The 71,403-nt window shown below is 37.7% G+C and overlaps 5 protein-coding genes across 6 annotated transcripts; 2 read left to right on the top strand and 3 right to left on the bottom strand.

Moving 5' to 3' along the window:
- Positions 1-5,728: 5,728 nt before the first annotated feature.
- LOC112176825 (acid beta-fructofuranosidase 2, vacuolar) lies at positions 5,729-10,235 on the top strand. The gene is made up of 7 exons (XM_024314915.2): positions 5,729-6,425; positions 7,514-7,522; positions 7,716-8,572; positions 8,968-9,129; positions 9,221-9,456; positions 9,672-9,759; positions 9,855-10,235. The coding sequence occupies exons 1-7, from the start codon at positions 5,975-5,977 to the stop codon at positions 10,137-10,139; spliced, it is 2,088 nt and encodes a 695-aa protein (XP_024170683.1). The 5' UTR covers positions 5,729-5,974; the 3' UTR covers positions 10,140-10,235.
- A 19,886-nt stretch (positions 10,236-30,121) lies between these two features.
- LOC112177559 lies at positions 30,122-30,967 on the bottom strand. Its single transcript, XM_024315840.1, has one exon. It carries the CDS (start codon positions 30,965-30,967, stop codon positions 30,122-30,124), a length of 846 nt encoding a protein of 281 aa, XP_024171608.1.
- A 5,111-nt stretch (positions 30,968-36,078) lies between these two features.
- Positions 36,079-40,102, top strand: LOC112176719 (monocopper oxidase-like protein SKU5). Its single transcript, XM_024314778.2, has 9 exons — positions 36,079-36,488; positions 36,727-36,836; positions 36,930-37,200; positions 37,292-37,430; positions 38,036-38,402; positions 38,536-38,901; positions 38,994-39,072; positions 39,445-39,644; positions 39,737-40,102. Exons 1-9 carry the CDS (start codon positions 36,348-36,350, stop codon positions 39,837-39,839), a joined length of 1,776 nt encoding a protein of 591 aa, XP_024170546.1. The 5' UTR covers positions 36,079-36,347; the 3' UTR covers positions 39,840-40,102.
- A 414-nt stretch (positions 40,103-40,516) lies between these two features.
- LOC112176718 (nardilysin-like) lies at positions 40,517-48,042 on the bottom strand. Of its 2 annotated transcripts, none has more exons than XM_024314776.2 (19): positions 47,655-48,042; positions 47,426-47,501; positions 47,308-47,354; positions 46,710-46,822; positions 46,460-46,533; positions 46,290-46,385; positions 46,067-46,186; positions 45,344-45,577; positions 44,802-44,935; positions 44,368-44,524; positions 44,092-44,244; positions 43,431-43,810; positions 42,750-42,899; positions 42,447-42,629; positions 42,073-42,276; positions 41,878-41,972; positions 41,593-41,746; positions 41,099-41,220; positions 40,517-40,991 (listed from the first exon to the last, which is right to left on the bottom strand). In XM_024314776.2, the coding sequence occupies exons 1-19, from the start codon at positions 47,874-47,876 to the stop codon at positions 40,748-40,750; spliced, it is 2,958 nt and encodes a 985-aa protein (XP_024170544.1). In that variant the 5' UTR covers positions 47,877-48,042; the 3' UTR covers positions 40,517-40,747. The 2 variants fall into 2 exon arrangements, with proteins under 2 accessions (XP_024170544.1, XP_024170545.1); XM_024314777.2 differs by having other exon boundaries at positions 46,710-46,814; positions 47,655-47,672.
- Positions 48,043-52,865: 4,823 nt separating this feature from the next.
- On the bottom strand, positions 52,866-55,852 carry LOC112179048 (axial regulator YABBY 1). The gene is made up of 7 exons (XM_024317363.2): positions 55,502-55,852; positions 55,178-55,345; positions 54,940-55,072; positions 54,064-54,112; positions 53,791-53,866; positions 53,501-53,578; positions 52,866-53,255 (listed from the first exon to the last, which is right to left on the bottom strand). The coding sequence occupies exons 1-7, from the start codon at positions 55,604-55,606 to the stop codon at positions 53,172-53,174; spliced, it is 693 nt and encodes a 230-aa protein (XP_024173131.1). The 5' UTR covers positions 55,607-55,852; the 3' UTR covers positions 52,866-53,171.
- Positions 55,853-71,403: the final 15,551 nt, after the last annotated feature.

Raw genomic sequence — 71,403 nt, 5'->3', positions numbered from 1 at the left:
TATGAGAAGAATTCAGTAACTCCTGAAGAAATTGGAAACCCTTGCGAAAGAGGACGAGATACTGAACCCCAGATCTTCAACCCTCCCTCCACACCTTTGATTCTCCTCGATTTCAAATTCAAAATCAAATCGATTTCATATGGCACAGATCGAACAGATTAGCGAGTACCAAGCCTCCTTGATTGTTGATGATGACGAAAAAAGCCACGATTCCGGGTCGGACTGCTCCAAATCGAGCTCCTCCTCAGTTGTTTCTGATCTGTTCGAAAGTAAGGTCGAGGATGGTGCTTGAAGCCTTGAATCCTCACAATAAAGTAAGGATTGGGGATCGGGCTTGCTGTGTGAAGGGAAATTGGAAAGATATTGGGGATCGGGCTTGCTGTGCCTGTGTGAAGGGAAATTGGAAAGAAATTGGGGATCGAGGATTTAGATGAAGAACAGAAGAAGAATTGGAGAGTGGAGAGTGGAGAGTAGAGAAGAGAGTGGAGATCGATCAATGTCTTTGGAGGTTTGGAGAGTGGAGACTGGACTAGAAGAATTGGGGATCGATCGGCTTAGGGCCTTAGGCCGTTTAGTTTAGGTCAAATTGTTTTGATCAAGTGTGGTCATTCCTTTGTGTTCCCACAAACTACCCAATCAAAGCCAATCAAGTAATATAAAAAATTAAAGATTTAATTTAATTAATTTTACCGGGACGGGACGGGATCAATCGGTTTCGACTAAGCTAGTACCGGTACCGGGCCCGTTTCCACGGGACCAAATGCAATTACTTCATATTCAGGCTCCAAATAGGTGTTTCCAGACTCCATTAGCGTTAATGATATATTTTGAGGCATAAAAGTCGTTAACACAATATGAGAACGATTGAAGATGATGATTGTAAAAATGAAAGTGTTAGAGTTTAACAATGAGTGAGGAGATTAAGAACAAAGTATAAGTGTGTTCTGTATGGTGTAATAATAAGAAAAACAAAGAGTTTTTTTATTGGAACCTCCAAATTTACTCACTTGACCTCTATGCTTTTTACACTTCTTATCAAATTCTCAAATACTATATTTACTCACTAAATCTCAGTAAACTTCCTCAAATAACCTCATTCATATAATTTGCAAACAAATTATTATCTTTAAAATAAAAAATTTAGTCATTTCAATGATTTAATCACTCTATAAATCTGAACTAAATATACATTTCTTAATCAAATTTGAGTTTAAAAAATTAATGTCTAATTAAAAAGAAAATGTCATGAACTATTATTTTTTTATTATTTTTTTTTCTATTTTAGCTATTCAGAAAAAAAAAATTATTTGTTTGTGTTCCCAAAAAATAAAATCATTCGTTTTTTAATGTTTAATTTTTTTTTTGTATTTTTTGTACCACATGATTAATTATTTAAATATTTTTATTTATTTTATTTATTTATGATTTTTTTTTCAAATATAATGATTTAGGTCATAAATTATAAGAGGATTTATTTTGTTTTCCCTCACCAATATGCATTCAACATATATATCATACATTTTTATGTCACATGATCTTAATTACATTTTTAATCCTTATTAAATATATATGAATGCTTTAATGAGTATGTAGTGAAATTAGAAAATGAAAATAGATAAGGAAAATAATAAGGAATACAATCTAATATTATTGAATTGGAAATATACTTTAATACAATCTAATATTACTGAATTGGAAATACAATCTAATAAAATATAATTTTTTTAGTATAATTATTGTCCTTAATACTCATTTTATAGTAAGTTATATATGTCATTTAATAATTCATAATAGAGTGAGGTCAAATGAGCAGATTTGGAGGTCTCAATAGAAACTCTAAAAAACAAATTGTAATTTTCATTAGGATATTGTCCTCAATTGTAATTTTATATTATGATAATTTAATCTTTTAATAAAGCAGAAGCTTGTAGGCTAAACAAAGTAGTTAGTATGGTAACAATAGCCGCACTCTTTCTGATTTTGGTTAAATTAGATTTCATTGTCTTAGTCTATATCTAAAACAAAGATTATCTACTTTTACATTAATTGTTGTAGTTGTTGTAAAATACTACTAATGATATAAGTAATTGGTAATAAAGACTATTTAACTAATAGTATTACAGTGACCCCAGGTCAGAAGTTTTTTTTTTTTTTTTTTGAATCAATGATTATCAATAATAATCATCACAAGCCAGAATAGGCCGTTACATACCCTTCTGCTGTCATTTAAGGGCATAGACATATAAGAAGATAGTAGTTAGGGCTGGGCATCCAAAACCGAAGTCCCGGTACCGTTCCGAAACCGTCCCGAAATTAGTCGGTACGGGCCGGGACCAAATTCTACATTCAGGCTCCAAATAGGTGTTTCGACTAAGCTAGTACCGGTATCGGTTTCGACTAAGCTAGTACCGGTACCGGGCCCGTTTCATGTTTCTCCATTTATGATCATAGAATATGTTTTTGTTTCTTTGGGTAGAGTATTACATTGGAATTGAGAGAGACGAGAAAGGAAGACAAATAGAAAAAGAATTCGAGTTAAACCCTATATTGGAAAAAGGGTGTGTCGGGTATTGCAAATGGGTGAACAAAGGAAACTTGAAATTAAAAAAATATATGTAAAGGTGAGAAGACTATGTAGGGTGAATAAAGTAGTTAGTAGGGTAGCAATAGCTACGTCCAATCAGAAATAATATTCTAATTTTTGAAAAATACTAAATTTGACAAATTACGCCAATTTGTATCTACGGTCCCAATTGTGATTTTGCTCGACAGACTTGATATATCCATAAGAGCAATTTATGAGTAGTTCTATTATTAAGAAGTCTATTTAGATCCTAATTTTCAATCTTTAAATCGCTCTTCTTAATATGACGTTGTTTTTTTCTTTTTTGATATTTTTTAATTAAAATCGACTAGAATCTCATTCTACGTCCCACTGTCGGGGCTTGCCCAACAATTAAATCAAGTCTAAGACGTTGATCTGACATATCTGACATGGCTCAGAGTGAGCCCTCATCAAATCAACGAAGCCATAATTATGTCGCCAGATAGTTGTTGTTAGGATACCCAGTTGATGAAAAAAAAGATGTATGAATGGAACCTTTAAGCCAATGATCATGTCATCGGTAACATTTATTTTTTTCCAATTTGTAATCTTTTATTCTTAAGCTAATGGATCTACCACAAAAGAAAACTTATGCTGTTGGTTTTCTTGATTTCAAAGTCTCAAAGAAACTTCTGATCAGAAGGACTCGATGAATAAAAGATTTGATAGGAGTAGCCAGAATCTATGACACAACGGTTAATAATCCAATTGTATATCCAATTCAGAATCGATCTACAACTCCATTTTGTGATTCTGTGGATTTCCAAATCCTTTATTTCTCTATTTTCTTGGAACCACTTGCATGTGGAATAAACAAAGCTCCAGGCTCCAGCATATGGGGTCGGCATTTGCATGTGGAAACATGCAGCAAACTATTTAGAAAACTACAAAAGGGTTACGATCTGGTTTAGCTAGGTTGTTGTGTACGTTTTTATTCATTTTGTTTTTTTGCACAATAATGCTTCATTATTAATGGGAGACAAAATTCTATGATGAGGCTTTGACATTGGCCAAGGAGAACAATGATTTTAAGCAAGCTGCTGAGTCACCATGTTAGGGCCAATAATGAACTGGATACATATGAATTTAGGCCACGGATGATCCAACTCAATAATTTGGTATTTCCTAATCTCTATCAGTAGTTTAGCAGATGTCACCTTCTAAATCCAAATCTGAATCTGTAGCACCAATCGTCGAATGACTCGAATCCTTGTTACGTTGAAGTACTCAACTAGGTCTTTTGGAAATAATAACAAACCTAAAATATGGGTAAGCCATCAGTTCGGCTCTTCTTGAGTCTTCAATATGTGGTGTAAGTCTTAATCTCCAGATTTTAATATCAATTCTCCAACCCTCCCAAACTAGTATGTGGTCTCTCAATGGTTGATAAAACTTTTTACTCCAACTTGTAATTTTAATAATAACCCTCACATTCTAATTTTGATTGAATGTTGAGTTTCCGTTTGTGTTTGACTTGAATTTATACCTAACGGAATACAAAAAAGGTTGGAAAGGAAAGGTATTGTGCCTCAATCTAGTGTGAACATAATTATACTTCATTGGTGTAAAATGTTCTATTTATTTGATATATATGGGAGAAGGTACCAACACATGGGACATATTTGAGTTGCGTGTGCACAAGCGTGTTATTGATCTCTTCAGCTCTCCTGATGTTGTGAAGCAGATCACCTCCGTTACAATTGAACTAGGTATCGAAGTGGAGGTCACAATTGCCAACCAATAAACATCTCACTTCAAGATTTGGTCTAGTTTTCCTAGTTAATTGGAAATGTTCCTCTTTTTTTTTTTTTGGTTCCATCCATGATGTTGTTCTTTTGTTATTTTAAAGTTGGAGACTTGGTAGTGTATGCATGCAATAGGACGATGGTTTTGATATGATGCAATGGGATGATGGTTTTGACATGGGCAAGTACATAAAAAAAAAAAAAAAAAAGTTTGCAAATGATTGGACTTAAGAAATTTAAATTAAAAACATGGTAAAATGCGGCGTTTATGTAATTAATTAACAGACACAAGTACTGCCTACTCTAATGTTTTCGCTCTGCAACTCTTAATTGGTTGGCTAAATATCATAATATTCTCATATGAAAACTATTTCCTCATTCATCTCCTTTCCTAAAAAAAAATTTTAGTTGAATGAGGTCATGCTTTATTGATAATCAAGGGTAAACTTAGGGTACAAGCTTTTCAGCCTCGATTACATAATGAATAAAAGATCCTAAAATTAGAATCTCCTAACCGTTTAAATGAACTCCAAAACAATTCTTTTATCATCAATTAGAAAAAAGAAATCTAACTTCTTCAACTAAAAGACGGTAGACTTTGAGAAGTGTTAGATATTTAAGAGCTATATATACACCAAAAACAAATGACAGCTCAATTAGAAAATACCAACCTAGGTTGTGTTTGGAAAAACTTATTAGCAACTTAAATTTAAAGCAATGGATAGCAACGTTGTTTCGTAAAACAATTACAACTGTTTTTTTTTTTTTTGTCAGAGATCTTTTAAAACCAAAAGAGAAGCTCTCTTAGACTAACTTAAGAATGCAGCTTGTTTTTTTTATTGTAGTACTTTTAATTTCAAGCTTACTAAATATTTTGTCATTTTTATAGTACTATAAGCACTTTTAAAAATACTCAGTTTAACAAACATTCAACTGTTTTGTCTTTAAATGTATGTTAGACTCTAGCTTTTTGGCTGGTCATCTAATGCAATGAACCTTTTTTAAAACATTCAACTGTTTTATTTGACAGTAAGTATAGCCGTATCTAACTGACCTCTAACTTGGATTCTCTTTATTCGGTTTGAAACTTTGAATAGGTAAACTTTGAGAAAAAGCAAAGACACTACTCTTTTTTTTTTTGGTCGAAAAAGGAAAGACACTACGACTCTATCAATTAATATACACATACTTGTCAGACATAATACAGGGGATAACTGTTACCTTCACGGCCTCACGTTAATTATTCCTAATTAAGAACAAAATGTTAAATGCCATTTCCATTCAGCCCAAAAGTTCATGAATATTAAAATTACAATTATATGACAACAAACAGAGCTTACCACAATACTCGCTAAGCCAGCTTCAAACTCTGTACGTTGTCCACTTCTTCAGCAAACCAGAAATTTCTTTGTCCACTTGTCCCTCTCCAATATTCAAAACCAAATTAAATTGATCTTCCTCGTGCTTTATGTATATGGAACACATGCACTTTGTCTGAAACTTCGACCCCCAACTCATTCAAAAATATGAAATCCAAGAGCACCCATTAATCTCTAGCGAGTATAAAACAATCCCATTACTCTCTTCTTTCAGATCAAAACTTGTAACTTAAGGCCTGAATCCCATGGCAGACACAAGACCTTTGCTTCTGTCTGACCCCGATGCCCTTCCCACCGCCTACACTCCTCTCCCAGGGGGATCCTCCTCTCCGGAGATCCGCCGGATACACGTGAAGGAGGTTCTGGCGATGTTCGCCGGAGTGGTGATGGTTTCTTTGTTGGTGGTCATTATAGGGAATACAGGTCAGGATGGAAATGTGTACCATAGGCACAATAGGAGGGATAAGCCAATGTTATTGGCTGCTTCACCGACCAAGGAAACTGCCACCAAGGCAGAGAAGGCAGAGAAGTTGCAGGCGGTGACACGTGGCATGGCGGCCGGAGTGTCGGAGAAATCGAGCCGGTTGTACAGCAGCGATGTTGGTGCGGGCACGCCGGTGTATCCGTGGAACAATAGCATGTTGTCGTGGCAGAGGACTGCTTTCCATTTTCAGCCGGAGAAGAATTGGATGAATGGTATGTACGTATGAATTTACCATTTTTTTTTTGGAAGGGACCGGCCGGAATACTAAGATTTCGATTCAGTCAACTGGGAAATGGATTCATTGATATGCATTTTAACTAGAAAATTTTCGTAGTGCCGGCTCGTTTACTCTCTCTTTCTTTCTTTTTTCCTGATTTTTTTCATTTTTTAAGAGGTGTAGACAACATGATTTGCTTGGACAAAATGATTTGCTTCCGTTCAATTTTTAACTTATGGACCAGAAATGAGATGGATGTGTTGATCTGAACCACGTGGTTTGGGTAAAGGAAGACATTTTGTACTTGGTTTTTCTTTTATTCATGTGGTTGCAAAAATGATGGGTCATGAACAAAGTGATTCTACTTTTCAGAATTTTATAATGTCCTTTCCATACTCATTTACAATACTTAAAGTTGATTCTTGCCATTCTCAAAAAAAAAAAAAAGGTTGATTCTTGCCTTCACTGTAGAATTTCTCTTTTCTATCTGCATTTAACAACATATTAGAATTACAAATTTTAGATTTTTTGTGTTAAGATTAGTTTTCATCCAAGTTATAAATATTATATGGAATTGATAGAGTAATCTTTTTTCATTTGACAAATAAATACAAACTATTCAATTCAAATTCATATGACTATCTTTATTAAATATGCAACATTCTTGTATTTTTGTCATAAAAAGATAAATATGTTCTAAATTTTCAACCTAAACAATTCACTTATGTAAACATTAAAATGATGTTTTATTATCTAACGGTCGATTAAAAACATGTTTTACCCTCTCAATGACAAAAAACTTGTATTGCCAACTTATTCGTAAGATAATTATTAGTGACTAATACAAACTTAGCCACCATAAGATGATGGCTTTGACTGCAAGTCAAAAATCAAATTTTGAGGTAGTCCATAAATACATGATACATTTTTCGGACTAGTTCTTTTGCGTGAATACATTACTTTCTTCATTCTTATTCATTGAATTTCAATTATTTTCTATATTATTGATTTTGGTTATTTTCTATGGTTGTCCTTTTCATTTGCCAATGCTCTGGTTCTGGAATCCTCTTCTTGCTGCTTCAGATCCCAACGGTAAGCCAATCTTTAATTTTTCTTGTTTCATTACTCAACAGCTTTTGTCTTTGCGTTTTGATGTTATTATGTATCGATATTCAAATAAAATGACACACTGTGATATAAACATACTCAAGTCTCATAATAAAATTTGACCACTAGTGATGTTGACAGTAGATTATAGTTTGTAACATCAAATTTTGTTGTACAGGTCCATTATTCTACAAGGGTTGGTACCATTTTTTCTACCAGTACAATCCCAAAGGTGCAGTATGGGGAAACATAGTATGGGGTCATGCAGTATCCAGAGACTTGATCCATTGGCTTCACCTTCCTCTAGCAATGGTAGCTGATCAATGGTATGACATCAATGGAGTCTGGACTGGCTCGGCTACAATTCTCCCAAATGACCAAATTGTCATGCTCTACACTGGTTCAACCAATGAGTCAGTCCAGGTCCAATGTCTTGCATACCCTGCTGACCACAAAGACCCTCTCCTCACCAAGTGGGTCAAGTATTCCGGAAACCCGGTTCTAGTCCCCCCTCCCGGGACCGGAGTCAAGGACTTCCGGGACCCGACCACTGCTTGGTACACTACTGATGGGAAATGGAGGATTACAATTGGGTCCAAGGTTAACAAAACTGGTATATCTTTGGTTTATGACACCAAGGACTTTATTACGTATGAGCAACTAGATGGTGTGCTTCATGCTGTGCCTGGGACTGGAATGTGGGAATGTATCGATTTTTATCCTGTGTCGAAAACTAGTGACAAGGGGTTGGACACTTCTCAGAATGGGGCTGATGTGAAGCATGTGATGAAGGCTAGTCTTGATGATGATAGGAATGATTACTATGCATTGGGGTCTTATAATGAGAAGACTGGAAAATGGGTTCCTGATAATCAAAAGATTGATGTTGGGATTGGGATTAGGTATGATTATGGGAAGTTCTATGCTTCCAAGACCTTCTATGATCAGAACAAGCAGAGAAGGGTGTTGTGGGGTTGGATTGGAGAGTCCGATAGTGAGAATGCTGATGTCAAGAAGGGTTGGGCATCTCTTCAGGTACATCGGTTTCTTTTCTGCTTAATAATTCAAGTAATGCTAGAGCTAGAACACCAAAACAAATCCTAAAACTTTGGGCCTCAAATGATTTGACAGTATTTCATTTGTCTAAACCTCATTTGTTTTAACAAGTATTGCTACATTACCTGATACATCGCTTGGTGAGTAAGTTTGGCAAAAGTTTTGGTATCTCTTGTAATGTTCACTTGCGAGAGAGTCTAGTAACATAAGGCGCTTATGTTCCAAGACTCAGCTTAAAGCGATTTGAAAATTCAGAGACTTCCCGCATAGGCATCTTGTGTTACTAAACTGCCTAGTAACAGAACATTTCCCTTTAGTTTTACACCTGTATTCTTTTGCTTAAGTAACAATGTTTCTGGAATAATTTTGAACAGGGAATTCCAAGAACAGTGTTGTTTGATCAAAAGACTGGTAGCAATCTACTTCAATGGCCAGTGGAGGAGATTGAGAAATTGAGATTGAACAAGAAGAACTTCGACAAGGTACAAGTCAAGGCAGGGTCAGTGGTGCCACTTGACGTTGGCACAGCTACACAGGTCTGCAATCTGCATGCTATTCTTAAGCTTCTGTCACAATTTGGAGGAAATTACCTCTTGGCTTAAATTTTGGTTGGCATGAATGTTACAGTTGGACATTGTCGTGGAGTTTGAGTTGGATCAGAAGGTTGTAGAGAGCGCAGCTGAATCCAACGAGGAGTTCAGTTGCCAAACTAGTGGTGGAGCTGCCAAACGCGGCGCATTGGGACCCTTTGGTCTTCTTGTTCTTGCAGATGACAGCCTCTCTGAGCGCACTCCTGTCTACTTTTATGTTGTCAAAGGATCTGGTGGCACTGTCAATACCTACTTCTGTGCTGATCAAACAAGGTGCGTATTTGGATTTTTATTATATCTAATATCGTGCATGTTATGTTATTAGACACTGAATCACCAAATCAAAACCTTCAAACACAATTATCCCACCTAATCAATGGTTGAAATTCATAGTTTGACAACATAGCGTATGAGAATGTTTTTGAGAAATTTATTAGTTGGTTGTAATATTGAATTGCTGAACTAAATATGTTTTCTCTGTCTTATAGGTCTTCTGTGGCAACTGATGTTGTTAAACAAGTTAGTGGTAGCTATGTTCCAGTACTGAAAGGTGAAACGCTATCTCTGAGAATACTGGTAAGTGGGCTGAACTTAGCTCATTAACTCATTTTAACCCATGGATAACAAAATCATCAAATTTATGACCTTCTTCAATCATATATGTATTCCAGGTTGATCATTCAATAATTGAAAGCTTTGCTCAAGGTGGACGAACAACGATAACAACGCGCGTTTACCCAACTCAGGCAATTTATGGAGCTGCAAGGCTCTTTTTGTTCAACAATGCTACTGACACCAGTTTTACTGCCTCACTCCAGATATGGCAGATGAACTCTGCATTCATACGTCCATTCTCACCTGATGCAGCGAGTCATGCAAGCTTCACCCCTGTTACAGTATTTATCAAATTCATCGTCCCATTTGGGATTTTTTTAACTTTATATTTTGTAAGATAAGAAAGGTAATTGATTTGGTCCGCGTATGATTGTATGGAAACATTAATTCTGTTTGTTGAAGAGGTTAATACCAGTTTCTGCAGTTTGATTCTTTGATGCCACGGAGTTCAAAACTGTACTGATCCTTCTACAATGGCCCAAGCTATCTATATATAGTTACATATCCCTAGCTAAAAAGAAAGAAGCAGACATTGAAACAATAACTAAGCAATACATCATTTTAAGACCTGTTACTGTAATTAATCCATCTGAACTATAGTGATCATTCAAAGTCAGCTTATTAGGATTTCATAGATTCTGATTATGTGGAAACTGTACGTATGTACGTGAGCACGTTTTTACTAACTATAGAACTTCTCACGAGAATGATCTTCTAATTGCCTCATTCATCTTGCATGCTAATGCATATCTCCAATCAACTTCTTCTGATTGAATCACTAAACTATAACTAAAATGTATATTCATGCTATTCAGTATCCTCCACCTGACCACCTCTCAACAACTAAAACTAATAGACAATTTTCAGTGACACTTTTTTTTTTTAACTCAAGTTTATATGTAGTAGAGTTATGATCGCTAAGAAAGGTTAACGGCACATGTTATCAAATTTATACATATTACAAAATAACATATTCTAAATATTGTTGTCAGAGGCCTTATTTAAAGAAAATTGTTAAAATCAGCATTGCGCCAATCAGATATATCAAAAATCAAATGTATGTAACAACAAATTATATGACCCTTTGACCCCATTACAAAAAAATAGAGCAATATAACTCATAAAGGCTGAATCCCCAAAGCTCAATGGTAACAATTGAAGGAAGCCAAGACTCCAGGGCAGAAACTTCCTGCTGTCTCTGCTATAGACCTTTCAACTGCATTGTGCTATAGACCTTTCAACTGCATTGGACAATGCAAAGGACTGTGAAAAGTCATTCTAATTAACCTACAGCCAGTGGTGCAGTCTTGAAAACTGAAAGCTGAGGAGCCACAGATGGTGCAGGTTGTCCTTTGACAACGCGTAACTTCGAAAAAGAATCAAGTAGGCAATGTCGTTGTAAGAAAAAATAGCTTAAAAGAGACCAAACGAAAAAGGCACTCACGGCTTTTTCTTATGAGACCATAATCAAGTATGAACATGATTTCAAGTCAAGTTGTTATCACTACATAATTAGTCAAGTTGTTATCACTACATAATCACTAAACACAAAGTAGAAACCAATAAGCAGAAGACTTTCCATTGCTGATCATAGAATTGATCTCATTGTGACTATTATAAGCTTCATCTAAAAAGAATCCCTTTGCAAAGAAATATAGCTTCATCTGTATTTCCAAAAAGGTATGAACTAAACTGATAGGGTACCCCACAGTGGCAGGCTGGCATCTGATATGCATGACAGTGCACTCCCCAACCTTCTCCAGACTAACAGATCCAAATTTACATGGTTTATGGTTCAAATATTATAAGGTTTTCCAGGAGATCAATCACAAAGAGCATATCATTTATGTGGCTCTCAGAAAGTCATTATTATCAATATAAGAATCTGAAGCCCCAATGATCTATGCATAACATGTAAAAGGGCACATACATGCATAATATGTAAAAGGGTGTATACAGAAACGCACTTTTCACTTAGAGATATTAAGATACCAATATGATATGAAATGCTTGCCAACCCAACTCGTACTCTTTGTTTTGTTTAATAACTCCTTTGAATCTGTAATAACATATCCAAGTGCTTTAAGAAAGCATATGTATATAGCATTACAGAAGCAAGAAATCAACACAGAATATTCTTGAAAGGGATTAAAAAAAAAAAAAAAAAGTAGGATAATATAAGGGTTGGTTAAGATCGATCATTCTATCAAATTGACTGCTGATCATAAAATATCTATTTGTCCTTAGCTCAACATGCTCATTGCGTTATCATTCTGGTCTCTAGCTACGTACCTCTTCCTTCTTACTCCATGGTCTGCATATATATTTAGCTATAGTTTATACCCAGATGCACAAAGTTTATACAGCTCACTTATCTTGGGAACGTTTAATTATGCAAGCATTTCATAGATATATCCAGCTTCTTAGGTAACGAAAAGAATGTACGTAGTACTTATCATAATCTTTATCCATGCCACAACAAAAAAAATTTCTTATTAATAACAATTCAATCAACAAATAACCAACTAGAGAATCATTAATCAATTTCAATTTCTCATCCTTCAACCTTCAATTTCTCTCAAATGGTTGCTGATTCGTCGTCTTCGTCACAATTCGCTCTCGATTGAACACTCTTCAGGTTTGAGCTCCTCTCGATTCTGCTTTAGTTCTTACAGCTCGAACCTCCCTGGGTCTTCAGTTCGGAATTTGAATTCGAAGCTTAGGGATTGTGTTTTTGATTTGCTTTAGCTTTCGGTCCATCTGGTGCTGAGAATTGGAGGAGAGAATAAGAAAGTGGAAGCCCCCTCATCACATTGCTGCAGAGCCTTTGTTTATCAACACCACAGGTTGCCAACACCTGTCCATGGCAATAGAGTAAATCTCAAAAAAATGGAAGGGCAAAAGAGTCACGACGATTAAATACAGTACAAAACTTCATTCTACTTTATTATAGTTATAATGTATAATTAGTTTTAGAGAAAATATTTCAAACAGTACCTGAACTTAGGCCGACTCCTAACTTCAGTACCCGACTATGCAAAACTATCACTTTGGTACCCCAACTTTGAAGCTCGACCCAAGAATGGTACACGCCGTCCATCACAGCGTTAAATCTATGCTACGTGGCAAACCATGAGGGCCCTGAAAATATGCCACGTGGTTAGCTAGTTAACGCCGTGATGGACGGCGTGTACCATTCTTGGGTCGGACTTCAAACTTGGGGTACCAAAGTGATAGTTTTGCATAGTCGGGTACTGAAGTTAAGAATGAGTCATAGTTCAGGTACTATTTGTAACATTTTCTCTTAGTTTTAACGAGCTATCAGCCTTGTAATTTCTTTTTTTTAAAGGATTTGATTTTATTAGATATCAATAGAGGTGGCAAATGGGCCTAGTCGTGCTTTGTGCCGTGTCTGAGCCGGCCCATTTATTATGGTGTCGGGCTTGTGCAGGCCCATTTACTAAAACATCAAGCCTGGTCCGGCCCATGGCCCGAGCCCATATCGTGCCTACTCACTAAAAGCACGATTTTAAAATCTTAATTTAAACAAATAAAAATTAATTTTATTTAGAGAAAATGTTACAAACAGTACCCGAACTAAAACTCATTCTTAACTTCAGTACCCGACTATGCAAAACTATCACTTTGGTACCCCAAGTTTGAAGTCTGACCCAAGAATGGTACACGACGTCCATCACGGTGTTAACTAGCTAACCACGTGGCATATTTTGAGGGCCCTCATGGTTTGCCACGTAGCAAAGACTTAACGCTGTGATGGACGGTGTGTACCATTATTGAGTCGAGCTTCAAACTTGGGGAAACAAAGTGATAGTTTTGCATAGTCGGGTACTGAAGTTAGGAGTCGGCCTTAGTTCGGGTACTGTAAAAAAATTTTACAACGTTTTTCTTAATCTTAGCTTTTTAAGATTAGTTTTCTAATAATTTTTTATATTCCACTATAAGAAAGAAAGAAAGAAAAAAAATAACTCAAAGTATATTGTTTTTAGTATATTATTGTGAGATTAATCTTTATTAATATAATGAAGATTTAAGATCATATTATTCTTTAATTCTTTCATTCTATAGTTGTATTATGATGAGATTAGTCTTTATTAATAAACATATATTTAATATTTAGAAAAAATACTTATGTTAAAACAAGGATATAATGTTTTATATCACTATTGTGACAACATAAAAGAAATAGCATTGGTCGAATTATAATGAGATTTTAAATAAAGAGGTCTAATATTCAAATCTCATCATTGTAGTTTTTAATATTTTTAAAAACAGAATGAAATTTTGTGTTTGTAACGGGCCGGCCCACAATATGTCGTGCTTGGGCCGTGTCGGACCCATTACGGATTAGGGCCGGGCCAATGGGCCAATATTTCTAGGCCCAACCCGACCCGTTATTCTAACGTGCTCGGGTCGTGCCGGGCCACTAACGGGCTTGGACCTTACCGGACCGCTTTTAAGCATGCCGAGCCCGTGCTGTGCTCGTGCTTAGCAACCCGTTTGCCACCTCTAGATATGGGTTAGGAGGCTTTTTCCTAGATTTTGGACTCTTGCCAGAAATGGTGGAACACCAATTCCAGCAGCAATTTTGATAGACAACTTTTCTTGTTTGGGTGAGAGGTCATATGGACTTTGAATAAGAGAATGGCTTTAGTGGACTTTGAGCTTTGTCGGGCTTGCTTTTTATCCCTCTCACACTTGCCTATATTAAGATTGTGGTCCGTCAAGAATGAATTTTGATTCCCAAGTCCAAAATCATTGACGAACTTTTTCTTAATGATAGGCCTCACAAGATTCATTACCTTCCACACCACATCCCTTTGTATTAGCCCCAAGTGTATAAACGTAGCTTGGGTCTACGTGTATTACATGTTAATTTGGCGTGATGAATTCTTGAAGATGCATGTTAATTGCTTGGGCATTTAGGCTTGCACTATTTCTAGTTAACTAGACCTTCTTTTGGACTGCAATGGGCTTGCTTGAAGGCCCAACGAGATTCCCGATTTAATGAGTCTTCTCTTCATGTGTCGCTCATAAAATTGATTTGTGGAATTTTGGGTGTCAACAACTTTTTATCCCCCCCCCCCCCAACCCCCAAAATAAAAAATTATTGGGTTTTATTGGGGGATAATAAAAGTCTCCGCTGACCTATTTGGGAATCTCCTGAAACCTCCCGACCGGTGATAGGAGTCCGGCGTCCGGTTTTATTATCCCCCCAATAATACCCAACAAACTTTTTATTGGGTTTTATTTTGGGGGGGGGGGTAAGAAAAGTCTCTGAATACCTCTGATTGATGATTGGAGACCGGCGAAGTCTCTAATAACTTTTTAATTATTCGGAGGGCAAACTTGTCTTTTTACCTTTAAATTAGGTAAGTGGGCACACAAATACCCAAATTAGGTAAATGGTGAAGAGCCCAAATAACTAATAGTATTTTTGGTGCCGTTAATCATTTTCAACCAACCTGCAGTTCTAGGTGCTATATATTTTAGGGACTGTGACCACTTACCCAATTTGAGTCTAAAAATTGCCCAATTACTCCACTAAGAGTTTTTTACTCACATTTACCCAATCTAACATCTATTGACAGTATTGCCCTCATTTTAATTAACAACTACTCCCCTCAGACTCTCTCTCTCTCTCTCTGTGTCACGTCGTCGTCCTCCATCTCTGAGTGGTGGCGCAATGTTTGGCTCTACACCGACCAGATCGGCGCCTATTCGTTTCCTCTCTCTCTTCGATCCCGACCACCACCGCCATGCGAATAAGACACAAGAAGAAGAGGATCGTTGAAATTGCAACCTCTGCAAGTCCTGGAGTTGAGACTGAGTGGGTGAAGAGAGCCTTAACGGCTCTGATTCATCCTTCTACGCACCAACAGAGGCGGAAAGCCGAGTTCCATCCACGGCAGAGCCGACTCTCCATCATGTCCAAGGCCGATGCTTAGAGAACGATCGGTAGAGAGGAAGTCTTGGCCGGCGGGGGGGGGGGGGGGGGGAGACTGAAGTTTACTCCGATCTGATCTGGTGGCCAATTTTTTTTTGTGTATACTGTGACCTCTGAGAATGGGGAAGGAAACAAAAAGTGAACATATAAATTGATCAATTGTGTCTGTAGTGTATTCATTTTGGTTTTGGAAGTTTATGCAATTCACTGAAGGGCAATAATATGATTATTAGGAGACAATAATATAATTATTAGAAGGCAATAATATGATTATTGGAGGGCAATAATATGATTATTAGGAGGCAATACTATAATTATTGGAAAGCAATAATATGATCATTGGGAGGCAATAAAAAGAGTATTGGGGGGCAATAATATGTTTATTGGAGGGCAATAAAATCGGACGCCGAAATCCTGCCACCTGTCCGATGACCAGATTCCGATCACTAGTTGCCGGAGTCCGGCAATGTCTCCGATGACTTCTCTCTTTAAGTGACAAAGAAGGAGAGGGCAAAACTGTTCTAAAAATAAATAAAAAGTAATAAAAAAAATATGTAATTGGGTATTAGGGCAAATATATATAAAATATTGTGTAAGTGGGCGATCTCTTAAAGTGTTTGGGTAAGTAGGGTTAATTAACCCCAAAATTGGATAAATGATTATTTCCCCTATATTTTATTATGCTAATTTCAAGGTATTGGAGTAAATTAATAATCAGGTTATCATACTAATAACTAAGTGAAGTAATATATAGTATGGAGAAAATTCTAAACCCTAGCCACTACGGCATTGAATCTGTCACGCCCCTGATTTTTAGCATAAATAAAAATCGATATACAACCCCATAATTATATATACGTGATCGTTCAGCCATCAATACCAGATACCTAGAAACTTTTCCCTTTCAACTTATTACATATTGATGTCCTGAACCTACTATGTACATATTGACCCGCTCCGTAGAGTCATATATTACATAAGCTTATGAATTAAATCGCCAACAACAAAATAAAACGTAAATGCTCCTCAGAGCTTACTACAACGGAAGTCTAAATAATGATAAGATCACATAATTGACTTCCTATCGTTAAGCTGCAAGTATGCTACCCCAACTTCAGCCACGATTATCCTAACCTGCAGGATTAACCCCTACACCATTTGAATGGTGCACCGGGTTGCCATACAACAAACCCGGTAAGCTTTTGCAAGCCCGTATGAGTAACTCAAAACTAGAAACAGAAATACATGCTCATATCTAAATTCAGCATTCAAAATCATGATCATAGTCCAAAACAAAACCCTTCAAGTAATGTGTTGAAATCATATTTGATGCTCAAAAGCAGATTTCCAAATCACAATATCCAAAGTCATGGTAATGCAACTCAAGGAAGCAACTCACCCAAATGATAAGGAAAACAACTCACACTTTGATTCCTTAAAACACAAAATAAAGGAGAATAACTCACACTTTAATTTCCTTTCAAATCGAAATAAAAGTGTTAACGTTAGAGATCCGAGGGATCTCTAGTTAGCTTTAGAGAAAGAGAGAGAGAGACACACACACACACACACGAGAAGTATAGTGGTTCGTCTCCCGCCTTGGCGGGAGACTATGTCCACTTGAATGTTATACTAGTGTGTTGAGCCTTGCGGCCTAAGTGGATTACATGAGTGTAATGGAGTGATGTTTAATTGGGAGGAGGCATTCCTCTTATAGGTGAAGGAAACCATCTCCTTTACATTTTTTTAGATGTGAGATGTAGAAATCACTATTCTAGTCTAGAAAGCATGTTTGTGAAGGCAACTTTGCAAGGCCGAGAAGGTGGCTTCCGGGTGACTTATTTGCCACTTCCGGATACCGTAGCATAGCTTGAACATAGGGCTACGGGATGTATGTCTCGGTTGGGCCTCACCATGGCTTGTGGGTGTCCCAAAGAGGGTGTTACTTATGCTTGGTGATGTAGCAAAGTAGCTTGCTAATAGAGATATCTACAAGTTCCCGAAGTCCCCGAATAAGAGGAGCTTCTTAGTTGGAAAGTTATAATCATGAAGTCAACAAGCATAAATAATCAGGCGGCACGGCGCCCCTACAAGTCCCCGAACTCCGTAAGCAGAAGGGACTCGTTAACCTGCACAACAAAGACAAAAACACGCATATGTAGAATGCTCGTTGCATTGATATGCATTGGCATATACGAATGTAGGAGGAGTGTGATACATGTTGATGTATACATGTGAATGGTGCCGAGTACGATCGGTTATGACGTAGAAACTCGAGATCGCATATGGTTGTGTGAGCAAACGGGTTGCATATGATAAATACGTGATGCGCGCAAGAAAAAGAACAAGGTCGAGTTTGACTAGGTTACGCTTGGTGTAAGTTGCATGAGTGCCATGAAGGCAAGCGTTTGTAAGTCATGAATAATGAATACGCGAACGCTTGTGTTTGTTTGGTTGTCGCTCGTATTAATGAAACGCGAAAAGAATTCGATTTGTCTCAATTGGTAAATGACAAATGGTAGAAAAATTCAATGTTCTATTAACGTGTAGGGTGTCGAGAAGACATGAGTGTAAAGCTTGGCAATGCCGAAAGGCAAAAGCGTGAAAGCTTGGGGGTACCGGGAAGGCGTGAGCGGGAAATTCGGGGTTGCCGGGAAGGCATGAGCGGAAAGCTCGGGGGTGCCTAGAAGGCATGAGCAGAAGATTCGAGGTTGCAGGGAAGGCATGAGCAGAAGCTCGGGGGTGTCGCGAAGGGGTAAGTGTGAAAGCTCAGCGGTGCCACTGAGGCTTGAGCGTGAAAGCTCGGCGGTGCCGCTGAGGCGTGAGCGTTAGAACTCGTGAGCGGGAAGCTTGAATGTGATGCCCTGAGGCGTAAACGTAAACGTTGCTAATTATGTTGGGTTGTATGTATAAGTCCCCGAAGTCCCTATTGAAGGAGGGTTTTCTTGCGGGATTGATACCAAAGGGTGGCTTTGTGCCTTATAATGAGCATAATTAGTGCAAGTGCGTCTTCCATCTAGGATTGGTCGTAGCGAACGCTTTTGCCCTTTCGGGTGGGCTCCTGCTAGACCCTCCGAGGAGTCCCCCACTCCTGGCTATAGACCTCCATATAGTCGGAAAATTGTTTGATGAGGGGAGTTGCGTTTAAGCAGTGGGTGTTAGGTAGCGAACCTAATCTTTGATACCCAAGCATCGGGGGTTAATTACCTGATCAATGGCTACCGTGGGCTGCGTTAACCTGTCTCTTTACTCTTTCCCGGAGGAGAAAAGCTTGATTATAACGCCGCGTAGCGGTCATTGTCATTATGAGGCGTTGCCTTACCTCATGGCGGTTGGTCGTAGACCATAGACTAGTGGAGTCTTAGACCCATTTAGGTCTCTTTCCCGTGGGAAGGGTTTCACAAAATATGGTGGCCAAGAGGCTAGACAAGATATTTGCATATAGTGTACAAATGTATGAACAACAAATAAGCATGGCATATGTGTACGGCATGTACAAGTAGCATAGTGCAAGCATGCTTAAGGGTCATGAAGACATTTGAACTATTACACTAGGATGTGTGCATAGTAGGTATGCTACTAAAACATATAACATGTGTTATAAGTATGATTAGTTTATCATGGAAGCATGTAAATGCATATCAAGTGTGATATATTATAAGCATGCTTAAAGTAGTGAAAACATGTAATGGCTCTAATTGCCAGAGCGTAAAATATAAGATAATGTTACTTATTATATGCCGATTTGGAGCGAATTGGAGTTGGAATTGATGTAAGTACCCAAATCATGTTGGAGTTGTCCAAGCATGACGCTCCGTTGCTTTGGTTGGCCAGCGGAGGATGTCCAGAGGAGGGTGGCCAGTGATGGATGGCCAGCGGAGAGTGGCCAGTGATGGATGGCCAGTGATGGGTGACCAGCAGAGGCTGCCCAGTGGTGGATGGTCAGCGGAGGTTGGCTAGCTGAGGATGGCTAGCTGAGGTTGTCCATTAGAAGTGGATAGCTAGCGGAGGTTGGCTAGCAGAGGATGTCTACCGGAGGTTGTCCGGCGGTGGACGTCCAGCGGAGGTTGTCCGGTGGAGGGTGTCCACTGGAAGTGGATGGCTAGCAGAGGATGTCCAGCGGAGGTGGATGGCTAGCTGAGGTTGTCCACTGGAAGTGGATAGCTAGCGGAGGTTGGCTAGTAGAGGACCAGCGGAGGTTGTTCTGTTGAGGTTGTCCACTGGAAGTGGATAGCTAGGGAGGTTAGCAAGCAGAGGATGTCCAACAGTGGACGTCCAGCAGAGGTTGTCTAGCGGTGGATGTCCAGCCGTGGATGGCTAGCGGAGGATGGCCAGCGGTGGGTGCCCAACGGTGGATGTCCAGCGGTGGCCAGAGATAGATGGCCAGTGGTGTAGCGTTGACCAACTTTGAGTTGGCGTTGACCGAGCTCAAGTTTTGAGTAGGTGTTGCGTTGACTTCGTTTTGACTTGAAACCTTGCAACTTTGTAAGCACTGGGAAAAGAAGAAGAAAAAATTGTTACCGCCAAGGATGGATAGCGGCGGATGTAAGGCTTGATTGAGAATACAAGGCAAGGAAGACCGAGTGCTTCAAGCGCCAATGTTAACGTTAGAGATCCGAAGGGTCTCTAGTTAGCTTTAGAGAAAGAGAGACACACACACACGAGAAGTATAGTGGTTCGTCTCCCGCCTTGGCTAGAGACTACGTCCACTTGAATGTTGTACTAGTGTGTTGAGCCTTGCTGCCCAAGTGGATTACATGAGTGTAATGGAGTGATGTTTAAGTGGGAGGAGGCATTCCTTTTATAGGTGAAGGAAGCCATCTCCTTTACATTTTCTTAGATGTGGGATGTAGAAATCACTATTCTAGTCTAGAAAGCATGTTTGTGAAGGCAACTTTGCAAGGCCGGGAATGTGGCTTCCCGGCGACATATTTGCCACTTCAGGATACCGTAGCGTAGCTTGAACATAGGGCTACGGGATGCAAGTCTCGTTTGGGCCTCACCATGGCTTGTGGGTGTCCCAAAGAGGGTGTTACTTATGCTTGGTGATGTAGCAAAGTAGCTTGCTAGTAGAGGTATCTATAAAAAGAAATCAACTTACACCTTGGTTTCTTTTAAAATGAAACATAGAAAGCAACTCACACTTGATTTCCATCAATCGTACCATAGAAAGCAACTCACACTTGATTTCTATCAAATCGTTAATAAGGAAAACAACTTACACCTTGTTACCTTAAAACCCATTAATAAGGAAAGAAACTCACACATTGTTCCCTAAAAACACGTAATCTCATGAGTTAGAAATAACCTTGTCCTGTTGCCCCATGAATCACAATTGTGGCAGACAGACTAGAGCTCTAACTGAATTCGTAGCCACTCGTCTGGCCAAAGACGTGATTACCTGATATTCTGCCCAAGGTCATAGACCTTCATTCCTCGAACTTTTCAATCCCTTGGAATAAAACATTAAAGAAGTCGCACAGGACTCAAATGTTACACAAATCTCAACACTTTTCAAAACAATCGAAATCAATATTTCCATAATCATTGTTTTCTGAAAAGCCATAACACAAAACAATAAATGAGCATAATCATGCATATTGTTTTCATACACAAATATCAATGCTTTTCAAAACAAATCGAATCAACAATTCCACAATTATTTGTTTTCCGAAAAGCCATAACACAAAACAATAAATGAGCAACACTCATGCATATTGTTTTCATACACAAATCCACTAAAACATATATATATATATATATATATATATTTCACGTAAATATATATATACGTAGTCATCCGCTCAGGAATGTCTACTAATACCAACTATAGTTTACAGTTAATAAATAACTCTCAAAACGATAAGGGTATTCCGTTCGTAAATGAACCTTGTGAGATTTCTCACCTCTGAATCCCGCTGCGTCTTCACACACAAATCAAGAGAAGCACAAATCGCCACAATCCACTCAACACACTTTCCACGTACCTAATCACATCAAGGTCACATCTTAATACCACTTGTGGTACGAAAGCATCTAATTTCAAAGCAAGCGATTAAAGTTCGAATCCCCAAATCGAACCACAACCCGAAAGTAACGCCAATCGAGGCGAAACCTCATTCGAGACCACTCAAAGTCTCTGGAATACATCTACAATTGATATGCCAAAATCGCAAGTTGATCGGACGATCGAATCCACACGGATCGAAAATCGAACGGTTCGAAACCGTAAAAATCATAACATATTCATACGATCTCCAAAAATTTTGTATTATATATCAAAACGCTCGTATCGACGAGTAGATAATATATAAAACCAGAAGCTGTCCCTTACATGAACAGAACGCCACCACCGGCGCTACCACAGGAGTAGAGCAACAATTAATCCAACCAAACTCCATATCACAACAATCAAGCCATCCAGAAATGTTCATCATCAAGAGTAGAGCAACTTTCATACCTGGAGCTAAGTCTGGTTCGGCCTAGATCGTCCTAGATCAAACTTGCAAGATCGGCGAATCGCTGCCGTCTGATCAAGCTCCAGATTCACTGTGCACCGCTGATCTTCCACCCCACACACAAAATCGTCTTTCAAGACGGGTATGAGGATGATCAAGAGGAGGAGGAAATTCCAAAACTGAGAAGGATCGGCCGAGAAGTCGTCGAAAAAGTGGATTTCTGGTCGGGTCCCGATCGCTTCAACTGTTGGCGCTCCGATCTCCTCTTTCCGGTGAACCACCGTGCAAACCACCACCACAGGGGCGATGCAGAAGGCTAGTCTGAGTCGGTCTGGGCTTGTCCCGTCGCCGTAGGTGGCTGGAGGTGAGAGAACCAGTCGGCGGCTTTCCGTCTGGTCTGGGTTGCGCGGAGGAGAGAAAACGGAGTTTCCAAAAATGGAAAATTGGAATTTATGAAATAATTTTCGGAAAATCTCTATATATACTAAAATGGAAACTTTTTTTGATGGCCATAACTTCTTCATACGAATTTCGATTTAGGAGTTCCACATATCCACGAACTCGTATCAACGCTCTCTACAACTTTCGTGAAGGAAGTTTTCTGAGAATCCCAACATATAAAAAGCCAAACTTCACACGACCCCCTAAACTGTGAAATTCGAATAATTATACGTACGAAAACCATTCTACTTCACAAACAACTTACGAATAAAGCACAATAACAATTATTCATACAACTGGTCCATTATTAATTAACAATATTAAATAACGAAAATCCAAGTCATCACAGGGTCCCAACATCGGAGTAAGTTGCCGACCCTAAGCGGAATAATCCTCTCCGCAACGCATAGCTTTCCAACGTCAACCATGTTTGACGAACACCCGATCAGATCTGCAACATTCCGGGGTGCGAATGGTCTTGCACCTCTCCGAGAACAGCCCTTGCCGGAGTGAGTTCATTAGGGAGAACGATTGGCGGGAGGCGATCAGTTGGAAAATTCGACCAGCGAAGGGACGCCTCAAGGCCCTGTATGGATGTGGTGATTCTAATGAGTCATTGGCTAGTCCGACCGCGCTGGGTGGAGATTGAGGCTTGGGTTGCAGATGATGACCGTCTTTGGTTGGGCTATGATGCAAGAATGGCTTGGGCGAGATGTCCAACGCAAAGTGCAGTGGGATCTTCAATCAAAGAAAGCGGCGACGGCAAGATACTCGGATCTCAGTTCTAAGATGGTTACGGCGATGATCGTCGTGCATCGCTCTGTAAGTGCGACCATGGCGTCGAGTTTGGCGGTGGGGAAAATAGGTCACATCAAAGGAGCAATCTGGTCTGAGGACCTGGCTGCGAGCAGTTTGGCAGTAGGTGGACGATGGAAGGCAGCGTCGGCCGTGATGGGCAACGAGGCAGAAGTGGGGGGTGCCCAAATCATTTTGGGGGCCCAATTGGATTTGGTGGCCCGAATTAGCTAGTCTGGGTTCCCAAATCAAAGGGGTTTAAGGTGTTCAATGTTGATAAGAGTACCATTTGGTTGTGGGCTCTTTGGTGGACCAAACTGTTGGGCTCGGGTTCTTCAGGGTTTCGCTTTGGGATCCAGGAGGATCGACTCAGAAAATCACTTCTACATTCCTTCCAAACCTCCTAGCCCAAGTGTTATGGGCAAGGAGAAAATTTAGTTTAGTTTTATTTCTGAACTTTGCCTAATTGCTACGTGTTAATTTTCATATTTCTTAGGCTCGTTGAATGAGTGAGCACTGGTTGTTTAATGGGTGGTGCTAGCATACCACGTCCTAAACTTGCCCTTGAGTTTGGCAAGGGAAAGTATGTATCCGTGTCATTCTGGCTTGAGATGAATGAATTACTTGGTTAAAAAATAATCAGGTTATCATATTATGGATCAATATAATAGTATCAAACAGTATCATTATAAAACCTATTCATGAAATGAAATTTAGCCTCTACATTTCAGAGGTTTTTACCTAAAGTTAATTCAGTTTATAGTCTTAGAGCCAGTCATGCATGTGCCCCATGTGTGAGGCGTAACAAGTACATGTACGTGCTCTATGTCACTCGGTATAAGTATCTAACTATTTGATTTGAATTCTGTCACAGATCAGGGATTGTGTAATAATGTTAAGTATACTCACATTGAAGAGAAATAATTGAAGTAGAGCCTATGATGAAGAGACTATAATGGCTATTTGTCAGTGTATAACCCTTACAAAAATTTGGGCCTCTCCGGTCTCCACCTTGCCAATTGGTATCAACCAAAAATGAAACATTTCAATAACAAGTTTACCGAGTAACTGTGATTTAATTCAAAATCAGTTTATTAATTAGAGAATTTCATTATTGAAAAAAATATATATATAGAATTTCATTATAGTTTTTTCTGTCATCAATACAAACGCATGCATTCTATCATACTGTCACATAACTTGTGAAAAGGGTTTTTCTAAATATACCCAGCAAATATCTATGTACACCTAGCAAATTTATAAAATCTCTAACTACACCAAACAAATTTTCCTATAATACCCTTTTTTTAATTAAACCCAGCAAAACCCATAGACCCAGATGAAGAATACTACTCACTTGTTCTTCTGAGATGAAGAAAAGGAGTTCTACGTCTTTGGTCCTAAACAAACGGTACAAGCCATAAAACCAGTATATGATTACTTGGTTAGTGATACTGAGTAGTTGCTCCATTGATTTCCTAGCCCAACAAGAAAATACTGCAGTCATGGTTATCATTACCTAGCTAATGAGATCAAAAGGATACATCTTCCCCAAACTTCCAAATTCCAGAAGCCCATACATTTATGCATGCACATGTTTGTGTCCATATGTGTGCATGGGTTTGATAAATAGAAAGAACAAACCAAAGTTGAAAGGGAATTGAAGAAGATATATACAATTGGGGTACGACCTCCATCAACTGGATCCCTCTCTAGTGCAATTAAATCAGAATCTGATCAACTCTATGTATTCTCATCTTTTATCTCCACATCATTTGTCTCTGGTCTACCATTTTGGGGTGCATATATCATGTTTTCATCATTTATCTCAAGCAGACTTAGAAAGTCTTGATAGCTCTCATATGTTTGAATAGATTAATCTCATCATCACCATTGCGATCATACATGGTAAAACCATTGCACCCATAATTCGCAAAATGAAGAACCTCTAAGCCAGGTCTTTTGTTAGGACGTTCATTTGTCCTACCAAAAGAAGGATATTCAATTTCTCCTTCACATTCTTATTCACCAGAGAACTCTTTTTCTTTTTCTTCAATAACAATGCAGAGCCACATACCCACTAGGATTATACAAAATAACTTGGATTACTTACATTCTCAGCTGCCAATTTGGCAAAGTGGTCCAGTAGCTTTTGATATGGACACCAAGTCCCTAGTTCGAGACTTGCAGTACACTGTTTTTTCTTCTTCTTTGTTTTTGGTATATAAAAGGTACAATATATAAATCTCCATACAATACAATACTAATATACAATATTTATGCAATCTCCGTACAATACAATAGCCCACTTTTCTATATTTTTCATGTGGCTTTCACACCAATAAGATCTCGTCCACAATTACGTACTATTGTAATATATATAGATTACATATACATTTTTTTTATGTTTTAATATTATTAATATATTTTTTTGTGTCCTAACAAACTAAAATTTCTGACTCCGCCACTAAGTACGAGTCAAAAAGCGTATTGAGTACGAGTCAAAAAGCGTATTGAGTATTAGATCACTGCATATGAGTTATATATTTGTGACTATCATCTATTATCTATTGCAATAGAAATGACCATATATAGGTTGTATATAGTTGTTTTGAGATATCACGCTAATACGAACAACCATTGTAACCAACATTAATTGTAGAATATAATTTTTTGTGAAATTTATAAGTTGGTTTTATGAAACCAAAACAGTCATCGGATCTAATTATGTATTTATGCTTTCTAGAAATTTCTCACTTGATTCCACTTTTTCCCCAATTTATGTACTGTATATGCTTTCAATATATTTAACTTTTCATTCCCTTTGGTTCCTAATTCGACAGCGGTACCCTACTCAAAAATAGTCAAATTACTGATAGGGCCAGTTCAGAGCAAATGTTCCAGCTGGACGTCACATTTTGCCCATTAGGTCATAATTCATACCCACCCAAACCACTTTGTCTCTTCAATTAGTAAAAAGATACACTATGCCAACTCCAATCCATCATTCTGGTTGGGATATTGCCCTTCACAGTGTCCCTTGATCAATCCTATCATCGTTCTAATAAGTAACCAGATGAGCTTCTATATTGTTATCTTTTTGGTACATAATTGAGATTTGGATTTGTTAAACAAAGCTTGCTTGCATGACAAATCTATGGATTTGATTGAATCATGTGACAAGACAACCCTCCCCAGTAAAACGTATTAAAATAACGACACTCCTTTTACAAGTTGAAGTTGAATATATACCTCCTAGACAAGTTAGCTAGAAAGCTTTCTTGACCAACACTTCTCTTTGGAAAAGGAAGGGAACTGCTCTGTATTGGTTGTTCTTGGTCCCCTCCACCCTGGAATCGTTTGCCTCGATCTGTTTTTGCCTTTCCTCTATCTCCATCAAGCTAAGCTATTTGAGTATGAAGATTCTCACGGTTAGGGTGCCGCTTGACAAAAGTACGTACTCCTTTTAGTACATATCGGTTTTATACCATTTCCCTCTTCCCTCTTTGTGGAGATGAAGAGAGATAAGAGGGAGGGAGATTGGGGATTTTGGGTACCAATCGAGTATTTGTACCATTACATTTTCACGTTCCAGATTATTTTACAGCGGTGAGTTATTGCTTGGTCTCGTAAATTTTTTTTAAACAACTTAGTTGTCGTCTAGCTTTTGCCTGTAGTGAAATGTAGAATTGGTTTAGTAGTGATGAAAATTCTTAGATACTTTACAGACATCAACAAACTATATTAGGCAAATCTTTAGCTAAAATTAAGCCACACTTTTAGCTAATCAAATCCACCATATTCCAATGCACGCATAAACCACATGGTGGGGAAACCGCAATTACAACGTTTGAGCAACAACAAATATTGATTCGCTATGATGTAGTGGTATTAATAACTGCACAAACCATAATCATTAGTGAAGTTTAGGCAAGCAATAATGGGAGAAAAATCAGTAGGATTCTATATTTGAGCTAAGATTTTAGATGGCATAAATCATGATTTGCAATTATTTAGTTGGATATTTAACAATACTTACATGGGGACCAAATTGCATAATTTTCAATTAGTCATTTATTGGTCGTAGAGTTTATAAATAATGACTATGGTAATCGCAACAATTTGAATAATTTTTTGTCCAGACTTCAACAAAAGAGAGAGAGAATTTTGTAAATTTTGTTAAAATAGTATTTCACTAAACAATCAACAAATTTTGGTACATGTCGGTAAATGTTGCATTTTTTCTCAATAGCATTTGATCCAATTTTACTTGATAATCTCTCAATATTTATTTGGGTCCGGATCAAGAGACACACAACTGTACATAATTTTTTACACTCCTCATGAGCCCTTAGATTTTAAAACATTCAATGGTTTAGATTAAGTGTGAGAATGACATGGCATAAATAACCAATAATATATATTTCAACCAAAATAAATAAACAAACTTTACTTTTCTGAAGAAAAAGTAAAATACAAAAATAATAAAGAATAATGAAATTAAACAAGAACAAGAACACCACATTGCCTTCCCTAAGCTCCATCCCCCGCCATCACCTTCCCCAAATTCCAAATATAGAAATTGATATTCATAATGATTTGTGAATCGGTATATGGAGCACCAATTCAACTTAACCCAGACCAAAATAAGAGGGAAACCATGGGCGATGGAGATTGGGAAGTTGTGAATGTTGAAGGAAGGTAAGAGTCCTTGTGGGGGTGTTGATCATCAAATGGCTTGAGGAGTCGTTGATTGGGGTGCCTCTATTCGCAACCCAAACGATGTTTCTTACTAGAATAATGTTCTTGTACACTTGGGGATTTGGAACTACCTGGGCTGAAGAAACCCAGTTGAAAATACCCCACCTGGGGAAACCGTTGCCATCAGTGATGTTAAACTTCATTACCAAAAGCTGAAGAAAATAACAAGGGACACAATTAATCCTAGAATTCCAACCCAAAAATATAACCTGAGGAAATATTATAGGAAGCATTAATAGAAAAAAAAAAAGTTTAATCCACTTTTATTTGTCTCTTGTTTTTTCTTTTTTGTTAGGAAATAAATCAAATGCCATGTCATTCACACACTTAATCTAAACCATTGAATGTTTTAAAATCTAAGGGCTCATGAGGAGTGTAAAAAATTGTGTACAATTGTGTGTCCCTTGATCCGGACCCTATTTATTTTTGTCGCTACATACATAAAACACATGATTTCTTTTCATTATTTTTGGATTTTTATTTGGGTCCTTGATGCAAAGTACCAAAATGAGCAAAAATTATCCTGCTTACCCCAGCAATAGATTTTTATTCTCACTAACCTACATTAAAGTAAAATGACAACTTTGCCCTTAACCTAATTAATAAACGACATTTTATGCCACTCATCATCAATCTCTCTCTCCTATCTCTCTCTCTTCGAATCAATGCGACTTCTCTCTCTCTCCCCTCTCTCTTTCTTTATGTGAATCACTGGCGACTTTTCTCTCTCCTATCTGAACAACTGCCGACAACTGGGAATCATCATGAGTTCTCTCTCTCTCTCTCTCTCTCTCTCTCTCTCTCTCTCTCTCTCTCTCTCTCTCTTCTCAAATCACTAGACTTTTCTCTCTCTCTGATCTGAACAGCCTTGGACGCCTCCGACTACTGGTACTCTTCGTCCTCGGTGGTTAAAGCATCATCGTTTTGGAAGCCGCTGGAATTTAAGCTCCGAAGTTCTGGCGAGAAATGCTTCTAGCTCTTGACATGGGTTCCTAGAGCATTTTCTGGGTGCCCAAATCAGTTTTTTCTTTTTTTTTTGGGTAAAATGAGGGGAGAAGGAAAAGGAAAAAAAAGGTTTTCTTGGGGGCAATAACGAAAATGTTCACATAGTCAGTTGCTGACCAAGAAAATAATACTCAACCACCCTTGGATGTAAATCCAAGGGCAGAGAGAATTATTATTAAGTTGAGGTGTTTTGTTTTCCACCCTTGGATGTAAATCTAAGGGTTGTTGAGTATAAATTCTTTGGTCAGCAACTGACCAGGTGAACACTACTGGGGGCAATAAAGGTCTATTGGGGCAATAAATGTTTTGAATTGATGTAGTCTCCTCGTTTTTTTTTCCCTAATCAAAGTTTTATTTGTCTAATTTTAGGGAGATTAGTTCTCATTTAGCCGACCGAAAGGTATATTGGGGGGAAATAAAAGTCTATTGGGGGGCAATAAACCTCTCCAGCCCCCTATGAGATCTCCAACGACCTCTTTGAGGACCTCCGGCGAGGTTTCATAAACTTTTATTGGCCCCAATAAAGGTTTATCCTCCCAATAAACCTCTTGGTGACCTATGAGATCTCTGACGACCTCCGGCTAGGTTTTCAGAGAAGTCTAGCAACCGGTGATTGGAATCCGGCGAAGTCTCCTATGACCTCTCTCTCTCTCTATGACAGGACCCACCCCGAATTCCACCCTGGAATCCGAAGTGGCCCTGCGGGACCTCTCCTTTAAAGGTGGGTCCCGCAGGGCCACTTCAGATTCCAGGGTGGAATTCGGGGTGGGTCCTGTCACTCTATGTAACAAAGATGTGAAGGTAAAATAGTCTCAAAAATAAACAAAAGAAAACTTAATTGGGTATTAGGGAAGATCTTATCAGAGTATTTTTTTTTAAAGGATTTCATTGAAATAAATCAACGAGTACACTCGTTTAGGATGACATCCCTTATAAATTCGGGAGCAGTACCAAACCATGTTTGGCTATGACTATTACATGCTCTATTTGCTAGCTTGTGATTTGTTTCTCGTGGGGCAAAGGTTACTTTGAACTCCCTATGACTCTGCAGCCTTTCTTTCATCTCATCCAGTAGGAAACTACACATTGACATGTCAACTGCATCTTGGTTCATTGCTCCTGCTAATAAGGCACAATCTATTTCAAAGATGACCTTATTATAGTTCATACCTGTAGCTATTTGAAGTGCCTCAGATAGAGCTTGTAGTTCTGCATGGAAAGGTGTGATAATGAACTGCAGTGGTTGTACAGCTGCTGCTCGAACTTGACCATAATTGTCTGTAAAGATGACCCCATCTCCGCTTCGTCCATTTTGGGCCACAAAAGCTCCATCCACATTGCATTTTAGCCAGTGTTGCGGTGGCGGTACCCGAACTTGATTCCTTGTACGTTGTGGGGTATTCAATTTGTTGGCCTTGGCAAAGTCTTTCAACCAGCCAAACGTCATCAATACTACATCGCAAGGATGCTTCTTGCTGCCTTCCCACACCTGAGAGTTCCGATTTTTCCATATTCCCCATATGAGCATCATTACTTTTGCAAACTTCTCTTTATCTAGAGTAGTCGCCAACTGGAGCAGCCAGTCTTTCAAATCTATAAAGTCTTCTTGGACTCGTGGTATTGCTGCTGCCCTCCATATCTCTTGGGCATATGTGCAATTGAGAAACACATGCACGTTATCTTCTATGCCATTGGTGCATATGGGCGTGTTATGTCTCCGAGCACCCCCTTTGTACTTAAACATGACCGGTTAGGTAATATATTCACACATGAACGCCATACCTGGAGTGCCACTTTGTTCGGTACCTTCGCATTCCAAATAGCCGACCACAGTCTAGCATACTGATCTGGAGCTTGGGGAGGGGCCAGAACTAGGCCCAAAGCCATATCTCGTGCCATAAAATATGCACTCTTCGTGGTGAAGACTCCTTTAGTGTTAAAGTGCCAAACTAATCTGTCTCTTGGGGTTCTTCAACTTAGTGGTATTCGGAGGATGAGCTCTCTATCTGCCGGTGAGAACCACTTCTCAAGTTTTTCAATGTCCCAACACCTTGTGGTTGGGTTTATCAGATCACATACTTTTCTTGGAGCATCACGGGGTTGTGGTGAGCTAGGGCCCCGTGGGTATGTATCTGGTATCCATCTATCTCTCCATATATCAATGTGCTCTCCATTGCCTACTTGCCATCTTAGCCCTTTGTATAAGCACTGCTCGGCCTTCCCAGATACTCCGCCATGAAAAAGATGGTTGCTCTCTCAATTCTGCATTCAGGAAGTCGCTACTTGGGAAATAAATAGCTTTATATAATCGTGCAATCAGAGAGTTAGGATTCCTAATTATTCTCCATCCCTGCTTTGCTAGCATACCTATATTGAACCAATGCAAATTTTTGAAACCCATACCACCCTTCTTCTTCGGGACACATAGCCTATCCCAAGACCTCCAATGTATTTTGTGTTTCTCCTCAGAGTCTCCCCACCAAAAGCCTGCACATAGTTGTTGTAGATCCTCACACAGACCGATGGATAATTTATAACAATTCATTACATGGTTTGGGACTGTCTGGGCAACTGCTTTTATCAAAATTTCCTTACCAGCTCCACTTAATAATTTTGCTCTCCAACTGATCACCTTATTTGTCAACTTCTCCTTCAGATAATTAAAAGCTGCTATCTTTGTTCTCCTTACATATGTAGGTAGCCCCAAGTATCTTTCATGTTTATCAACTCATTGAACTCCCAGTAAGCTTGCCAAATGGTATTGCTTGTCTAATTCAACATTCTTGCTAAAAGCTACCTCACTTTTCTGCATATTAATTCTTTGGCCTGATGCAATCTCATAAATATGTAGTATATTTCGAAATTGTTGACACTCTTCTTCAGTGGCTGTTCCAAATAAGAAGCTGTCATCTGCAAAGAGAAGGTGATGGAGTTGCGGTGCCCCCAGTGCAAGAGTGATACCTTGAATCCAGTTTTCTTGTGCAAACTACCCAATTAGAGATGAAAGGCCTTCTGCGCATAATATGGATAAATATGGTGACAAAGGATCTCCCTGCCTTATGCCTCTGGATGGTTTGACATATCCTCTAACTTCTCCATTCACTAAGAAGGAGTAGCGGAGTAGCTTACTGTTTGGAGACTTGTCATAATCAAATCTACCCAATTTGAGTTGAAACCCATCTTCAAGAGTATAGCCTGTAAGAAAGGCCATTCTAATCTATCATATGCTTTACTGATGTCCAGCTTCAATGAGAAATTGCCATCTCCACCTCTGCGGTTATTATGCAGGTGATGTGCTACTTCAGTTGCGATTAGTATGTTGTCAGAAATCAAACGATCCGGAACAAAAGCACTTTGTAGCGGTGATATGATGTCTCCCAAGATTCTTTTTAGCCTGTTAGCCAACACCTTTGAACAAATTCTATACAATACATTACATAATGCTATAGTTCGTACATCCGACATGTATTTCGGATTTTTAACCTTAGGGATAAGTGTAATGTGTGTAAAATTGACTTCTTTAAGTAACACACCTGAGGACAGGAAGTATCTCATCGCTGTGCATACATTCGGCCCCACTTTGCTCCAGTATTTCTGAAAGAAGAAGGGAGACATCCTGTCTGGGCCTGGTGCTTTTGATGGATCCTAGATGAGAGAAGTTTAAAAAATCACTGTTCATAAACTCAAATTGAAATAAAGTGATCAAATTGTTTGAAAGAATAACTAGGCTTTGAATGTCACTAGAACAACGCATTTAAAGATTTAGAAGCCATTTCACTAAAAGAGAAAGCAAATCCTAAACCCTAGAAGGGAGAAGTTTGGAAAATCATTGTTCATAAACTCAAATTGAAACAAAATGATCAAATTATTTCAATTAGCAACTAGGGCTTTGAATCTCACTAGAACAACGCATTTAAAGATTTAGAAGCCATTTTAGTAAAAGCGAAAGCAAATCCTAAACTCTAGAAAGGAGAAGTTTGGAAAATCACTGTTCATAAACTCAAATTGATACAAAGTGATCAAATTGTTTCAATTAGCAACTAGGGCTTTGAATGTCACTAGAACAACGCATTTAAAGATTTAGAAGCCATTTCACTAAAAGCAAAAGCAAATCCTAAACCCTAGAAGGGAGAAGTTGGGAAAATCTAAATAGAGCTGTCTTGATCTCTTCATCGGAGTACGTTTCGAGAAGCTTCTCATTCATGGTTTGATTTACCCTAGGTTGAACCGTATTAAGAATAAGGTCCAATGCTCTGTGGTTCACCCCCTCAGTGCGAAATATGGTTTTGTAGTACTCACTAACCACGTTTTCAATGCCATCCATATCACTTACCCATTGATTGTCAGCGTCAAACAATCCCAAGATTCGGTTCCGTTGTTTTCGATTGGATGCTCTTCTATGAAAGTAGGCTATGTTTCTATCCCCACCCTTCAGCCATAATGCCCGAGAGCGTTGAATCCACACTGTTTCTTCCTGAATAAGTAATTCTTGGAACCTTGCTTGAAGGGTTTGTTTTTCCCCATGATCAGCGCTATCATACGGTTTACTAAGTAGTTCGTCTAAGCGCGATCGAACTGCTCTCATCTCCACTTGTCTAAACAGGAATGTTTGTTTCTGCCAACCTACAAGTTCACGTCTTGTATGTTTAATACGTTGGCTGATCTGTTGCATTGGGTCACCGTCCACCCCTAACTGCCATCCACGTTGGATCACCGATTCACACTCATTGTGAGTCGCCCAGAACTGTTCAAATCGAAAGATAGACTTCCGTCTCTTATCAGAGTATTTAATTATGAGTAAGTGAGAAGAAAAAATAATAAGTTGGTCAAAATCACTTTTTATTTTTCATAATTTTCTCCATTAATCAAAATAAATTGTACTGGTACATGGATGGTTTTGAGTTTTGACTCATCGCTTGACATGAACAAGAGAGAGAGCATGCATTCTGTTTCTAGATTCCAATCCAAGGCAAGAAATGAAATCCTAGTAAGACCCCCCAGCCACAAGGTCCACCCTACCACGCTTTTCTGATGCTTATTATGTTACTTGTGCCTACTCCGGTGGGGTGGTCCTACTGGAAAAACACTACTCTAGCTCTCACTCAACACTCAACACTCAAAATCCACTTACCCCTTATATATGGCATCTCGAGGTAAGACCAGTGGACATATTTTTGGTTTTGTTATATAATTACATTAGACTTGGTCCCCAGTCCCCTACGGTTTAGTTTATTTTCACTTTGTTTCCAGGCATTCTTGATTTTAGTAATTCAAAACTGTGTAGTTGATATCGTATGGGAGACAATCACGCTTACTATTATAAGGAGGAAATCTTGAGTTCAACTCTCTTGAATTCTTTATTATTATTGTGTACAAAACAGTCCTCTACAAATCTACTACTTGATACACATAAGTAATGTTTACTGTTTTTTTTTTTTTTTGAGTATAATAGATAAAGTTTTGCTCCACCTCATCTATCACATGATGTCAGTAAAATTTGAATTTGTAACATTCGTAATGAATACATTTCACCAACTTTATTTACTTGTATTGTGTGCATTTGTCTACCTATTTATGCAAATATTTATGTAGTCGGATGTGGTTGAAAACACTTCTTTTTTCACAGTACCCAAAAAAGAGAGCATGTTTTACTCATATTTACTTGGCAAAACAGATCACCTCTTATTCCGAACACTTTAAGTATGACATCATTGATGTAAAATTTGCATGATCTCTTTTGGTTGACTTTACATGATCTGTTTATAAAAGTTTTCATATGTCCTAGTTTGTGATCAATAATCAATTTATGCTTTGGTTCGTGTGAAAAAAAAATTAAAAGATATTGGTACAATGCCAAGACGAGAATGAAATGACATATTGAAGAAAATTAAACAAATTACAGTAAACTAAAATGCAGAAGATGACATTATAGGAGATAGCGTTCGATCCTATTACATATGAGTACGTGCACTTGTTGTAAGTAAGTAATATTGTTCACAAGACTAAATTAAGGAACATGTAATTAACTCGCTTATGTTTCATCTCTAAAAAAAAGTGTGTTTGTATATGCTAATTTAATTTCGGTGTGTGTATGGAAAATAGAAGCATATAAGTAGCTATAACCATTTTGTTCTCAATTTGGAAAAATAGAAAACTATATTGTGTCCAACCAGTCATGAGGTATGGTTTATGAAAACTCTTATGAACCAGCTAATTGTGTTTAATCTATCTCTTAACCTTAGTCACTAGAGCAAAATGACCATTAGTCTAACTGTTTTACGCAAGTTCAGGACTTCAGGACCAAATGACCATTAGGTACTTGAAGTCTTGAAGAGTTCAAGTCCAGTCGGACACAGAATCAAGAATCAAACGGTAACAAGCTGCCGCACTAATCCAACCATCACCTATATATTTATTCTTTGGGGTCCCCTACTTTGAAGCCAGTGCCTCACGGCTGGCAATCATGTGGAGCTTTCTTAGAGATCTGAACGTTGCAACACCCTGTTATTATTTATGTCTTTTTCATTTTTTCAAATATTTATCTCTCTTTGAATTCGGTTTCCTCTTTTTCTTTTTCAAATCCAGACGACAATGGTCAAATAAAACCACACCTACGCGTGGGACTGTAATGTTTTTTTTTTCCATGTCCATGGTTATTATGAACTGGCTATTGGCTGTCACTCCCCTCTTTCTGTCTCTAAAATTGCCTACTTTATCTCCCATAAGAGCCATGAATGGTGACCGGTCACCGACAAAAGCTTAGCTCTATTGCTTGGGATCAGACCTCAAAACCAACCAACCATTGTTTCCTCTCTTGTTTTTTTTCTTTTTTTCCCTTAAGCCAAGAAAAAATGCCACTATCCAACACACAATACAAGTATTTTAGAGAAGGAAAAAGAGCCGTTCCTTCTGTCCCAGTGTCTCATACGCACTCTCCATCTCTCTCTCTCTCTCTCTCTCTCTCTCTCTCTCTATACTCCAGCGGTTCTGTTCTGGTTCTGTTCTCCTTTCTTTTCTCTCCCTCTTTCTGTCTGATAATGTAAACAAAAGAAGGGAAAAGAAATTGGCTTTAGAGTTTTGTAAAACACATTTGTAAAAGTCTTGGCGGAGTGAGAGAGAGAGAGATGGCTTTCAAGAGCTTTTTCACTCTGTTTCTCATCCACATTTGCTTATTTGCGAGCTTGAGTTACGCTGAAGATCCAAGCTTTTACCACGAATTTGAGGTCTCTTACATCACTGCCTCTCCTCTTGGTGTTCCTCAACAGGTCTGGTTCTGGCTGCTTTCTCTGTCTGGCTTGTTTCTTCATATTTTCCAGCTACTAATGACAACTGGGTTAGCTTTAGATTTCATAAAGTTTGAATCTTTAGCGTCAGATCTGCTAAATGTGCTTGTAGTTTGAAAATCAGAGCTTAGAGTGCTAGTGCTAAGCTTCTAGTGATGTCAAGTAGTGAGCTTTTGGGGTTGGTTCTAGTGATTGTTTCTGAATCTGCGTTACCTTGTAGGTTATTGCCATTAATGGAAAGTTTCCAGGTCCTGTTATTAATGTGACTACTAACAACAATGTCATTGTCAATGTTCGGAACAAATTGGATGAGAATCTACTCTTTACTTGGTAAGATTTACTGTGATGTGCTCGTGATTTTCAAGCAGATACATGGTTGTTATATATATGGATTGGTATTCTGAAATTGGATTTGTGTTATAGGGCTGGAATTCAGCAGCGGCGGAGTTCGTGGCAAGATGGAGTTCTTGGAACCAATTGTCCAATTCCCCCAAAGTGGAATTGGACTTACAATTTTCAGGTTAAGGATCAGATTGGGAGCTTCTTTTACTTCCCATCTCTTAATCTCCAGAGAGCATCTGGAGGGTTTGGCGGTTTTATTATAAATAACCGGGCTGTAATTTCCATTCCTTTCACAACCCCAGATGGGGATATAACCATTTTGATTGGTGATTGGTACACAAGAAACCATACGGTGAGTAGTAAAGTTTTCAGCTCCTCTTCTGTACATATTTGAGATTGGTAGAGTAACACGCTTGATGATGATGGTTCGTTTTGAAATGTAGGCTTTGAGGAAGACCCTTGATGCAGGGAAAGGCCTTGGCATACCAGATGGTGTTCTCATCAATGGGAAAGGCCCTTACCAATACAACACTACACTTGTCCCGGATGGCATTGATTACGAAACAATTGATGTACACCCAGGTGAGTGTTCACTACTATTTATGTATCATATTATAAATTAAGAAATGCAGTAATTTTGGGAATGTTTCCAGTGGGAATTTAGTTTTATTCTGTGCATGTCCTTGATCATATGATTATGTCTTGAGAGCCAGATGCATATGTTTTTTTTTTTCTATCATGCTAACAATTTGAGTTTATTTGAGCATAAAAGTTCTGCTCACAAGCAACACTTTAAACCATTTCTGGACAAGTAAAATTCAGTAAGTTAGAGCAATGTTCCATACAACTGGAATGACTGCTCTGTCCATCAGCTTTGCTTTATCTGCTGATTGCCATTGGCATGTAATATCAATGACCCAGGTTTCAGAAGTGAAAGCTTAAGTCCCCGCTTACTAATATTTAGGTGTTTTGGACTGACTTATCACTTTAAATCTATTAACTTTTCAGTTGTTATTTGTACACTATTAGTAACTGTAGCAAAATGGTGCTTGAAATTGAAATCTATGCATAAAGACTTGCCAAGTCATTTCGCATGTCAATATGCATTATTTACAAGGAACTTGTGAGCGCATTGATTGTAGTTAAACTCTCCAAACTTCCAATGACAATGATGTGATTTTGATCAGGGAAAACTTACCGTCTTCGCGTACACAACGTTGGAGTGTCAACTACTCTAAATTTCAGGATTCAGAACCACAATCTGCTTCTAGCAGAGTCAGAGGGATCATATACAGTGCAACAGAATTATACGAGCTTAGATATACATGTCGGACAATCTTATTCATTTCTGTTAACAACGGATCAGAATGCCAGTAGTGATTATTATATTGTAGCAAGTGCTAGATTTGTGAACGAGTCACATTGGCAAAAAGTTACTGGAGTTGGGATCCTGCGCTATTCTAATTCCAAAGGAAAGGCAGCTGGTCCCCTCCCACCACCACCAAGTGACGAATTTGACAAAACCTTCTCGATGAACCAGGCCAGATCCATCAGGTGTGTTCTCTTTTAATATTTTTAGATTCTGTTTACTAACTTTTATATTATATTTAGATTATTCAGTCTTGAACAATTTCCTGACTGGTTTATCCATATAAACCTCTTTCTGAAAATTTGCCAACTTTTGCAGATGGAATGTATCAGCCAGTGGTGCACGTCCTAATCCACAGGGATCTTTTAGATATGGCTCCATCAATGTAACTGATGTTTATGTGTTGAAAAACAAGCCACCAGTAATGATCAATGGGAAACGCCGAGCAACACTAAGTGGAAACTCATTTGTAAATCCTGCCACACCAATCCGGCTAGCTGACCAGTACAAATTGAAGGGTGTTTATAAGCTTGACTTCCCAAAAAGGCCACTTACTGGAGCACCCAGGATGGAGACATCTGTGATTAATGGAACATTTAGAGGATTTATTGAAATCATACTTCAGAACAATGACACCAAGATGCAGAGTTACCACGTGGATGGATATGCATTTTTTGTTGTTGGGTGGGAATTCCTTGAAGTTTATTGCATCGAACATGTTTGTGAAGTGTTTTCTATACCTCTCAGTGCCTTTAACATGCAATGATTAATTGCAGGATGGACTACGGTGACTGGACAGAGAATAGCAGGGGGACATATAATAAATGGGATGGAATAGCCCGTTCTACAATACAGGTATGGTTGTTACATAGTTAACTGCTTTAATCTTAGTTGGTTCCTCCCTTAAACCTCACCTAGTTTGTTAGGTAAACATTTACTTTCTGATTTGTAATAATTTCTGGGATACCTGTCAGTTGGGACTCGTTTTTTTTTTTTCTTTTTCCTTCACTGGGATGAGCTATCAACAAATAAGTATGTCCTTTGCAAACCCTCAAATCAAGACACAGTCTATGTAAAGTTTTCGTCATTATATGGCCGAGCACTTGGTGATTACAGAGACTAAATGTGAACTAGGATAAATTGTATTGTAGTAGCAAAGATGTGCAAATTTTGGTTCATTCATCCCTTCTTCACTGTTAATGCAGTAAATATTTCCTTTCTGTTTAGGTTTATCCTGGGGCATGGACAGCAATCTTGATTTCTTTGGATAATGTTGGAGTCTGGAACATTAGAGCTGAAAATCTCGATTCATGGTATCTTGGCCAAGAAACTTATATCAAGGTCGTCAATCCAGAACCGACTAACAAGACTGAGCTCCCCATGCCAGACAATGCCCTATTTTGTGGTGCTCTAAGCAAATTGCAGAAGTATGTGCCCATCACCCATATATACTAGTACTAAACCTTCTCATGTCGTTAATGAGTAACAACTAATAACTACATTTGATTCCTCTTTTCAGGCCTGAAGACATCTCTTCGGAAGCATCACTCACTATTGGTCAATCAAGGGTGTTCTTCACTCTGCTGATGATCATCTGCACTTTAATTCCCATTTTCCACTAAAGGGTTAGGTTTTTATGAGTGTCGCCCCCGCCTTTATGTTTGTTGGAGCCTAGGCTCTTAGTGAGAGGTTTGTGGTTGAGTGTTTAGGTTTGTAAGATTAGGCTTGTTGATAAAAATCTTCAGTAAGTTTGACATTCTTTTCTTCTTTGTATGTTCCAAATGCTCCAAGGCTGCTTTAATTGATCGGATTTATGATTCTTTTATTACCAAGGACCCATGTATTGTTTGACAATCAATCAATTCATCAATTCAATTCAATGCAACTTCCTACCCTTTGATCCTTTTTCTGTAATTTGAATTTCTGAAACAGAAGATGAGGTTTTTGGCTTTGCTGTCACGGGGTCTGATATTTTGGCAAGGTTTGTGTTTTGTGGTCCTGGAGATTTTGGTCGAAAAATGTACCCTTCATTGGCAAAAAGATAAACAAGTACACTGAAATTTTTTGTCTCCAGTATGGTAAATACAGAGACCTGTAAATATGAACAAAATTGCCATTCAATGCAGCAAAATGTCAGTTTCATCATCAAGACCCAAAAGATGGCATAAAGTATGAACCAAAACTCAACCATGCTTTTTTTTTTTTTTTTTTTTGGGTTTTGGAACATTCAACCAAGCATTTCTTGGAATGAGAGATACATTTCCCCTTTTCAAAAATTTTCACTCCATTCAGAGGACAATAAAAGAGAAAAGGATGATTTTATTCTTTTCATTTATTTGTAGTGATAGAAGTTGTATACTATATCCCAATTCTACAGCAACAAAACTACAAACAATAGGAAAGAATCGATACAACTCATGTAAACAATAATAATCTCATATATACAACCTGATAAAAAAAATGACGCCCTCAATGTTAAAGGCTCAACGGTTCAATTTCTGTCAACAATTCAGAAACAGTCCTTAGATTTTCACAAACCATGAGGATAGAACTCAGTTGACATCTTAAAGGCTGCAAGGTCCTGAATGACTTGTATAGACTCCGGTGGTGCTTCAGCTTCTTTGAAATCAGTGTTGCAACCCCAAACACGAATTGCAAGTCTCCGACACTTCGGAGATGATGGTTGCAAATACATTTTGTAAAAGTTAATAACGTCCTCCTTCTGAAGGCTTCTGACCTCTTCAGCTACCTTTTCTGGCCAGTTATACATATACCTGTAGATCAACATTTATTAGACACAGTGTAGAAGCACAAGCATTAGAGAACCCAAGGGATGACAGTCTTAGATCAACCTGACTAGTAGAGATCATGTATACAGTACCTTTTATTGGTAATCTCCTCCCAAAGCCTAGATGTTTCACGTGCGAGGGTTTCATCTCTCTCCAATAGATTTGCCATTAGTCCATCTTTATAATTCTGAAAGGAATCATCATCCAGTCCATGCTGCAAATGGCAACACCAATGCAGAATCAATAATCATGAAATATGGTTTTGAGAATGCATGATATAGACAATCATGCAACTTAAATTATATTAGTAGACAAAACACTATGAAATCAGATCCAATCCCAAATGCCTTGTATATGTTTCATTATGGAACCTCAAGTTGTGGGATGTCACATTGGTTTAAAACATTTAGTGTATGCATAGTACAGAACAGTTAAAAAGCTTACTAACGAATTGGGGAAACCTTAAACTAGTATTGTCACATTTTTTGCTATTAAGGAGGACCATAGGACCTTATTAAGTAGCATTTAGAAGGAACATTGAATGCTTTTTTTTTTCTTTGGACAATAAGGAACTGTGAATGCTTACCAACAACTGATCCACACCATTTATAAAGTTGTCAACTCTTCCTTGTAAGTAGATTGGGTTGTACTCAGATGACTGGACACAGAAAACAAAGCCATATACACGACGTATTTCTCGCAGGCCACACCACACAACATAGCCAAGCTGCTCCTTCGTCCTATTTTACAAAATAAATGGGCAATTATGAGAGTTTACGTCTAAAAATAATCATCTGGCTCCAAATAAATTATATTATCAAATTCAGATTCTTTAACTATGCAAGCAATACTTTCAGCCTCATACAAATACCTTAGCTGATCGTAAAGTGGTTCCTTTACAATTTTCTGAAAAAGTTTTGCCAACGCACTCAGTCTGGTGGACTCAATCTCAATTTGAAAATATAGCTGCAATGTGAAAACAAAACAATCGGGAGATCACCATATAAGAGAAAGAAGATACATTTATAGATGGAAAACCAAGAAAAATATAATCCACCATAATTACCTCAAATACAGAGTTTGTTTCAGAATTATTGTTCACACTGGCTTCTCTAATGAGGTTAGCATAAGGAGGAAGGCACATACAGTGATCCTTATGCCTCAATTCGATAGGAAGTGGTTCTACAGAGAATTTTGTTTTAAATATATTGGAAAGGCTGATTGCCTCTTCTTCTAACAAATTTCCATGACAAAGGCCTTCAATGTAAAGCTGTGCATTCAGAGGGGAGAGTAAGTTGAAGCCATTCTGATTATTTACAAAAAAGGTCCAAAACATAATATAATAATCATTTGATTTCACAGTTGATAGCTAGTCTCACTAAGCCATGAAAGTGGAAGAAAAGGGAGTCAATAAGCCAGAAACAGATGTGTATACCATACCTGGGAACAAAGCACAGGAATAAACGACTTCATATCAGAAACAGACAAACTGTTTAAAACTTCCAACTCTTCATCTACATCATAGTATCTATGGTACAAAACTTGACGTCTCAAGTATGAAGAGTGACTCAGAGGATCCATATTGGTGTTCTTTAACATTCGCTCCATTCTTTCTTTAATAACCTGTTATGTGCTACTTTGTCATAACCAAGCCATAAACCAACAAGGTATTCTCATGTGTATACATAATAAAACTTGAACCAGACATAGAGTGGAGTGCAGACATAATGTATTCCAGCATACCTCGAAACGATCATATGTTGGCAAGAAATTTCTAGCTACTGTCAGAATTTTTGACAATAAAGCTGGGAGCTTATCATTGAAACCGTAAACCTTCAGCTCCATAAAGTCGTTAGACCCATATACATTAGTTCCCAGCCCAGCGACATTGGCCTACACGCAGAGAATAAAGGATTCTGTCACTGTATAGATTCTACAGCATTTTTTCTAGAAAAAACGTCACAAGTCACTGAGAACAGAATGACTAATATTGACCAATGAACTACTAAATTTGGGGGACAATATAAGTATAATTAGCCACTAGTAGCCACTACAAGTACAAGTCATATCTTACAACTGAGCTCCTAAACATTGAGATGATTAAAATGAGGAAATTTGATATGAAAATTAAAACTTTGAAGAACGGAGATAGAAGAGAAGACGACCCAGTTCTTCAAATATTTAGAAAAGAAAACACATTTATAGTTTCGGATTTACGTAATAAAATGCAACTGCAGATAGTTCTCTGGAAGTTATGTACAGTGGTTTACTAGTTTCTCCTATTAGCCATTATAGCATCCAAGTTTTCATAATGAACCAACATCGATGCAGACTGCAGAGATATTCAAAATTGATTTGAATGCAAGTGGTGTTCCCAGTAAAAGTATTTTAACAAAACCTTAACCTAATAGAAGAGATATTCACCTGATAGATGATCTCATTCAGCTCATCCTCAAGAAGCTCGATATACAGTTCAGTCAAAACATAACTCTTGACATTATCATATCCACCCTTCAGATTTATGCGGAAGTATGCATTTACCCGTGGTTGTTTAAAAGTACTGTCAAGCTTGTACCAGATCTTCACCATTGGTTCATCAAGTATACATCTTGGAGAAGATATAATTGCAATATCAGGACAACAAACATCTGAACGGATGGAGAAATCACCAGGAATGAACATATTCTTTTGAGGGAGATGCAATGAAATATCAACTTCTGGAGGATCCTTCCACAACTTCATCAGAGTTGGAGATATATCTTCTTCAGTATAATGTGACCCAAACCAAGGCTCGCACTGGAAATCTGAAACAATTGAAGGACATGTTAGTGCTTGACCACACTCTTTTACTGCTGCAAACTCCAAATAATATATGTGTATGTAGCAAGTAAAATAAGGAATAAAAATCATCTGCATACTGTCGGTCAGAAATAGGATGAATATAAGGATAGAACGACAATACCTGCTAAAGCTACTTCTCAAAAATGAGTTAATCGATCTAAAATACAATTGCTAGCAGCCAAACAAATAGATCGAATAAGATGGACAAGAAGCATCCTTTATTTTTTGGCATAATTGGGAATACCTTCTGAATTAAATGAGGACTTTGATAGCACATCAATCCTCATGTTTTCTGGTCTGAAGAAACCAAGAACATATTTTATCAATTCCTCATCCCAAGTCTCGTACACATAGTCCCCAAAAATAACATGTTCTGGTGAATAACGTAGTAAATTTCCTGCAATACAGAAATTCTGAGAATAGTTAGCATGAAATAAATGTGGATAACCAAATATATCTTATGATATTTGTTATTTGCAGGCATGTAAGAAAGACATGCACTTTCAATAACAAAACAAACCTCCAAGTTTTACAGCATATTCATCCTGGGGTTGATCCTGTAAAAATCTAAAGCTTATGTTCCCCATATCCTGGAGTTCCTGGAATATCCATTCTTGCGGTGATACTTGACGCAATAATTTAATGTATTGATACACCAACCCAATTATCTCAAAAATCTGCAAGATAAGCATCAAGTATAACATATGAAAAGTGATAAACATGGAGCTAATTTCGCTTGACTAGTTATGTTCAGCAGTAACTGAAGCTTTCCAGAAGCAATGCATGTAGAGTGGAATTAAGGTAAGCATCTACTAGATTTTTATGTTCTCCAAAGTTTTCTAGAAAAGAAAATTCCAAACTGAGGTTTTGTTCCATGATGAGAAACTTATAAATATGAAATGGGATAATCAAAGTCAATCTCATGCCAAAAGATTGATAAAATAGAATCTCTACCTGCACCAATCCAGAGTCAGTAAGGTATATGATCATGCAAAAGACATCAGCCACAGAACTGCGGTTCACTGAAGCACTGAGATATGTTGCCCACCCTCTAGCTTTGAGATAAAAATACAGACTTCCCCTGCCCTCTGAAAAACAAAAAACCTAGTGATCAGAATCACTCAATCAAGGCTCAATTTAGCAATGTGTAGCCAGCCAAAAAAATTAGTGGGACTAAACCCATTGTAAAAATAAATATACAAGACATGCAAAGAAACAATATACATTGTAAAAATAGTGGGACTAAACCCATTGTAAACCAGCATTTGAAATTGTTTCTTTGCATGTCTTGTATATTTATTTTTACAATGGGTTTAGTCCCACTAATTTTTCCAAACAATTTCAAATGCAGGAAAGGTATGAATAGAGGCCACTCTAAGGGAAATAACATTTAGACAAAAACTGTAGCATTCAAGCTCCCCTTTGTCCAATATGAACAGTTTGTTCTCTGCAGAGGCAATCATTAACATAAAAATACCTAATAATGAATATCTTACCATGCTCAAGGAGATGACTTAAAAAATAATCTGGGCTTTTCAAATAGTGTTCATTAAGACATGGAAGTGTCCATGCTAAGTGGAGCATGTGAACATCATTAACAGCCTCTAGCCTGTAAAGTTTTCCAGCATTCCAAATAGGACCCTCTGCCTTGAACTCCAGGTTTACTCGGGGACCTTTTTTGATATCTCCAAACAATTCCAAAACCCACTGCTCAAGTATATCAAGAGATTCTGCAACAATAAGAATAATTTCAATAAATATAGATTTTATCAATCAGCAGTATTGAAAAGCAGAAGATATATGTTGTATAGTATTATAGCTACAAGCTATAAACAATGCCACAGTCAATCTCCAATACCATAAAAAATTCATCTTCACTGTTACTGACTTTTATTTTCACCATAGGTTCCAAAATACTGCTGACAAAACAATCACAACAGAACAACTATACTGACAAAGACTCAATGTATAATTTTGTACAGCAACATAAACCTCTACCAATTCACAGAATCAAATATTTAAGTAGATAAGTATGTCCTTTTATGCTGTCAAGACAAATTGAAATATTTTCATTACTTGCATTTAAGCACACCCTATTTGTTACACAATACAACTATTTGTTAATCTTGTTTTCATGGACACAAATATTTTAATAAACTCCAGAATATAATGGTAAAAATTAATAAAATTTAAGAAAAAAAAGGAAATAAAATTTTTACCTCCACCAATGACAACTAGCTTCATCAATCCACCATGGTAATAGTCTCTGTACAATTTCAGTATTTGCTGACGCAAGTTTATCCCCTTTTCCCTTGCATCATCCAAGCTTTTCTTATTTCCTTTCATGCCAAATAATAAAATTTAGTTTCATACAACATAGAGTATTCCTAAACCAATACAAAGGAAAGAGTAAAAAGAAAACACTGTGGATTCAAGTTTTACCCCAAGTGAATTTATTAAATGGGTGACCAGGTGTGGCTGTATGGCCTTGAAGTTGTTCAAGGCGGCAAAAATCATTTTGCAGAACCCGGTTGAACTCTGCATTGCATTTTGAATACAATTCAGCGATAAGGAAAATGGGAGGGAACTAATTAGTAAAGACTGCCATGCACCTGAATCTATAGACTGTAACTCTCGCTCCATGGCTTCACTTTTCATTAGAGGTGAAACAAAGAACTGAGAAAATCTGATAAATCAAAGAGTCCAAATAAATATAAACCACTGAGTGAGACAAAGACAAGATTCATTATTGAAGCAGGAAGCATCACCAAAAGCTAAAAACTCAGTTCACACACCAAATATATCTCCTATACCAAAGAATTGATTTGTCAACAATTGGCAGATGAAGAGCTTAGTATTTACCTTGACAAGGCACCCTTAAGAAACTCTGGTTTCACCTCAAAGTGGTACGAAGTATTCTCTTCACGAGTGCATGCATTTGATGACCCTCCGTGCTTAGACAAGTAACTGTCATACTAGCAAAGGGCAGAGTCAGAAAAAGTGATACCATAGCAGTGAGTACACAGTTGTCTCCCAATTAACTTGCGTTCAAGCTTGTCAAAGCATTTAATTCAGAATTATTTACCACTACCAAATGAGGCACTCACACCATCAAAGAAAATCACTCTTATATATTATCAGGAAACAATAAATTGAACAAACTGCGAGTTATTTCTTTCTCATGTTAAAACAGCCTGAGACCCCCCCATTCTTTAATTTCCTAAAAAAGAAAAAGCAAACACATATCCGAGCAGGTTGGCAGCAAAGGAATAAGCAAGTCCTACCCACCTATAAGATGTATGTTGTCATGGGAAAAATAATTCTTGATACTTATGCTGCTTCATACTGCCTGAACTTTATTATTGTATGTAACCTCATTATTTATGAAACGCACACCAACATGTGCATCTCCAAATGACTCACACAAGTAAAACAAAAGAGTAGTCAGATGCAAGCACACCTCATTTTCATCTTGAAACGCTGTACTCCCCATGAAGAGCATGTGTTCTGCGAAACACTCAATATGTAAGTAATTCGCCCCCCCCTTCGTTAAAGGGTATGCGAGTTATGACACGTACCTAGAAAGTGTGCAAGCCCCTGTGCCTCAGGAGGGTCAGAGAAGCTGCCCATTCCAACAAACATTGCTGCTGCTGCCTGCAAAGACCATCAAACATCTCTACTTATATCCCATTAAACCAAATGCATGCACCTGACTTGAGTCAACAACTTAACAGCATTCTGATATATAGTCAAGCAAACTACAGATTATAGAACAGTGTCACAATCCAAATGATACACCCAACCAACCTTCTTGGTCTGAAAAGCACCTCCCTTTTCTTTGCTCTCGAGTTCACCATTTTGTGGAAGCAATGGATCAATCTGAGCTTCAGTGGAGGGTAGTGGGTAAATCTCAGGATCGTGAAGGATCAATGCAGTGAGGCCATTCTCAAGCGTAATCAATCTGTAGAGTTTGTTATCATTAGGAGACTTGATCACAATGTCGTCCGATGAAAAATTGCAGCGACCCATGAAGCACACAAGTTTGAGAGGGATGGGAGAACTAGAATTTAGACCAATAAGAAGGAAAGTCTTGAAAAAGGAATGTAAAGTCTGATTCTTCGGCTTCCTCTGCCGCGTTGAGATTGTTTGACTCTCCACATTCAGTCATTCAGATCATTAAGACGAAAGTACAGGGCCTGTTAATCTTTTTATTTTTTATTACATAAATAATTGAGAACGACAATGAACTAGTCTTCCGTGAATTTGACCTCTCGATCAGAGTCTCAATTACGAACGAAAGATTAATATCATTAGACTAAATAATATTTTTTTCTAAATCTTTTATTTATGTTCGGTCGAACTTACGGCCTCTCACTTATAAAAAAAAAAAAACTTACGCTCATTTCATTAAAAATAAAAAACTTATACTAGTAGATTAAATTGTACTTTTTTTTTTAATCGAACGAGGTTAGCTAATTCATTAGGTTCAGCAAGCAGTAAAAAAACGAAACACCCCTTATGTGGTCGACTGAAAGAATCGTTCCTCGTAACACCCTAAAATCCTTTTCTAAACAAGAATAAGAAACTAGCATACCCCCCAATACGCCCACCTTTTAAAAAGTTCACGCACCATTATTTTTTAGGGAGCTTCTATTCATACATCCAAGATTGGTATTTGGACCTCCCTATTTTTTCAAGTAATAGTTGACTTTGTCAACTTATATCAAATTACCAACAGAGACACAAAAGATGGGAGAAAAATAATAATAATAATAAGTCTTCAACTTGAAGAAAACTTTCTCCTCCAACATAAACCCTAAAATCATTAGCAACAATTATTCTTTATCTCTCAAACGTCAATCTTGGTGGTGAGATTCTACTCCCCGAGTCAGAGGTGAGACAGAATCTATCAAGCTTAATACCTAGTTAGAAATTCATACCTAGTTTTAGCTTCTTTTCTGTTAGTTTTCTACTTAGAAATTTATACTTAGTTATCTAGTAGAAATTTGAATATTTATGTTTGATCTTTGAAAAATCATATGATGATTATGCACATTCATATGTTCTACAGTACCTAGCTAGCTTTTGAACTTTTGATGTAACTCGTCAACGTCACATGCACAAGTTCACGGAAGAAACACTAAAATACGTATGGAATGAAAGAAATAAAATAGGAGCGACAAAATTACGTGAAAGAGATAGACTACCACCTGGAGATTTTTTTAAATATTTTTTTAAGGTATAATAGGATTGTGAATTGTTCAAAAATTGAAGGAGGTCCATTTACCAATTTTGGAGGTATGAATAGAATCTAAAAAAAAAAAAAAGACTTTTATTGATTTTATTGGGCAATGGGCATTTTGGAAAAATTAGGGAGGTGTAGATAGCATATTGGTTATTTGTAAAAATAAATTAGAGATCTATTAAGTGGAGAGGTCCAAATACCAATTTTAGAGGTATGAATAGAAACCTTATTTTAATAAAAACTAGAAGCTTCAAAGCGGATATAAAATGGTACTTAGTCTTTCCTGTCTTCTAATTATATTTTCTTTTTGGTTAATATTTAATTATCTTTTGACGTCCTAATAATAGCAACTTGAATAGGATCTAGGAAGTGTGCAAAACCCCCTCGTATATCAAGAGGGTCACGCCCAACAAATAATGAAGTAATCAAGCCTCATTTCCAGCCCACCTTTCAGAATATCACCCCAAAATTCAAAACTTGGTTGTGAACCAAGAGAGAATGGAATGAGCCTGAGGAAGGAGAGAGATGAGAAAGATAAAGAGATACTGGGGAAGATGAATGAGAGTGTGTTATTCTATAAATATGAGGTCTCTAAGAACAAATTCACTCGTTGGGTCAATGGGTCAGGTCACTAGATCATTGGGTCAGATAATGTTCACTGCATTTTTATGTTTGTTTCCACCCATTAGGTATGGGTAACTGGGTCAGTTTTCAAATTGACCTGGATCACTCTAGGTTAGTTTGAAAACTGACCCAGTGACCCAGACCTAACGGGTGGAAACAAACATCAAAAGACAGTGAACAATATCTAACCCAACGGGTGAACTTGCTCTAAGCACCGACTAACCATGCATGTAAGAAAGAACCAAATTAACTATTGTACATGATATCACTGCTTCTATAACTGGTATCAGGGATAAAAGCACCATGCATTGACAATTTGACATCCATCCTATGGCATCTAGGAGGGTGGTTAAAGATAAACATTTCACTTCATATATGGCATGGCTTCAATATATGATCACAACAGTACTCAAACATATGTTGTGCTATTGCGCGCTCCAATAATTGAAAACTAGTTTTGGATGGACCTGTTATTATATCTTTAACTACGTAGCAAAACACGCTGTTTAAGAGACAAAATATGACACAAATTATAGTTGTATCGACTTTGAAACACCAGTCGACTGCTTTCTATGATGTGGATGGGAACAAATATATGAAAAGGCAAAAGTATAAACTCTTTTTCCCCCTCTTTTCTGTTAATATTTTCTTAATTTCTTTGAGCAATGTGGGAGTCTTCAATGTTCTTGGCAATTGGCATCATAACTTGGTAATTATGGACGCTTCTTTTAATATGCTAAATGCAAACATTATACATATATGCTTTCTCGAAAGCTAAGAGCTGGGCGGGGAGTGCTGCTGCTGCATGGGGTTTGTTGCAATGTTGGGGTCGAAGGTTGCATTTTGCAGGTAAGATGGAGCTTTTTGAGGTAAAATGGAGGAACAGATTCAGATGGAGAGCCCCAGCTTTTTTATTTGAAAAGAGATTTGCAGGGTTTTTCTTTCACGTCTTCATGTGTTTTCAGCCTCTTTAATTTGCTGTTACTTGGGACCTTATATTTTTTGAATGAGAGAGGACAAGTCAAATCTCACCTTTTGGTAATGGTCGCATCGCATCCTATGCGCATATTCCTACTCGAATGCTTCACTTTGCTTGTCACGCTTATACCTGTTATATATAAAGCTTCCTTCTTATGTTGACCCAACTACAATTGTGGACCAAAATAAAGTGCGCACTTGGATCTGTCCACTGCCTCTACAAAGACATGCATGTAGTTTTGGGGGAATTGTGCATATACAGTATGTGGGAAACGTAGAGGAGTGTACCTGACAGTCTGTTGCTTGACATATTATTTCGATGTACGCACATCCTAAGTAATTGTTTGTGGCTCCAGATCATATGTTCCTCCAAAGTTTTCTGAAGTCCTTGTAAAACAAAATGTATTTCGGGTTTGTACAACTATTTTTGATTTGTTTTAAATTGTAATGGGGAAATTCTACAGTACTTGCATGCATGTGATACACTCAATTACAGATTTGACAACAATTTTGTTGTCATTGTGGTAAATAGAGTTATTTTTTGGGTAATTTTAGTTCTATTAAAGGTAATTACTCCACCTACGATATTTTTACAAGTTTATGAACAAATTGTTGTCGATGTGGTAACTTGGTTCAATTATATGTAATTGTGTAAAACAAATGTGATAATTTTGTTGTCAATGTTGTAAATTTGGTTCAACTAAATTGTAATTTTGGTTTAATTAGATGTAAATGAGTGTATGATAAACATCCAAGTACTATAGACAACCCCATTGTAATGAGAAATAATTAAGGAGTTCTGGTTCTTGTTGTCCAATCTAGGTGGAGGGACTGCTTCTTTTCTAAAAGGATTCTTTGTATAGTTCATCTAGGATCTTATAGTTGTTTGACTCATCAAAGACATACGTTATTTTAGCTTCGTCTTCTGCTTTAAAAAAAAAATAATAATAAATAAATAAATAAATTATGGGCTATCTTTGTCTCATATACCCTACCATCGGTCCCTTGTGTGTGTATTTATTTATATATTATCTATGATAAAAATTGAACAAAATATATATCTACCAAGAGTTGGTCAACATAAACTTGACCACAAGAAATCAAGAAGATGAAAAGAAGAAGAACAATTCAAGTGAAACACTATGGACGCGTGATTAATGTGAATGCACTCAGTAAGTTTGCATACCCCATTGTTTTTGTTCGCCTCTGCCTTCGTGATGTGAAAGCCGGCGTCAAATATGACTTGTGTTTTCTTATTCGATCAATGCAACTTGCAGTAGTACGTAAACTGTAATTTGAAATTGAGATTGAAATTAGAAGTACTTTGGGAGGGAAGGGACCTGTCAGTTAGGGTGCTTATTTGTATCTGCTGGGACATACATGTCCTCACTAGGCAATTTGGGTGTAAATTTTAACTTTGATCAAGTAAATGCTTGGCCTTCCCCAGCACGTATTGATTGAAGACCTAAGGAACCAGATGCACTTCGAAAGGACATAGTTATAAAGTCTTCTGTGAACCCAAGGAGACAAACCAACGCAGGATCCCTGCAATTTCTGGTTCTTCATATAAAGAGAAACCAACTGTTTCAAACATAGCCACACGGCCCACATGTTTCCTATTCCCATGGATACAATATTATTTGCTGGATTTTAAGAGTATCAGTTTAACTATGTCAGCCTATAATATGCGATATTATGTAGAAAACATGTTGCTCATCCTCTAAAGCATTTTATTTCTAAACAGAAATATCACTTCTGTCAAAAGTTACCGCGCGGGAGTGACCATCCAGATGATTCACTCCACGTAAAATGGTTTAAATGACTGACATCCATGCACTATGTTCTGACTGAAATATTTGAACATGATTGATCAGTTCATCCAATAACGTAAAATAGTAGTTATCTATGGAATTTGAAGAACCAGCGCGCATTGCCGAACTTCGTTGAGTGACCAATAGAGGAGAATGGCAACGATGGAGATGATAAATCCCCAACATATTTCATTTTCAGTAAATTTAATTGAGACTAACTATGATTGATCTTACTAATACTATGTATGTGCGACATGATAATGTGAAGGAAGAAAGCAAACATGTCTAATCAGGGATATATATATATATATATATAATGAGATGCATGGAAATTAATTAGGGTACGTAGTTGGTTGATCATTCATAGGATAATAACATAATATATTAAGGATGGAGTACGTACTCATCAAAATACAACTTTTTTCCAACCTAATTTAACAGTTATCAACAATTCAACAACATTAAAGACCGACCATCAGTAGCGTTAATTATCATATAGATTGCGAAGAAATTAACTAATTAAAGCTAGTAGTTCTTAAGCATAATTAACAACAAACATAATTAAGCATCTGGGATCTTTCTCCCACCACGCAGTACTACTACATATCAAACAGGTAATGAAGGCCGAAGCTGAAGCAGGGCAGCTAGCAACATTAGCTAGCTTACTCAGTAAGGAGAGACCCGCACATTATTATTAGCAGCAGCGAAAAATCCATTGTGATCTTTCATCAGAACGTCCTCTCCAGCTTCCTGTACATCATCCATCAAACTAGTCAATATCGCATTATTAATTAGAAGATGAGCTAGAGTCGTATTATTGAGATTTTTAGGGGATCTTCGTCGTAATGTATTTCGACTTTAACAAAAAGAGAGAGAGAGAGAGAGAGAGAGAGAGAGAGAGAGAGAGAGAGAGAGAGAGAGAGAGAGAGAGAGAGAGATCTAGGGTTAATGGTAATGCATGAGGATGGGGTTTAAGGCTTTAAGCAAGTAATTACCTGTTGGCGCACATTTGTCTTCTTCACAGTGTTCTGGTCAGGCATGAGACCAAAGTGAATGTGTGGAAAGTGGGCCCACTGTCAAACATGCAGTAAAAGAAACAAAACTATCAAGATGTTCACATATCAAGTGACCCCACACATGTCAAAGAGGAGTAAGTACTATTGGAATCACAAAAATTCCAGAAACCCTAGCTGGTAAGCTACTAGCTAATTTGGTAAAGACGAAGGGAAAGAAACAAAAGCCTGGCCAGGAAATCAATTTAATTTATGAAAAAAGCAAATATTACATTCTTAGCAGCTGCGCTGAAGGCTTCTCTATGGGATATATCAGGATTCACAGACTTGATGCGTTGGATCTCGTCTCTGCAGAATCAATCATATATACACATTTAAAGATATCATCAGATACAATGGACCATTCATGTTATTGCTTCAATATTTCTTGGCAATAATTATTGTTAATAATTTCAATATTACAAATAACTAAAATGTGTGTCTGTGTGCGTGAGTGAGAGAGAGAGAGAGAGAGAGAGAGAGAATTGATGATCATGATTACTCACTTGATGAAGCGGTTGTAGGCTGAGGGGACTCTCTGTCTCTTCTCCGGAGCTGAACAATATGGCATTCAAAGACAGAAACATTGTAAATTAATCATCATCATAACCTAGCTACCTCATAAGTACTTATGATCGAGCAATCTATAACGTTTTCAAGTAACTATAAACGCAGGGAGAGTTGTCCAACAAATCTTTGCCCGCCTTCTACATTTCCGGGGTTTTATACCAGAAAGGACTTAAACATGGTTAATGAGGCCAGGTAATGTTCATAAACGTTGAAAAATGCTACACCCTTTTTCGGAATAGTGTCATTCCTATTACACTTTAAGCGTGCAAAATAGAAAAGATAAAACATCGGAACGGTCTTGTCAAGTATGTACATAAGCTTTGGACACATCACGTCTCAGCTTAGTAGATTGTTCCTATGCACAATTTCTTGAATGTTTACAAAGACTGATGAAGAAACGAAGGTCTGTCAAGAATTTTCATTTGTTTGGTTTGTCAACAAAAAAATGTTGAGGAAAGCAAAGATACTATCTAGCTACTGAAATCTTCCCTGAAATGGAAGCTAGCATAGACGGGTTCGATTACAACTCTGAGAGCTTGATTTCCTCCTCCTCCTCTACCAGATACAAAATTCATAATTTCAGGGATTAGAGGGGAAGGAGAAAAAGTGGTCAAAATAAGAATTATTTTCTATTTGGAGCTGAGATGCACTTTTCAGTGAGCACCAAAATGAAACCAGACATGAGGGAACTATCATAGCTTCTTGACGAAATTATATATCACCATCTAAACTAAGCACTAGGGCTATGTAATTAAGACAGAATAAGATCAAAAGTAAAAGGATGTGTATAATTAAGGAAGGAAGTAGCTCACGTCTGTTTATAACTGGGGGCCTTGGGAGCTCATCAACTACTCCTCCTCTTGGTCTTACAGCAAAGTCATTCAGGCTGCTAGTTTGATTGTTCATCAGAAAGTTTGGGGTTGGATTCATTGGAATCTCCTGATCCTGATGCACAATATTCATGGTTAATCTACCAAGTATGTTCATACATAGAATCAACTATATCAAAAGGTAATTCAGATATACATATATATATATATATATATGTACCAGAAGGTTATTATGGGAATTAGTCTGGGAGAAGAAGGAGTGACCAAGATGATGAAACTGATTGGGGGAAGGCAGAAGCAACCCGCGCATGTTCACCGGAAGCAGGTTGGTGCAGTGGCCACATCGGACCGTCACAGTCTTAAACAAACTTGTGCAAGGTACACTCACCTGCATATATCAAACCAGAAACATAAGCAGAACATAAAACCAAATTAAAGTGCAAAACAGCCCCCAAAACTAAGCCTAAACAGCATAATGGGAGAGATTAACAGAAGAAACCAAGGATGAGAGGGTCAAAAGAGTAAATATGTAGGTGGGGTTTACCGCAAGGACAGTGTCGCAAATGTTGCAATGGACATAGCAGAGCTGCTCGGAAGGAGCAAGGTGGTCAAGGGACAAGGTTGAAGCAGCAGAATTAGAGGATGACATGATGATTCCTTTTCCTCTCTTTTCTTTTATAAATTTGATTGGTGATTGATGATTGGTCTCTCTTTGGGGTTTGATTGATTGATTGACGGATGACAGCTTAACCACCACCTTGGATCTGCTTTTTTACAATTCTTTCTTTCTTTGATTATGAGTTGTGAAAGAAAGGTGTGAAACAAAGAGAGAGAAAGACAGATAGGGATCAAGCGAGATCTATTTGGTCTACTAGATATAAGAGAGCTGTGCTGGGAACCAGAGACCCTTCCAATCTCTCCCCTCTATTTATTGGTGGTGTGTGTTATTTTTTATTTACTGTATATGTTCTGTTGATTTACATGGCCCAGTTATTATTATTTCCTCATTTCCTCAAAACCTTCAAACTTCAAAAATTCTGTGGAGTTAGCCTGATCGTCTAACATGATACCATTTTCTAGATTTCAAAACGTCATAAATATGAGATTTTAAGTTCTCATTCTTGGCTAGTTTCTAACCATGAACCATCATTCTGACCTCTATTCTGTATCTATTTTGTTTGCATACTAGCCTCTTTGTGTGTTTACCGAGACTGAATGTAAAGAGCTGAGATGTTAATTTGTTATACATTGTTAATTCTCTAAGACTTAACTTATTGAGATTCTTTTTTTTTTTTCTCAATTTCTTTTACAAAGCGAGTACAAATTATCCAACATAGCTAAAAGAAATATTGTGTACATCTAGGTACACTAGAATGGTAGTATATAGCAACGAATGCTTAGATGTTACAAAAATAAAAAATTTAGATTAAAAGTGGGAGAAGATTTAAAGTACTGACATGTACTTACACCAACATGATTGAACAACCGAATTACATCAAATGCATTTTTTTGTTATTAAAAAAAAATTAACTACAAATATCATAGTTCGGAATTAACTAATAGATACTGCTTCACTTTCACTGTCGATGTATAAAAGAATTTTCTGTTAAAAGTTACTAGTACTAGAGCCTAAGTTTGAGATTTGACTAGAGTTAAAAATTTATCAAGAAACACCACAGAATATCACCAACGGCCATTTATGAAGAACTCATCCGATGTCTATGGTCATGTAACTCCACCATGTATCTATCTATCAATGTACATGAGTCATCATCCATGTCCATGATTATAACATATTCCACATGCATAAGCATAGATGAGTACTAAAGACTAAAGAGTAAAGATAAGTCTAACATGCGCATGGTGTTAATTGTGGGATAATAACATAGATATGTGGTTGGCATTCCCGATGCCATAGCTAAGCTGCTTAGCTAGCTCAGAGAGAGAGAGGGGGGGAGAGAGAGAGAGAGGCGGCAGATGTGGGGGAGAGGAGCTAGAAAGGGACGTGTGCATGGGGGTGATATTGCTTTCACACACACACACACACACACACACAACACTCATCTGTTGTTTTCAGAACTTAAAGAGGGTGTTGTCTTCACTCTTGCGGTGCAGTTGGTTTTCAAATTTCTTTCTGCCTCAATTTCCGAACCCACCCCCAAAATAACTCCATGACTCTCTTCTATACCTCCCGGACAATAAGCCCTTCCCCTCCCCTCTTTATTTTGGCCTCCGCCTCCTTCTCCGCCTCCACAGGGCTCTCCTCGATCTATCTTCCTTTCCTATCCTCACCCCGTGATGATCAACCCCACTAACTCCGTCAGTCCATCATAACACAATCATACATGACTCATAATAATGCCAAAATTTTCTAATTCTGTAAAATGACTAATTTCTAATATAAATAAAGGCCTAGCTAGTACTGGAATTCTGTATACGTTCAGTGATTTGACCACTCAATCTCCCTCGTCTTACGCACAGCGCAGACAGATACGTATTTAAGTAGTCAGTAAGAAACATATATCTCAGTAGCTACATTGCCAGGCCCTCCTTACCACCTTTGTCCTTTCCTATATTTATTTCTGCATTTCTTTTCTGGCTTCTTTTTTAGCTATTTTGGTAAGAATCTTTCTCTGATCCTCTACATATCTCTAGGGTTTTTGTTACATATTTTGCAAAGCCACCTAGCTAGCTCTAGAGCTAACCTGTAACTTTCTTTGAAAAAAGATAATCGCCCACTTCCCCTATATATTTACCATTGTTTTTCTTTTGTTAGGGTTATAGATCCTGAAGATCATAATTCCAGAACCATCGCATCTTTCCCATAAATGCTCTCATTGGATTTCCTCTTCCCCAGAAAAATTTAAAGTGTTGTTGGTATTATTCATTCATGATGATTCATATGAATGCATTCACTCGATCACTTACAAATGAGAATGGGTCCTGTACATAACTCGTATGCAAGAAGCTAGAACATTAAATGTGTGGTAATGGGGAAAAAGGTTGTAAAGTTCAGCGGCCTTTTACAGACCCATCACGAATGCCTCATTCAAACTTACTTCAAAGTTTTTTAAACTGTATCAGGCCATTAACAAACAGGTTGAAAGGGAAATGAGCCTGAGAATCTGAGACACACACTTGAATGAGTGCTACTACTCCTCGATTTTCCTAAAGATTTAGTTTGAAATATTTATTTGACGGCCAAGGAAAAGCAAACTAAAAAGGACAAAGAAACAAAAAAGCTACATCGCGCATGGAATTAGCATGCATACACAAATTAAAGGTTCCTTTATACACGATAAACATGTAAGAGAAGTGGTTTCGAGCCACCAGATAAATTTTATTGTAAACTTTTTATCATTAATTTTAACAGTGAGCTCTCCTACTGCCTCTTGCTTGTACGATAAGGAGAAAGACATGAATAAATTGAGGATAAATTGGTTAGTTAAGTAAGGTTTGTGCTGGAACCTGTCTTCAGTGTCTTCTATTAATAATCCCTGTCCAGGTATCTGTTATCTATAAATTTGGGTTTTCATGGAAGAACGAGAAAATGCAAGTGAGCAAAAAGTGTTAATACAATTAGTATTTTTTTTTCTGGCAATGTAATGTAACGACTGGTATGTATAAAATGATGTATGACAAAGACGCGGTGGAATTAGAAAATTTTCATGAAGGCAGTATGTAGAAACCTCCACACACCAGCTTATTTTTTATTAGCTCATTTTCAAGCGGTAGGCTTTAAGGCAAACAATTGCTATTTTATAGTTGAACAAGAATGGGATGCATGATGTATATTAAATCTTGGGACGGCCTAATTAGGGCTGTCAATAGGTCGTGTCGGGTTGGGTTCTTGTTGGGTCAAGGCATTTGTCGTGTCACAAGAGACAAACCCAAACCCAACCCATTTAATAATTGTGTCGAAAATTTAAACTCAAACCCAACCTATTTACTAAACGGGTTACCCGTTTCCAACCCGCTTATCTCATTTAATAAATAGGTCGTGTCATGTTGGATCAAATGACTCATTTAAGGATACATTGCGACCCATAAACTAAAATCGACTTTTCAGTCGTCGGAATAGAAACAAATCTCCCTAAAATTAGATAAATAAAACTTTGATTAAGGAAAAAAACAAGGAGATTACATCAATTCAAAACATTTATTGGCCCTCAACAGACCTTTGAGTGGCCGGAATAGAAATTAATCTCCCTAAAATTAGATAAATAAAACTTTGATTAAAGAAAAAAACGAGAAGATTACATCAATTCAAAACATTTATTACCCCCCAATAGACCTTTAACAGATCTCTATTACTTATTCCCAATAGCCCTTTATTACAAGATAATAAACGTTTTTTTTTTTTCTTTTTTCCTTTCCTTCTATCCATAGTTTACAAAAAAAAAAAAAAAAAAGATTTGGGCACCCATAAAATGATCTGGGCGCCACTGCATTCTTGTTCTTCGAACCCTCGGTGGCCTTCTGGCAGTTCAATTGGTGCCCTTCAAACACTATCACCGGTTCCTCAAGTGCCTTATTCGCACCTTCCACACTCTTATACAAGAACAAAGCAAACCCTCTCGATTTTCCGGTCTGTGAATCGAAACCCATCAGCCCGGTCTCAATTTCCCCAAATCTCCCAAACAAAGCCCTCAATTTCTCAGCATCGGCCTCATGTGGCATGCCGCTGACGTAAATCTTCCTTCCCGTCGACACTCAGCAACGAAGACAGCGCCGTCGCCGTATTGTTCCCGGGGCCCACCGAGGCCAGCTTCAGAGTCTCGTTGATTTGGATTTGAGCCTCCAGAAGCCTGGGTCCAGATTGTTGGTGCTTAAAGGCTAAAGGCGACATGAGCAAGGTCAACACTCACATGTATCGACCTTAGTGCCACTGAAAAAATCAGAGTCGGCAATACGACGATTGCCCACAATGTTCTTCCATTTTCGATATGTGTTTTTCCCTAATTCGCTCGAAATTGAGAACCAGAGAGACGCGGGAGGGAGGGGGGGGGGGGAGAGAGAGAGAGAGAGAGAGAGAGTCTGATCGGATTCCACAACATAATGTAATTGTTTAATTAGGCTAAGGGTAAAATTGTCTTTTATGTTAAATTGAGTTGGTGAGAATAAAAATTTGTTGCTAGTGTAAGTGAGACAATTTTAGTTGATTTTGAAGGCTTTGAGTCAAGGACCCTACTTTCTTATTTAACGGACACTTTATTTAAGAACTTTAGGTATTATGAACAAAAATGTCAAGTTTTATGCATGCATACTCTAGCATAGGAAATAGTTGAACTCAAACCAACAAGCACACTCCACAGAAGCATTTAGTTCAAACCGTAACATATGGAGTTTTACTTTGTATAGATACATAGATATATATAGAGTGGAAAATATACTCGATCATCAACTTGATAATTTCATGAATTATAACTATCCTACAATCCGACAATAAAAATGATTCCATTATCCGCAAAACTACAACAACAGGTGTGATTGAATTAATATCACAAATCTACTGAAATCTAAAGTTGTTTACTACGTTGAAGAAATCATAAAACAGTCCCTTAATTTCTAAAGGTCGTTCCTTGTTTAGACTAGCTAGGGTTAGGATCCACTAAGGAACATTTGTCTCAATTTGATCAACTCGTCAACATAAATGACTTTTGTCACTCCCATTTAATAATACTAGATTACTAGCCTTGTGCCCGCGTTATACACGTAAAATAAACTACTGTTAGAAAAAGTTTATTTTTTCTTAATTAGACAAATATTGAAATTCCCAAGAAGAAATGAAGATCATCAAGATCTTGAATTTATATAGGAGGTGCATTCCATGCTTAATGGTCTAGTGGGTAGTTTTTATTCTTGGAAAATATTAAATCAGTAAAGTTAATAAAGTGTTTTGAATGAGTAATTTTTTTTTTTTTGAAAAGTTGAATGAGTATTATAGGAAAACTAAATTTTGGTGAAGTCTTTTGACACCAAATTATTTGCCTCTCTCATTTATATAATAGAAATTATTCTATGCACCGACGGTGCAAATGACGCAACACTTATGAGCTGATCTCAACCCTTGATATTTATAATTAATATTTTTATTAATAACATAAGAGTGCATTTAATATAATCTAACTATCCATTTATGTCGGTGCAGGTGCAAGTGCAAGTGCAAGTTGGTGCACTGAATCATTCCCCCATTTATAATATCTATATGTTAAAAAAAAAAAATTGTTCAAAAAACAATATGACAATCTGAAATTAATAGTAGAGGTGATAGTAGCGCCATCTGTTTTTTTTCTTTTTCTTTTTTTTTATGACTATTATCCATGATTGAAGGGGAAAAAAAAATATTGCAATAATGTTTTATTGTACTTCTCTTTTCTAGGTTTATATCACGTTTTTTATACACTTCGTATCTAAGGTTAGGTTGCTTCATCAATAAATTCATGATATACACTGAAGGTACTGTTTAGTTCCTTTTTGTCGCCTAAAATTTGAAGTAACGGAAAGGAAAATGTATTTTGTTTCTCAGGAAAATAAAATTTATTTTGATGTCATTCTTTCATTCACGATCGTCATGATTAATCTATTACGTGTCTGATGGTCATCAGTTCACATTAATCAAATTCAACTCGCAACATCTGCATGACGCCAGATATCCATGCACTCATGAATATGCATAGTCATATACACACTAATTTCGACCACTGTATGAAGGTACGAATGAGGAAAAGCTATCACTGTAAAAAGCCTGTTAGGAGCTATTTGTTGCTGTTTGTGGGGACATGTGGATCTTTGAATCTTTCTCGCAGAGTCTCGCTCGATCTCTCTCTGTGATGGAAGAAGGAGATGGATTGGGATAGGGGTATTTTTGGTATACATGGTGGGGGTTGGGTAAGAACCGATAAAGTTGAAATCCAGTGTAGCTCTGGTGTCTGATATGTTTTGGCATTTCGATCCAACTGACCCCCTTCGGCTTTGGCTTCTCTAGATCTTTACAGTGAAAGAGTGCAACAGCAACTAGTTTAAAAGCGCGGGCGGTGGTGAATGGTGGTGCACACACACACACCCCTTTAGCTAGGGCGCTTTCAGCCCCTTCTTTTATATTAGCCTTTAGCTGTTCTCCTGGTGATAGATGATTCTAGCTAAGCTAGCTTAGCCCTTTCGATATCTCAACACCTAACCCTTGAAGCCATGTTGTTGCATGGGCATGAGGAATTTCTTGTTCTTTCTGAACCACACGAAGGACACGCATATAATGTCACATGCATGTCCTACAAAAGGGATGGGGTTAGAGGAACCAAAGGCCTGCCCTCGCCCTTTCCTTTGAATCAATCTGATTGATTCAACTAAGAACAAGACAAATAACGAGCTGCTACTTGCATTGACTCGGTCGACTAATTTTGGACCCTAGCTAGATAGCCTTTGATTTTAACAAAGATCCAATGAGGTCTTGTTTCGATCATCTAACTAGATATTTCTCATTTTCTTGCAGATTCGAAGCGGAGGTACAATAACCTGTTGCTTCCTCTAACTAATACAAAGATGAGGTTTTGTTTCATCATCTTACTTTACTATAAAATCTAACTAATCAATTTAGTCCTCATTGGGTACGAACTGTTAAAAGTACCTAAACCTAGTGCCCTAATGCAACACATTTCAACTTATGGTACTTTTGTAATCAAACATAACTGTGACAAGTGTTTGTATCATTGATTATCAATATATGGTACGACACAAAATTTATCTCACTTGAGGCGGTGTACAAGAGAAGAAAAATGACATCACTTTAGTTACAGAAATATCTTCTACGCAAACCCATCCACACAGCTCGATGAAAAGAGGAAAAATGAAATCACGTGACAGAAATCAACCCTAAACCCTGAGATCTTATAAACTTACTTTGCTTGCATCATCCCTTTTTGGCTAGAATCCTCTTCGGTGTCTTCGGTGACCCTCTCTCTCTTTAACCTTCTCAGAAGATGGGTTCAGGCAAGAAACTCTGCAGAGCAAAGTGGAGACTTACCCAGCTCAAACTAGCCAAAATTTTCAACATGATACCAAAAGCAACATTATCAAGGTTGGAACGAAAGACCTTTGAGCTCACCGAAAATCATCATAATAGTTACGCACTTCCTTTATAGTTGATATAAAAGAGAGGGAGAATATCACAAATGGTTACTGAACTATGACATATTCAACACTTTGGTCACTCAACTTAAACACCGTCTATCATTTTAGTCATTGCCGTTAAAATCTCTTTGGGGACGTTGTAGTTGACGATGAACACGCCGGCTTTATTACTGCGAGAACCAAGCCGTTGAGGTTTTCCGTTTTCCTCAAACCTAGAAAAGCAAAACATGCATGTATAGTCCATGGGGTTTTCCGCTTTCCTCCAAACCTAAATTTCAAATCCCACTTTTGCATCTAATCCAAGCCAAATTGGAGAAAACAAAGCTTCAATTCCAAATGCCCAGGGTCATGCATATTCTATTGGTTCACCAACATATTCAAACAATGGTCCATGCTCCATGCACAGAACAAAGAGTTATGGGAGAGGAAGAAACAAATAAAAACATAAACAGAATAACTAAAGTGATTGACGATATTTAACTTGAGTGACTAAAGTGATGTAAAAGTTGAGTGACCAAAGTGTCGAACAGATCATAATTCAGTGACCATTTGTGATATTCTCCTTAAAAGATATTAATAACTAACTGAAATTCGCTCACCTAAAATTCTTTTGCTAGCTCCGTGATGAAATTTGGTCTTATAGACCCCTGTAACCTCTATTATCATTTCGACTATTTAAAAGAAGAGAAAAAGATGCAAACAGTACCTGATCTTTGGCCCATTAGTAACTTTAGTACCTGAAAAAAAAAAATATCACTTTGGTACCTCAAGTTCGAACCACGACCCAACATTAGTATCTGGACCGTTAACTCCGCTTAACTCCGTTAAGGAGACTGCCAGCTGTCATATTTTAAAGGGTATTTTCGTCTATTTGTATCTTAATTAAATTTTTTTTTTCTTTAAGCATTTTTCCTCTCTCTCTCTCTCTCTCTCTCTCCTTTCTTATCTTCTTCTTCCCTCTCTGCAGATCAACCTGCCGATTCCTCATCCTTCCTTCATGTGTCTAGGACTATAATCCAGCTCCTGCTTGGCCTTCTCACACGAATAGACCCATTGATGCCTTAGAACATAAACAGTCGGCAGACTTCCAAAGGAAGCTTTGATTCCATCAAAATCAACCCAAAAATACTCAAACCAAGATGCATCAAACATTCATACACAATAACCAAATCCAGAAAGCATGAATAAGAAGAAAAAAAAAAAATAGATATGAGGACGCAACTGCTTAGTCTTCCCTCCAATTAATCACGAAATCCTCCACCTCCTAACATCCCCATCACTATCGTCTTCTTCATCATCGCCCCTGCAATTGTTTTCACAGTCCAATTTCTACAAATCGGGGCGATTTCGCCGAAGAAACTCGATACCCAGGTCAGAAAACGCGCGAAAAGCAACCCAAAACCCAAAGGTACTCAACTCTAAATTGGGGAGGAGGATGGTTGCTGGTGTTTCAAAGCAACTGGGTTCTGGTGAAACTGGGGAGTTAGGGGAAGAGGAAGAAATTCATGAAATTGATGTGGAGGAGATCGAAACGACGAGGCAGAGCATCGTTTGAAATTGATTTTGAAGGAACGGCAGGGAATTGGGGAAAGGTTGGGGCTTTGGATGTAAAGATTTGGATTTAGGGTTTAGGGGAGATCGTCCTCTTATTCGTATCGGGGAGATCGCGGCGGTGGCTTGTGCAGTGAGGAAGGGGGAGACTGCGGCGGCGGTCGAGTTTCGGGTTGTCCCTCGCAGGATTGATCGCTGGTGGGGATTGGTGTGGTGGGGTGGGAGGCGGCATCGTGACTGGATGAGGACAAAGAGAAAGAAGAAGAGATTGAGTGGAAGGATGAGGAATCTGCAGGTTGATCTGCAGAGAGGGAAGAAGAAAATAAGAAAGGAGAGAGAGAGGAAAAAATGCTTAAAGAAAAAAAAATTAATTAAGATACAAATAGACGAAAATACCCTTTGAAATATGACAGCTGGCAGTCTCCTTAACGGAGTTAAGCGGAGTTAACGGTCCAGATACTAATGTTGGGTCGTGGTTCGAACTTGAGGTACCAAAGTGATATATTTTTTTTTCAGGTACTAAAGTTACTAATGGGCCAAAGGTCAGGTACTGTTTGCATCTTTTTCCCTTAAAAGAAAGAACATGAAAGTACTAAATTGGCTTAGGCTCATGACAGAAAAGAAAAGAAGGTGGTATATAGGTGAGACTAGAAAACCTTTATCCATTGAAAATTGAGAAATCCATCACCAAGAACTAGCTAGCAAGATGCTTCAAATGGGCCATGGAGGAAGCTTTAGAAGATAAAGGCCCAAGATCTATTAATATCCCCTCAACTGGATGAAAGAACTAAGCCATGCTTCAAAATACCGGAACTTCTACTATACATGCGTATATGACATACACGCATGATTCACAGTGTGAGTATTGCAAGGGCTGTCTACTGCTCATTACAGTGTATGATCATACACTGTTGGATCATGTGTATATGACATACAAGTATATATAGTAGAAGTTTCATAAAAAATGTATAATACAAGTTTCATCAAAAGACATATATGAAAACAAGGTTCGAAAAATCACTAGGCGTTACTCAGGCGGTGGGCAAGGGACTAGCGCCCAGACGCCTAGGCGGTTTTAATTTTTTTAATTTTAATATATTTTACAACATACAAAAATATAAATAAGAGTATATATATATATATATATATATATATATATATATATATATATATATATGAATGAGTATACATATATATATATATATAATTATATATATAAAGACTTATTAACTCATTCATATATATATATATAATTATATATATAAAGACTTATTGTTAATAAATAAGAATAATGAGGATATACAATAAGAATTTTATTCCCAGATTCCAAACTCATTCGAACACATGACATGATGCCGGCCTGATGGCCACCAAGAATAAAGGGACACATGATTTCAATCACTCTGTCTATGTAAATTCTAGTCGTCTCTCTCTCCTTTGTTATCTCCGCCATCATGGCTATGCACCATTTACTCAAGAACTCATGTGCTCGCTTGATTTCCAGTTTTCCACTATCGCAACTCTCTCAGTTCATCACTCTCGCTCATTCTTACCATGATTAGTGCTCTGTCATTCCCTATTCAATACAAACCCAACAGATTACATGGACACCTGCAAGAGAACCCAATAGATTACATCGGCAGACTCAGAGGCAAGAACCCGACTTGGACCAACAGGTTCCTCTTCAAGTCTTTCATCTGATTTTCCTTATCAGGGAGACCTCGGGGATCATGACCGAGATCTACGTCTTTGGTTGCATAAGAGCTTGTCTAGTGACAGATTCATGGTTTACTGCACCTCCAGATTCGACGACAGGCCGCCTAGCGCCTAACCGCTCAACCGCCTAGTCGCCCGCCTAGGCCGCCTCAACGGACGCCCAACCCCACCGATTTAGCACCGCTCGAGTCGGAGAGCTACCGCCCAATGCCTAGGCGCCGCCTGGGCGGCCGAGTTTTAGAACGCTGTATGAAAATGAACAATGAAGTATATCTTCTTGTAAATATAAATCTACAAGTGATTCCATTTGCATGAGGATGTAAATATGTTTTGAATTATTGTTAAAATATATAATAGCCTTTGAAAACAATCTGAAACACACATGCACACTGCGCCATTAAAAAGTGCGGATCGATCGAAATCTAGCTTGATTTCATTCTATTCAATTTGGTTAATCCTCCTATTCATTCTCGAATTATCTTTGCTCCCACTTTGGAAGAATGTCAAATCCACAAGAAACCCCAAACCTCTGCTTGCAGATAGGTATGAATTGCAATGGTGGGAGGAGATGGATTTGGAGGAATCAAAGGCCATCTGAGATTATTTATGATTTTAACGTCTCTGAGATACTTCCAGAGAGAAGATGATTTTAGGAACAGATTCAGAAAGTTAAAGAGCTGAATTGTGATCAGTCTGCACTTTTGCAGTGTGCGGATGCCTGCTTCTTATCCCTCCTCATATTATATGTGTGTGTGTTTTTTTTCCGATTGTTTTCAAAGGCTTTTAGGATTCGTTCTTTGATTTTATTTAGCGATTGGTTGCCTATATAACTATAAGCACCTTTAATCATTCCATAATTCAAAAAAAAATCGATAGTTTCTCCCAAATTTATCTTGTGTTTTTAGAATTTGAGGCTATAGCTTTCTTCACAAGGAAGCCGTTAACCACTACCCCAACATCAATCGTCATCCAAACTCTAAGCTCCTCTATTGTCCTAGCAATAATAGATATCAAAGAATCTATTAGAAACCAAACCGATGTTGCCCTGAAAATAATGAAGGAACTGCTTCAATCTGTAGGCAAGGACAAGAACATGCTATACTCGGAGCTATCCATCCACATCGCGCCAAGCCTTAAAGCAGTTGGGACAAAGGGTACTACTCTAGACCAATTTTTCTCTTTTCTCAAGGGTAGAGGATCCTTTCCTGGGCTTGTTATTTACCTGAGCTCTCTAAGCTTTCAACAACAAAGTGACATGTGTATAAGATGCATCTAACGTCTCATATCGGTTTTTATTTTATTTTTTCAATCCTTCCTCTGACCAAGTAATAGCTTCTTTTTGTGTGTGTGTGATTTTATTTTTTTCCTAGTGTTGAAGCAGCTTCTAGTTCATTGTTTCAGAATTGGTGTTTCGTTTGGTTAATTGTGACTGGCTAGAGATTTGCAAATTGTAGGTTATGAATTGAAAGAAAAACTAATTAAAAGTAGCTCCACATATCTTTTTTACAACAATTTTATTTAGCATGTCACTACTTAAGGTTCAACTAGACAAAAAAAAAAAAAAAAACCAACAACAACAACAACAAAAAACTATTAAAGGTCCAAGAAACACTCTCTCTCTCTCTCTCTCTCTAAAAATTTCCTTTACTACTGTTTTTTTAGGTGTTATTCACACACCCATTTTCTCTATTCACACACCCCCTCTATTTTTTTATTACTTTAATTCAATTTATTTTTACAAAATTACCCTAATTACCCTCCCTTGTAATTCTGATTATTTTTCTTTTTTCTATTTGGCAAGTCAATCATGAATCAATTATCATCTAAATTGCAAAGTTTGTCCTCATACAAGTAGGAGGGGGTAAGACACATGCTAATTTACTCCTTTGTTGTCTAGGGTTCCAATATTGCACCTTAAAGTTTCTCGTCTCTTATAGATTGGCAATAGGTCATTTTCAGACGCAGTCTGCAAATTTGAAAAATTTCTGTGTACAAAAGAAAAAGAAAAAAATCGAGTATAGTTCAAAATTAATTGAACAAGACTTACCTGAGGGGCTAGATAAATGTAGACACACGCATAATCAATGGTATGAAACTCTTAATATAATGTATTTTAGATAACTATATTGAAAAAACACTCACCCATAAATAAAAGTTCAACATTAGGCTGAAAAAACACTAGACTTTGCAACATTATTTCCAGTATGTAACGAGTAGATCCTAACAATATCTCAAATGTTGCAAAATAGCATCCAAAGAAAATACAATAACATTTCAGTCAAAAGATTGTTGTTACGTAATGACACTACGAATCTGCAACAAAACATAAACAGAAAGAGCACAATATTAGTCAATGCATGTGACAACCCGTATTTTAATCATATTTCAGCAATGTGAGTAACCATTTATCAAATTTGAGAGTTTAATTCTATTCCTAGCAACATATTTTGTTTTGTATCAACTTCACCATATGGGTTTATATATATATATATAATGTAAATATCTATATAAATATGTCTTGTTACGTAATGACACTACGAATCTGCATTCAATAGATATTTCTAAATATCTATATAAATATGTGTTGAACTTTATTAGATAGTTATTATAGGTAACAAAAGAAAGAGAGTTAATGAGGTCTAGAAGGATCGGCTTAGACCGACATAACCAAGATATAAAAGAAAAGGAGAAGTCTAGAAAAGGGGGAGAATTCAGAAGAGAGAAGGAAGAAGAAGAAGGAAAAAAAAGAAGATGTCACGCTCCTAATTTTTAACACAAATAAAAATCGATATATAATCTCATAATTATACATGCGTGATCGTTCAGCCATCAATATAAAATACCTGGAAACTTTTTTTTTTCCTTTAAATTGAATGCATATTGATGTCCTGAACCCACTATGTCAATATACACTCGCCCCAAAGAGTCATATATTATATAAATTTACGAATTAAATTGGCAACAACAAGATAAAACATAAATTGTAACATCCCGTATCTTCACTCACCCGTTTACTAGTCATTTGGACGGTAAACGGCCTTTACTTCCACTTTTACTGTCGTTTAAGTACTTTTAGTGGCCCTAAAAGTTGACTTTTTGATCGGGCCAAAATTTGAGAAAATGTTGTTCATGGAAGTCGTAGAGGACGTTAAACTGAGCGCGTGCATATGTGGTGCGTAAAAATCAGAGTTTGTATGCAAAAGTTACAAGCGAAATAGTAAAGTTACTGTTCATTGGTAGAAAGTATAAATTTGAAAATTTACTGTTGCTGGGTAATTTTCCTCTCTCTCCCCTTTCCCCGCGTTTTCTCTCTCTCTCTCTCTCTCTCTCTCTCTCTCTCTCTCTCTCTCTCTCTCTCTCTCTCTCTCTCTCTCTCTCTCTCTCTCTCTCTCTCTCTCTCTCTCTCTCTCTCCCCGAGCTATCGCTCTCTCTCGCTCGCCTGCAACTCCGGCCTTCTCCCTCCTCCGGCCACTTGGTGGCATAAAGCCGACATCTTTGGACTCGCCTCCGCCCACACTTGGCACCGGTGGTGGTAGCTCACGGCGGTTTGGCCGGAAAACGAGGCATCGGCCCGTGAAAGTTTACTGTAGCAGTTTGGGATTTTCGTCGATTTCCGGCGATTCCGGCCATCTCCGGCCACCAAACCGGCGTCGAAGGAGCGGTTTTTCCCAAGGATCATGTTGCCCCTTGCCTTGAGCCACGATTTGCAGTGTGGAGGTCGAATCGAAGGTTTGAAATTCTGAGTTACTATTCACAATTCGGGTTCAAACTTCTCCTTAATTGTTGACGTACTTCCGCTCATTTTCTAACTTGGTCACAGTTGAAAGAATTAATGGGTGTGTTGAGAAGGTGCTACTGCCAAATTTTGGTGGCCATCGGAGATGGTGGCGGTGGCGGCGGCGCCGCCACTGTGGGCGGCGGTAGCGGCGGCTAGGGTAGCTTTTTAATTTCAATTTCTGGCTAGTTAAATTCTATAATTATCATAGAGCTTGTATGTGAAGTTTGGTGAATTTTGGAAAAGCTTGGAATTAATTATGAATTTTTGAAGTTTAGGGTTTCGATTATCGAATTACGAGAATCCGACCATCGGATATCTCTCGGTTCTACCTTAGAACCTTTAAATTAACGAATTAGTATTAGTGGTATAATTTGGGTTGAATCCGAGGAGAATGGGAGATGTAATTTATGAGGAATTGAGTTTAGGAATCATATTAAATTGTTGAATAATTATTCACGGAATATAATCGTGTACAGGATGTCGTACCGAGCTCTGGCTTGATAAAGGAACTCGTATACGTGATCGTCGGAATAGTACTGTGAGTGGACTTTTGTTCTTAAGTAACTGATGCATGCATTATTTCTTAAAGTATGCTCTATTTATTCATCAATTTACATTTCGAGTATGAGATTATAAATTGATTTCGTATTATCTCATACAAATACTTTCATTATTGATTCGTTTCCGAAATTGCTTTTGATTTATAATCTTAATGGTGAATTATCTTATTTCCGAGGTGATTTCCGGAATTATTCTCTAATTATATTTTATTTCGATTTGAGATTTTTAAAGGAGTTTCAAAATGGGATTTCGATGGGGTTGTATTTCCTCTTTTTATATCGACTTTGGTTTTGGTATTGAGAATGCCTTGTTGATGATTTTAGAATTGGTTTTGTTTCGGTTTACGGGGATTACGATTTATTATTATTTCTCGCCTTTTTGCTATTGGTTTGGAGATACTCTTGGCGTATGGGACACGTCGTTGGAAATTCATTTACGAGAATTGGGGAAGTTTTATGGATTTATACGGTTTTCGGATTTTCTTTTGCCATACTTTGGGTGACTTATCATTGCTAGCATTGATTTCCGCCTTTGTGGAGCGGTGATGGGATCACCGTAGCCCTCCGCCTTTGTGGCGCAGGTTACTGTCTTTGTGACAGTAATTCTGTAGCCCGGTATCCTCTCGCTACACTTAGTGGCGTAAGGGTATATTACGGGAGTTATGGGAGTATTTTAGCCTGGGAGGCTATCACCCAAGCCTGGGAGGCTCA

This window comes from Rosa chinensis, chromosome 7 (genome assembly GCF_002994745.2).
Source record: "Rosa chinensis cultivar Old Blush chromosome 7, RchiOBHm-V2, whole genome shotgun sequence".
NCBI lineage: Eukaryota > Viridiplantae > Streptophyta > Magnoliopsida > Rosales > Rosaceae > Rosa > Rosa chinensis.
The sequence above is the reverse complement of the archived record's forward strand: the minus strand, read 5'-3'. Positions and strand labels throughout refer to the sequence as shown.

What these genes read in the sequence shown, in the direction of transcription:
- LOC112176718 (XM_024314776.2), bottom strand. Translation starts at nt 47,876, where the DNA reads ATGGGTCGCTGCAATTTTTCATCGGACGACATTGTGATCAAGTCTCCT. An exon ending in ATATGCTGTAAAACTTGGAG is followed by an intron (nt 44,245 to 44,367) that starts GTTTGTTTTGTT and finishes TCTGTATTGCAG; the next exon opens with GAAATTTACTACGTTATTCA. An exon ending in TGAATGAGATCATCTATCAG is followed by an intron (nt 42,900 to 43,430) that starts GTGAATATCTCT and finishes CTCTGCGTGTAG; the next exon opens with GCCAATGTCGCTGGGCTGGG.
- LOC112179048 (XM_024317363.2), bottom strand. Translation starts at nt 55,606, where the DNA reads ATGTCATCCTCTAATTCTGCTGCTTCAACCTTGTCCCTTGACCACCTT. An exon ending in TCAGCGCAGCTGCTAAGAAT is followed by an intron (nt 53,579 to 53,790) that starts GTAATATTTGCT and finishes CATGTTTGACAG; the next exon opens with TGGGCCCACTTTCCACACAT. An exon ending in AGACAAATGTGCGCCAACAG is followed by an intron (nt 53,256 to 53,500) that starts GTAATTACTTGC and finishes GATGATGTACAG; the next exon opens with GAAGCTGGAGAGGACGTTCT.
- LOC112176825 (XM_024314915.2), top strand. Translation starts at nt 5,975, where the DNA reads ATGGCAGACACAAGACCTTTGCTTCTGTCTGACCCCGATGCCCTTCCC. An exon ending in ACGTTGGCACAGCTACACAG is followed by an intron (nt 9,130 to 9,220) that starts GTCTGCAATCTG and finishes TGAATGTTACAG; the next exon opens with TTGGACATTGTCGTGGAGTT. An exon ending in TTCTGTGCTGATCAAACAAG is followed by an intron (nt 9,457 to 9,671) that starts GTGCGTATTTGG and finishes TCTGTCTTATAG; the next exon opens with GTCTTCTGTGGCAACTGATG.
- LOC112176719 (XM_024314778.2), top strand. Translation starts at nt 36,348, where the DNA reads ATGGCTTTCAAGAGCTTTTTCACTCTGTTTCTCATCCACATTTGCTTA. An exon ending in AACCAGGCCAGATCCATCAG is followed by an intron (nt 38,403 to 38,535) that starts GTGTGTTCTCTT and finishes CAACTTTTGCAG; the next exon opens with ATGGAATGTATCAGCCAGTG. An exon ending in TAGCCCGTTCTACAATACAG is followed by an intron (nt 39,073 to 39,444) that starts GTATGGTTGTTA and finishes CTTTCTGTTTAG; the next exon opens with GTTTATCCTGGGGCATGGAC.
- LOC112177559 (XM_024315840.1), bottom strand. Translation starts at nt 30,967, where the DNA reads ATGTTTAAGTACAAAGGGGGTGCTCGGAGACATAACACGCCCATATGC.